Raw genomic sequence first — 72,089 nt, forward strand, 5'->3', positions numbered from 1 at the left:
TTTCTGTATCCTCCCTTCTTCTCTGATTAATTCCAAACTCACTACATGTAGGGACACTATTAAGTATAAATAGAATTCTTCACCTGGTATAGACAGGCTTAGTAAAGGAGCTATTGTAAGATAGGCCTTAAGATCCTGTAAGGCCTTCTAACACTTGTTCATCTATTCAAATGCCTTCTTGAGAACCTTGAAAATTGGTAAGCATTTGTTAGTAGCTTTCGAAACAAACCTGTTAAGGGCTGCAACTCGTCTAGTAAGAGACTGGATTTCCTTGTTGTTTCTTGGTGGTTCCATGTCCTGTATTGCTTGGAGATTATCAGGATTTACTTCGATTCCCCTATGTGAAACCATAAATCCTAGGAACTTCCCTGACGAAACCCCAAAGGCACACTTGCTTGGATTCAACATCATGTTATATCGTCTAAGTGTGTCAAAGGTCTCCTGAAGGTCATCCAAGTGTTTCTTCTCATCCAAGCTTTTCACCAATATATCATCCATGTACACTTCTACATTCCGTCCTATCTCTGGATGAAACATATGACTGACCAGCCTCTGATAGGTTGCCCCTGCATTCTTTAGACCAAAGGGCATCACTTTGTAGCAAAACAAGCCTTGACTGGTAATGAAGGATGTCTTCTCTTGATTTACCTTGTCCATCCTTATCTGGTTATACCCTAAGAAGGCGTCCATGAAGCTTAGCAATTGATAACCCAATGTTGAGTCTACTAGCTGGTCAATACATGGTAACGGATAGCTATCCTTGAGGCAAGCCTTGTTTAAATCAGTGAAGTATACACACACTCTCCATTTGTCATTAGCTTTCTTAACCATCACCACATTAGCTAACCAATCCAAGTAGTAAACTTCCCGAATAAACTCTGTTGTGGTTAACTTCTAAACCTCTTCCTTGATAGCATTATCTCATTCAGGAGCGAAGACCATCTTCTTCTGACAAACGGGCTTGGAGGAAGGATACACTTTCAAACGGTGGGTAATGACACTTGGGTCAATCCTTGGCATGTCTTCGTGACTCCACGCGAAACGTCAACTCTTCCTTAAGAATTGGATGGGGTCTTGCTTTGTCTTCTCTTCCATGCTTGTTCCAATCCTAGTAAACCTCTCAAGGTTACTTTCATCTAAAGGAATGTCTTCCAGTACTTCAATAGGCTCTGCACCAACCCTTCTCTCTTTTATATTCATCATCTACACATACTCGTCCATAGCCAACATGGCTAGGTAGCATTTTCTAGCTACTAACTGATCTCCTTACACTTGTCCTATTCCATAATCTTTTAGAAACTTGACAGATAGGTGGTAAGTGGACATCACTGCCTTCCAATTATTCAGAGTTGGTCATCCAATGATGGCATTGTAGGAAGGCAAGCAGTCTACGACAAGGAAATCTACCTATGCTCCTACCATGACAGGTAGAGTAATAATGCCCACTGGTTGTACCTTCATTCCTTCCTCTGAATCCAACTAATGGTGCGTTCACTGGATGAAGTTGATCTCTTCTAAGCCTCATCTGCTAGAATGCGAGATAACATAGGATATCTGCTGAACTCCCATTATCTACTAGCACCCTTCTAGTTATGTAGTCTATAATGATCAAGGTATGACAATTGCATCGTCATGTGGATGATGGACCTTTCTAGCATCCTCATCCGTGAAGGTGATAGCTTGCTCGTCTGCCCCCTCAATCCTTGGTGGTCGTCCAAAGAGTTAAACATTCTACACCACCTTCAAGTAGGTCTTCCTTGACTTGAAGGATCATCCTACTAGAGTTCTTCCTACAGTAACTCTTGTTTCTCCAAATAAGGGCCGTGATGGCTCTTCTACCTTCCCCTATAACTTATCGTCCTTATGATCTCATCCAAGAAAATTCCTCAACTTTCCTTGCCTAATGAGATTCTCAATCTGCTACTTCAAGTCATAGCATTCATCTATGTCCTGCCCGTGATCTCTATGGAAGTAGCAATACTTGTTCTTATTGCGCTTGTTAGGATCTCCCTTCAACTTCTTTGGCCAATTCAAGGATGGGTCGTCCTTGATCTGCATAAGCATTTGATTAAGTGGAATATTTAAGGGTGTACAATGTCAACTTCATCCTGAAGATGAACTTGCCTTCTTGTTGTCTCCGTCCAGGCCTTCTTTAGACGAAGGCCTTGTTCAGAATGACGTGGGAGCTCTGCTTCCATCCGCTCTGCTCTCTTCCTCTTCTTGGCAATGATTGCATCTTCTGCATTCATGAAGCTTTGGGTTGAATGGATGAGTTTAGCCATGGTTTATGGTTATTGATCATAGAGCTTGTAGATGAAAAAATCTGAACTAACTCCAATGTAGAAGGCTGCTAACAACAACTTATCACCCATCTCATTCACTATCAAGGCTTCCCTGTTGAAGCAGGTGATGAAGGACCACAAACTTTCACTATCTCCTTGCTCTATAGCCAGCAGGCTGGATGAGGAGCGTGTTTGGGAAATTTAGACCCCGATTGATAGAATTACCAAGTTTTAAACCCAAGTTGTTAATTAGATTTATTATGCATAAAACTTGTTAAAACAAACAAACATCAATACCATGTCAAAACTAAGTGCAGCAGAAAAATAAATAAAACAAGATATGATGACCCAAGAAAACCAATGAAACCAACCAGTTTCACAGTAAAAAACCTGGGGGGAAACCTTCCCGAAAAGCAATTCACTATAGTAAAGAGAAGTTTCAGATCTAGTACAAAGCCTTTGTCCTTAGACTCTACAATCCCCATAGATGAACTCACAGCAGAAATCTTCTACCACTTCAAAACCTCTAAACTCTTCAATATATGAACTCCACCCTTTGATGCACGGATCCTAGTACATGACTAACTCCTTTGCACGAATCCCAGTACGTGACTCACTCACCAACTTAAGAAAGAAGAATGTTAGCTGCAAAGTTCTTCAATTCATCCATACGATGAAGATCAAGAAGATGTTTGGTTACAAAACCCTACGATGCACATTACACAGCAACTTCTTCACAAGAGAGATGAACCAGGGCAAGAACTTTGTCTCCGGTCACAACTTGCTTGAACAAGGATTTCTCAATGCTTGTGCAACTTGTGAACGCTTTGATGGCCCTTAAAATAATCCTTTTATATGTCTAGGGTTAGGAGAAAAGAAGGCCCAAAGACACATCCACGGATTCCAAGAAAATCATATCAGGATTCTGAAATTCGTAATTCTCAACAGATAGAAGTTGTCGAGCACCTGTCGAGAAGCTGTTAAGCCTCGGGGATAGAACAACTCTTTAAACCTCGACACATGCTAGCTATCGAGCTTTAATGAACTTGCACTTTTCAGCATGTTTCTTGCACAGACTTGATGACTTCAACACTTGATCTTGAAATATAGTTTCTTAAAGCATAAAAACTTCCTAAATCTACCCAATTACAAGTAAAGTACATTTTGTCAAAGGATTAGCTAATTACATTAAAGAATGACATATGTTCTAAACAAGTGAAACACATATGTCCTAACAGAGCGCTTATACCTTCGACCTCCAATGAAGTTATTGACGAACAACTTACTCAACTCCTTGAAAGAACTAATGGTGTTTGGAGGTATCTTACTAAACCACACTTGTGTTGGTCCCTTAAGGGTGGTTAGGAAGGCCCTACACATTATCTTATCTAGAACCCCTTAAAGGTGCATTGTGGTCTTGAAGGTAGCAATGTTATCACATGGGTCACACGTACCATTATACGAGTCCAACGCAAGCATCTTGAACTTGGAAGGCAAGAGATGACTGTTGATGGACATTATGAAAGGGGAATCAGTTTGATGAATTGAATCATCTACATGATTCGTCCTTCTCATATTTTCCTTCATCTCACCCATGGCTCTTCTCATTTGATCCATCTCCTTTTCCAAGTGTTGTACCCTACGTAAGGCGGTACCCCTTGAGTGATTCTTGTGCTCAACATTTTCTCCTTCTCTAACTTCTTGAGTCAGAGCTTGCCCCTTTACACACCGTTCATGAAGTTGCCTTCTTTGATTGATCCCTAGAGTTAACTTCTGGTTCTAACGGGTTAACTCTGCCATGGCTGCTGTCATAAACTGCATTTGTTGGACAGAAGGTGGTTGTATAACAGGTGCGGATTGGTGAGCGCAATTGGGGTGGCTAAAAGGGTTTCCACTCTCCTGGTGACCTCGACTAGTGGCCATTGACCTTGTCCGGACCATACAACCTTTTGTCAAAGAAAGATAAATCGCAAAACACAAATTTAACTTTCCCACAAACGACGCCAACTGATAATGAAAAAAAAATCAGTAGGTTGAATGCTCCGGGCTTCAATGGGCTAGTGGTTGCTTGGAAGGCCTGAAAAGAAAGAAACACAAGATCAAAGGTGACCCAGAGTGAACTAGCCAAGAAACCTCCGATGCTTAAGTTATTTTTCTCTCTAGAACTCAAGAATTCCAACTTTAGGAGTGGTGGAAACTTACCTTCACTTGATATGGATGAGTCCTTTTATAGTGAGGTTTGAAGTGGTTACTTGTTTAGTAACTTCCTCAATGTGGATGGAAGTTAGAAGGTCCATACTTAACTTCTCAACTAGTTCTACAACTGCTATCAGAAGTTAAGAACTTAGTGGGAAGTTAGAGCGATAAATAAGGATTTTGCTCATATTTTAGAATAGTAGAACGTGGTCTGGATTATAAGTTTTTAAACATAAAATTACCCTGGGAATTTGTAAGTGTTGGAAGGTCGTCCAGGTGCTTCCATGTTGGACGACCTTCTTACACTTTGATGACCTTCTCGAATTGGGACAACCTTTCTAGACTTGGACAACCCTATGGACAAACAGGAGATAGTCCAATTTTTGGTCCACCATCAGTTACTAAACCACTATTTATACCCAAAGGATTATAACTCTTCAATAGACACATTTTCATTCAATAGGCACCTTTTCGTTTAACATGCACATTTTTAGTCAATATGCTCCTTTCATTCAAAAAGCACAACTGTTCTGTGTTTTTAAATGTGTACATGACATAAATTTATGTAGCCACATGGCGTAATGAGAAGTGGTCAATAAAAAGTCAAATGTTTCAATGATTAGTTATTATATATATATATATATATATATATATATATATATATATATATATATATATATATATATATTAATTAGTGGACATCATTTATTTATGAATTATTTTAAGAAATTTTTTATGAGAAACAGAAAAAAAATTAGTAATTTATTCTTATATAATATTTAAAAATTTTCATAATAGTGGTATCAAATTTTTGGTAAAATGGACAATTAACAAAAAAAAATTATTATTAATTTATTCTTATATAATATTTTAAATTTTTCATAATAGTGGTATCAAATTTTTTGTAAAATGGAAAATTAACAAATACATTTAAAGACGTTAATTAACCATTACCATAACTAATAGCCCCAGTTCTTCTTTGCCTCGAAAATCAATCATAAGAAAAGGCCAAAAATACATTTTTGGTTTTTACATTTTGGGCTTATTCTCATTTTTGTCTCAAATTTGATTTTGAGCCTACCTCAATCCCTGAAAACAAAAAATCATGTATATTTTGGTCGTTGCCAACAATTTGGTAATGGAAAATGCATACGTAACAAACAAAATGCAGTGTTGGCATGTTAGATGCTAGTGTGGCTAATTATGGAGCTAACATGGTCATTAAAACAATAATTCAAAATTGCCACATCAGCATATAAATTAATTAAATTAAAAACAAAACAAAAATTAATTTATCAATTTTAACTTTAATTGAAATATATAAAATAATAAAAAAGCAAAAAATAAAACACAATCTAATTAAATGTGTGAATACAGCTGAAAATTGAAAACTGAAAACATTGTAGCAAAATAATTTTTAAATGTGCAAATAGTATCGTAGAACCCATTTTTAATATATTTTATTTGAATAAAGTGGTTGTGATCCCGTGAACCGTGCGTAAACAGTACATAAACAATGCATAAACAATACGTGAACAATAAATTTATCCCCTCTAAAATGCGTGTAGGAAAAAAAAATAGAGAAAAATGCAAAACGCCATTTCAGTTGAATCCAATCGCAACCTAAAAGTAGAAGTTAAATTATTTTCTTTTTATCTTTTAATTATTTTCTGAAGAACAAGAGTAACATGTTCTTCAGGGAAGAACCTGAAGAACATGTATGGTTGCTAGAAAATTAAAATTTCTTTTCTCTTCTTTTCTTGCATTTTTTAGCAACTAAACATGCAAAAATAATTAAAAGATAAACTTAGAAACCTCAAACAAATCAAACCCATAATAGTAGCAAAAATGTTATCCAACTGCTCTAGTAGTATCTTTTTTATGAAAAATAAAAAAGTAATGTTACACACACAAACTATTTTACAATATTTTTACAAACTATTAATGTGACTTTAACATTTTTCAAACTATTAATGAGCCCCAGCTAGAACTAGTAAAAATTTGTTGCATCAATAATTTGTAAAAAAGTTGTAAAATAATTTGAAAGGTGTTATATCCACAACAAGTCATAGGTGGTGAATAGTTATTGGTTCAAATTTGAACCTAATTCTTAGTCTATGTTTGGATTGCACTAATTGTACGTTTTGCATTTGGCTTTTTTTTCAGTGGGACCTACGACACTATGCACATAAATAAAGACAAATGCACAAGTAGCATTATAAACAGAATATTCAACCGTATTAATCAATATTATATTATTATATATCCACAACACAAATACACTAAACACCGACCATTCATTCAAATATAATTTTTTAATCAAAGAAAATATAAGCCATTCATTCTAGCAACTTTTTGGCTCAACACCCAATCATTTACTTTCGATGCAATTTATCTTGTTATGTCATGTCATGTTCGTACTGGGACTCGCATTTTTAAATTATTTTGTTACAGTATTTTTAATTTTCAGTAAAATAAGTGTTATTTAAACAGACAGTTAGTGAACGTTTAAGAACAACTTATTTAACTGAAACTGAAATATTTTTGTTGAAAGTATTGTAGATAAAGATAAAAGTTAGTTTAAATAATATAGTGACTCATGAAAAATACCAAAAAATGCAGTGTAACCCATGAATAGTGGCAAAAATAAGTTAATAGTACTTAAATGTGTGAATACAGTTGAAAACTAAAAACATTGTAGCAAAATAATTTTTAAATGTGCAAATAACATCGTAAAAGTTAAATTATTCTAGTAACTTTTTTTTTAATAAAGTGGTTGTGATCCCGTGAACCATGCGTAAACGATGCATAAAAACAGGATGTGAACAGTCAATTTTGCCCTCTCTTAAAAAAAAAAAAAAAAAAAAAAAAGAAAGGCAAAACACCATTTCAGTTGAATCCAAACGCCACCTAAAAGTAGAAGTTAAATTATTTTCTTTTTATCTTTTAATTATTTTCAGAAGAACAAGAGTAACATGTTCTTCAGGTTATGGTTGCTAGAAAATTAAAATTTCTTCTCTCTTCTTTTCTTGCATTTTCTAGCAACTAAACATGCAAAAATAATTAAAAGATAAACTCAGAATCCTCCAACAAATCAAACCCATAAACTCAGAAAAATCATCAAATCCACGTGATAAAAATCCTCCACCATCCGTTTTCAGCCTTGGTTTCCAATCTTAGCCTCTTACCACCACCATCGATCTAAGTTTCACAACAACCACCACAATGATCTGGGTCATTCTCCCCCCACAGGCCCATGGTCGAAAATTGATGATGTGAACTCTCACTATCTCATGGTCGAATCCCATGACTGAAACCTATGGCTAAAGACCCATTGCCACACCCACCAGTTGCTGATATTTGAACATAAACTCAAGATCACAAACCCAAGAATACAAATCCAAAAATTTTAAATTAAAAAAGAAAGATACAAACAGAAACACACTCACTGAGAGAAAGAAAGAAAGAAAGAAAGAGCATGGATCTGAAAAGAAAGAAGAAGAAGAAGAAAGATACAAACACTCACCAAGAGAGAGAGGAGAGAAAGTCATGGATCTGGAAAGAATGAAGAATAAGAAATATGCAAAGTACAAACACAACATACAAACCGAGAGAGAGAGAGAGAGAGAAAAAAAAGAAAAGAAAAAGAAAGTCACCCAGAGAAGACATCACACGAATCAAAAAAAAAAAAAGAGGGAAGTAAATACCAACATTTTTTTTTTCTTTTTTGGCTTATCATAAAAGAAAGAGAAGTAAATACCAACATTGACTCTAATACACCAATACCGAGTAAGAAGGGGTGTTAATTTAGTGTTTTTTTTTAAATTTTTTGATAGCACTTAATTTAGTTTTTGTTTGTTAAGAAAGTTGAAGAAAAATTGAGATAGTTGCTGTAAGGACACAATTCAAGTTCCCAAACTACGACTGGGAGAAAAATGGGCTTGAAAGGCCTTTCTTTACAATGAATTTGTAGAGGATGGGCTTGTAATTTAGATTTCAAGGATGGTTTAGACAATTACAAAAAGAACGGGCTTTGGGCCCAATAGAACAGAACAAAGAATCGTTTGCAAAGAGTAAGGGCGAGAAATCGTCCTCGGTTTGTGTCCGAGGATGGTTTCTAATGATATTTCTCAAGTTTGGATACAAGTGTTGATTATCATTTACTATTGGCTCTATCTCTTTTACTCAGAAAAGTCCTCTCCTTCTTCGTATGCCTTTCCTCCTATTTATATCCTTTCCTTTCCCTTCATCACCTTCCACTTTCCTGGTTGCAATCCCCCTTTTTGGATACTTGTCCCATCCATTCTTCCCTAAAGCCCGGCGGGATTAGGGACCAAGTTCCAAGCTCGATGTTCGGGTCCCATCCTTCCATCTATACGGTCGGCGTATCAATTTACGAGCTTTTAATGTATGGGCGGTGGTAGCGACTTTATTTTTAGACATTCCACCGTTCTTTCTCTCGCCCTCCACGTATACCGTGCATCCCCGCTAATTGTAGGACTCATTATAATATAACCCAGGGATACCAAACTTCTCTTTCTATGTCCTCGGCCTTGAAACCCGAGGACAAATCTACTCCTCGGACGTGTTTGGATATGTAAATAGTCCACGACCATTTTGATGTCTTCGGATTTTGGGTTTCCAGCCCAAAATACTTCGTTGGGCCATCCTTCATATACTATTGGGCCCAATACCCCTACAATAGCCCCTCGAGTTTCTTTATTTTTTCACCTCGGGAGAAAAATAGAATCTCGACTTAAAAGACCTGTTACCACTGCGGACTTTTGGCAACATTGTTGACGAAATAACTTACGAATCACCCATCGCGTGTTCCCAATGCTTCGGTATGAGAAACGCCCCCGAATTGATTGTTGGCGCTTCTATGTCCCCCACGTTTCATTAATATGACACATATCCAACGGTCGAGAGCGATTCACAGGTTGAGGCGGGAATTCGCCCGCTTTAAAACATCTTCGACATATAAATACTAATTTTCTTCAAAATTCTTCACACTACGAAACCTCATAACGTACACCTTACACTTTTCATCTCCCCGTACTCTCTCTCTGTCTATCAAGTACCTGTCCGAGGTGACCGTGCTTTCTTCCTTTTTAAAAGTAAGTTCTTCAATACTCTGCCCCTCCTTATCGGCTTTTTGTTTCTTTTGTTTCTTTTCTTTCCCATCTTCTCTTTTTCTTGTGTCTTTCATCCTCGGCATAGTTATTTTTCTCCACACCCCCCTTTTTCAAAAAGAATGGGTAGAATTGCGACACTGGTGGATTCAAACGAAAAAATAGAGCACGGTTTAAGGTTAAGTACAAAATTCCCTCGGATGTATCCATTAGGTATTTGTAACGAGGAAGAGTTTTATACAAAAAGAAAAACGGGGAAGTTGTAATCCCGATGATTGCGTTCATCGAAGGGGGAATGAAAATCCCCATAGGAGCTGTGACTAGGGATTATCTTAGGGCTTTTAGGTTGGCTCCCACCCGGTGTGCCCCAAATGTCTTTAGGATCTTAGGTTCCATAGACGCTTTAAATGAGAAGATGAACCTAGGGCTCACTCACCACGACGTGAAGCTGGGTTTATAACCTCCATCACCTAAGCAAAAAGATGAATATTACCTAAAGTCTAGACACCCGAAGTCGAGGGCTAATTCAATGTACGCTTTGAATCAAATAAGGGCCTAAAAAATGACTTCTGATCATATCGGGGGGAAATTGCACGACCGGCCTCCCACTGTCCGAGGCAAAGGGAAGGGACTCCAGGGTGAAGTTTCTTTTACATACTTTTATCTTTCGTCTTTTTACTTACTCTTTACCCACTTTTACTTGGACAACTGCGGATCCACACGCGGCGGATCGTCATCCTAACCTTGTGGATTTCGGGCGATTGGATAGGATCCTACAAGCCGAGATCTTCGTGCACACCGACGGTCAACTTCGTGCGGCTCATCGATCCTCGGCTACACTCCAATATCAAAAGCCTTTCGAGGGCGCCGGGAAGTGCGTGATTAAAGCCCGCGATCCTCGTCTTCCTCGGATTAGCGTTGCGTGGAGGTTTTTGCTGCGGGGGGACTACCATTCCTCAGGTACCTTGGTCACCCAATCCAACCGCCACCATTTGTTCCGGTTGGGATTCCCACGGTTCCTTTCTCCACAATTTTAACCTGCTGGTGGCTAGCATCTTCCTACCTTCTTGTAAAGGAAGAAGAAGAAGAAGAAGAAGTTGACGTGCACCGGATTCGGGGACGAGTTCGAGGTTTTAATCCAACTCTACTCTCACGAAGACTCGACTTCCATCCTCGGCACTTCTACCCGAAATCTCAAGGTTACTACGAAGAACTTGACGTTATGGGCATTCAACGAAGATTAAACCCGGCTGAAAGATGTCCTTGAGGGCGGCACCGACCCTAGAGTCCAAGAACCTCCAAAAGAGGTGCGCCCTCGGACTCGAAAAGGTCAGCGACAAACGCCACGAAGCTAGGCTTCCTCCTCCTCCTCCATCCTCCCAAACTCAACGTGCCAACATAGGCGATCTCAAAAGAAAAAAGGGATCGGCCGAAAGGGAAGGAAGTTGTGGAGGTAGGAAAGGGTTACTGTATCCAAGGAGCCCGAGGTTGAAAAGGGTGCAAAGCAAGCCCGCACCATACGAGCCCGGGTCGGAAGAAGAACGGCCAACGGGCGGTCGTACGCGCCACGTATGGCTTCGACCTTTCTATGGACGATGAGGTCATTACGGGTGGATGCGTCCATTAGAAATTCCGATGAAGGGACAGCGGCATGCGTCGCGGATGCTTTGGAGCAAGCCTTGTTACTCCCAGGGATATGATTGGTGAGAAAGAAAAGGGACCACACCGTCTTCATGACTTTGAAGAAGGAGCTTGCAATGGTGAGTTTTCTCTAAAACCTTGACTTTTGTTTTTATTTCCTATATATATCTATACGTCTAAGGTTTATATGTTTTGTTTGTAGGCCGTTCAATCTGCCCGTAGGGCGGAAGAGATTGCCATTAATTCCTACAAGTCTACGAGGGCCGAGGAGTCCGGGCGTGAAGCCCCCTTTCCAAGATCTCGGACCTTCATAAGAAGAAAGCTGCGAGGTCACGCAAAATTGGCTAAGGTTGAGAGTGCCAAGGCGGGCTTAGAGGCTGATGCGAAAACGACGACTAAACGGGCCGAGGGATCGGTGCCTAATGCTTCGCCAGGCGAGGATAACCTCTTAGTAGCACGAAGGCTCGTAGAGGATCTTAAGAAAGATGCTTGCACGAGTACGAGAAGGCCAAAGAAGAAGCCATCAAGGGCAAAGAAGAAGCCATTGAGGAGAAGAAAAAGTGAGAAAGCAAAGGAAGAGGCCGAGAACTCGAGGGACCAAGCCGAACAAGACGGTTATGATATAGGCGTGAAGGAGGTCAACGAAACCTTCAAGGCTCGGGTTCCGAGGTATGTAGGCACGCTCTGCACTCCAAGTGTGGAATGAGGCACTTTCCCAAGGCTGGGGTTGATGCCTCTTCCACTCTTTGGAAAGCAGTGTCTACTATCCTCACTGCAATTCGCGCTTCTTCCATTCCCGACACTTTGCCTGAAGGCGCCGAGGATCATCCAGGGATAAGGGGGTGATTTGGTGAAGACTCAACTCTTCACGAAGATGCCCCTGACAACTTGACCACTGCACAAGAAAAGGCAATTGAAGACGTACGGCCTTCAAGTGATCTTCGGGAATCTTCAAAGGATGAGTTGGGTGATCAAGCTAACCCAATAACCTTGATAGATGATCCCAAAGGCAAAGGAATTGCCGTTGAGTCCTCGGCTCGGCTTCCATCTCCTCAAGACTCCAAAGGCCCTGCGAAGATTAAGTAGAAGCTTGATGACTTGCTTGTTGTCTTTCCTTTCTTTATTTTTATTTTGTCTCCAAGTGTAATACCTAAGTATAGGTGCAAAAGTACTTTTTGGAATTTTAATACAAGAATGAATGTTTGTTTTTAGATGATTCTTATACATATATTTTTTTTTGTTTTTATGCGATCATATCATTCCATAAATATCATCTTCTTGTCTTTTACCAAAGTTACTAGCAACAACTTGAATTGAAATTTGATACTCGGGAGGGTTTAATTATGCCGGGAAGCTTGCATTAAGTGATGTTTTTTTGAGTATTTGATTCTTCATTTTGGATCTCTAGTTTGAACTATGTAAAGATAAGGCATATGGTCTATGCAAATATCGATGTTTATGTCAAAAAAAGAAACGAAGTATTAATTTTTTCCAAATTAATTGATCCGAGGATCGAGGCATACCAAGTTTCGGCTTGACACTTAGATGAATAAATTTAAAAATGTTAATTTTCCCAAAGTAGATGATCAGAGGACCGGACGTAACTTAGGTTCACATTTTAACACTTAGTAAAGAATATCAATTTAGACGAGGTATGTGGTCCGAGGATCCGGGCATACCAAGTTTCGGCTTGACACTTAGATGAATAAATTTAAAATGTTAATTTTCCCAAAGTAGATGATCCGAGGACCGGACGTAACTTAGGTTGTTTAACACTTAGTAAAGAATATCAATTTAGACGAGGTATGTGGTCAGGGATCCGAGCATACCAAGTTTCAGCTTGACACTTAGATGAATAAATTTAAAATGTTAATTTTCCCAAAGTAGATGATCAGGGACGGACGTAACTTGGGTTCGTTTAACACTTAGTAAAGAATATCAATTTAGACGAGGTATGTGGTCGAGGATCCGGGCATACCAAGTTTCGGCTTGACACTTAGATGAATAAATTTAAAATGTTAATTTTCCCAAAGTAGATGATCAGAGGACCGGACGTAACTTAGGTTACATTTAACAACTTAGTAAAGAATATCAATTTAGACGAGGTATGTGGTCCAGGGATCCAGGCATACCAAGTTTCAGCTTGACACTTAGATGAATAAATTTAAAATGTTAATTTTCCCAAAGTAGATGATCAGAGGACCGGACGTTACTTAGGTTACGTTTAACACTTAGTAAAGAATATCAATTTAGACGAGGTATGTGGTCGAGGGGATCCGGGCATACCAAGTTTCGGCTTGATACTTAGATGAATAAATTTAAAGTGTTAATTTTCCCAAAGTAGATGATCAGAGGACCGGACGTAACTTAGGTTACATTTAACACTTAGTAAAGAATATCAATTTAGACGAGGTATGTGGTCGAGGATCCGGGCATACCAAGTTTCGGCTTGATACTTAGACGAATGAAGATAACGAATATAATGTAGTTTACAACAAAGAACGGCCGAAGTGCCCTTTATTTAGTAATAGTACCTTCGTAGATTATTTACATTCCGGGGACGTTGTACAACATTCTCGTCCAAATCTTCCGGATTGTAGGCCCTCATTCTGCGACCGAAGTAATACGATAAGGTCCTTCCAGTTGGGCCCCAATTTTCCCCACGCGGGTTCTTCATCGTGCCCCAAAACTTTCCTTAATACTAAGTCACACTGGTCCAAGAGGTCGAAGTTTCACATGAGAATCATATCCTTTGCTTGAGCTTATGTTGATAATAAGCTAGTTGAACCATGGCGCTTTCTCGTAGTTCCTCGACTAAGTCTAAGTTTCTCATTAATAGATCATCATTGCTATACGAAATAAAGGAGCTTTTCTTCGGGGTTGGGAACCCGGTTTCTAAGGGGATTCTTGCCTCGGCTCCATAAGTCATGGCGAAGGGTGTTTCACATGGATCTTCGTGGTGTAGTTCTATACGTCCACAAGACATGTGGCGAGTTCTTCCACCCACCTCCCCTTGGCGTCACTGCCGACCTCTCTTTTGAGTCCGCTCACTATTACTTTGTTGACGGCTTCGGCTTGCCCATTTCCTTGGGGATAAGCCGGAGTGGAATATCTATTCGTAATGCCGGATCACGGCGGTATTTCCGAAAGGCTTTGCTATCAAATTGTAAACCGTTATGCGAAATGAGAGTATGAGGGATGCCGAACACAGTAACGATATTCTTCCATACAAACTTTTTTGCTTCCGTGTCTACGATGTTTGATAATGGCTCGGCTTCAACCCATTTGGTAAAGTAATCTGTTCCCACGAGAAGCCACCGTCGGTTTCCCGTTGCTTTGGGGAAGGGTCCAACAATGTCCAAGCCCCATTGGGCAAAAGGCCATGGGCTAGATAGAGGATTTAGGACTCCATGGTTGATGTATATTTGGAGCGAACCTTTGACATTGGTCACATTTCTTTGCATAATCTTGCACTTCTCTGCATATTTGGCCACCAATAGCCACGAGTAAGGGCCACCTGTGAGCTAAAGACCTTCCTCTGTGTGACTTCCGCAAATCCCTTCGTGTAGCTCTTCCAAAAGTAGCTCTGTTGCCTCGGGGTGTATGCATAGCAAATATGGTCCCGAAAAGGAACGTTTGTACAATTTTTGGTCCTCGGATAACCGAGAAACGAGTGGCTTTTCTGCGAACCTTATCCGCTTCGGCTTTTTCTCCGAGGTAGGATGTCATTTCGAGAAATGTTACTATTTGATCCATCCAACTAGGTCTGTCCTAATTTGAAGAATTTGAGTGGAGTTACCATCCGTCCCGGTGGGCTTCAACGGATCTTCAACGAGGATAACTCGTGGTAGACTTTGTGCCGAGGACGTCGCGAGCGTGGCTAATGAGTCGGCATGGGTATTGCCACGTACGGATACATGCAATAGTAGAAAAGACTCGGAAATTTAGATTGCATAAACTGACACAGGTTAGGTATTCTCGCATTCTGGAATCCCTTGCTTCTAGCTTCCCTTCTACTTGGCCTACCACCAATAGTGAGTCCGAGAACATTTGCACCGCCTTTCCTCCCATTTTATGAACCATGTTCATCCACTGCGAGACCGCTTCATGCCTTTTCTGCTTCGTTGTTGGTGGCCGAGAATCCTAATCTCGAGATTTCTCAAAAGTAATACCCTGCAGGGATATCAAAACTAATCCGATGCACAGTCCCCTCGATTGCTTTGCTCCATCAACATGGACTTTCCATAACGGAGGCCACTTCACACGAAATCATGCCTACTGATTTTTTACCCATTACCTTCTTGATAGTCTTCTAACGAAGGCTCGAACGCCAAACTACGCACCACAAGGTCCGCGATGACACTGCCCACTTTATAGAGGTGCGAGGCATATACTTGATATCGAAAGCTCCTAGGACGATTCCCCGTTTGGCAATTCTTCCCATATAATGCACTTCGCAAAATTGATTTGAGAGGAGTTGTGTAAGAACAACAACCGTATGAGGCAGAGTAATGGGGAAGTCTTCGTGTAGCATGTACCACGGCCAAGATAGCTTTTTCCGGTGGCAAATAACTCGGCTCGGCCTCATGCGAGAGATTTGCTTACATAGTACACCGGTCTGGATGTTATTGTCATCTCGGATAAGAACCGGACTAGCGCATGTTTAGCCACCGCAATATATGCAAACGGAATCTCATCGACCTGCGAGTCGAGACATAGCGGGTGGTCGCGAGAGATATTCTTTTAGGCTTGTTGTTGGAAAGGCATGTTGCACACTCCTCGGTCCATTCAAAACCCTTCCATTTATTTAATAATGGCGAAAGAAAGGCACATACTGTCCGCGGACCGAGATATAAATCGGTTGAGAGCGGCGGTCATACTGTTAGCCTTTGCACCTCTTTAGGATTCCGAGGTGGGTGTAAGCTGCTTATTGCCTTAACACGAGCGGGATTCACTTCAATTCCTCGGTGAGTCACCATATATCCTAGAAACTTGCCCGACCCCACACCGAAAGAGCATTTAGAGGCATTGAGCCGCAATTTATACTCTCTTAGCTTCGAAAAATGTTGCTCGGATCTTCCGGATGTGCGAAACTTCTTTACTCTTTACTACCATATCGTCCACGTATACCTCAATATTTTTTCTAATTGTGCCTCAAACATCCTCGTCATCATCCTTTGGTAGGTAGCCCTGCGTTTTCAAGCCAAAAGGCATTACCTTATAATGATAATTTCCCGTAGGAGTGACGAATCTTTGTCTTCTCCTGGTCCTCAGCGGCTAAAGGTATACGGCGGTGATAACCTTGGAAAGCATCAAGAAAACTCATCGAGGATGTCCAACGATAGCGTCAACCGGTTGATCAATCCGAGGCATCGGGAATGAGTCCTTTGGGCAAGCCTTGTTTAAATCTGTGAAATCTACACATACTCTCCACTTCCCATTCTTCTTTTCACCACCACGGTATGGGCTAACCATTCGGGATAAAACACTTCTTTGATAGCCCCTGCCGCTTTGAGTTTGAGCACTTCCTCTTTGACGGCTTCCGAATGTTCCTTTGAGGACCTCAGGAGGTGGTTGCCTCCTCGGCACTACGGTTGGATTGACCCTTAAATGATGACATATGAAGTTCGGATCAACCCCGGGGCCTCATACGCGTTCCAAGCAAATACATCCATATTTTTCTTTAAAAATAAAATCGGCTCTGTCTTCTCTTCTGCGGCAATTGAACTCAACCTGGAAGAACTTTTCGGGATCATTGTCTATGATAATTTTCTCCAATTCTTCACACGTTGCTTCATCTACCTCGGCTATGGGAAGAGACTTTGATTGCTATGCTTCACCGTTAGCCGAGGACGGGGAGTACGAGTTACGAGTCGACGCGAGTGCCGGCGCGTGACACCTTGTCGAGCCACGGACGACTCCCAGTAACTCCACCACACGATCTCGAGAATGAAATTTGATTTTGACATGCAAGGTTGAGGAAACGGCCCTAACGCATGCGGCCAAGGTCTCGCCACAATAGCCGTATAGGGAGAGTAGGCATCGACCACGATGAAATCTACGTCTACTACCTCCGGACTGGGATTGCACGAGCGATCTAATCATCCCTTTGGAGCAGCCGGCCTCTCCTTGAAGCTTATCAAGGGTGAGTCATATGGCATAAGATCTTCAACTCTTAACTTCAAGCCTCTAAATAGGTCGGGGTACATGATATACGCACCACTACCTTGATCGGCCATTACCCTGCTTTACATCATAGTTCCCAATTACGAGGGTTACCACTAAGGCATCATCATGAAATTTGGATGGTCCCCATCTTGTCCTCTTCGGAGAAACTTAGGACGCGGGATACTTGCCTTGATCCTCTTGGTGATCCCGTGACTCCTCGGCCAATGTTCGAGCAAGGCGGACATTACCACGAAAGGAGGCGAGCCGATCTGCAGTGCGCAAAAATGACGTTGATAGTACCTAGAGGAGGTGCGGATGAAGGACCGTCGTGGTTTGCCACTCCCGATTGGTTTCCTCGCCCGTTGGGTTGGTACGAAGCGCTTCGGCTTTCCTCTTTAACCAATTGTTCCGGATGATTCCACAAAGTGCGACGGTCCTCGGTGGTATGACCTGCTCACTGGTGATAATGGCGGTGGAGATTTTGGTTGCGTCTCAAAGGGTCCCCTGCCATTTTATTTGGCCATTTGAAAAAAGGCTCGTATGCCTTATTTTTCTCCAGCAATTCTTCTGCAGAGGCTCCACGAAGACGGTGTTGACCACTTGTGGGGGTATGTGGCCGGCACACTGGAAAAATCCCGCGTAGGCCTATTGTTGTTGTATCGGTCGGAGCACGAAATCCCTCCTTTCTTGTGGGATAACCTTCGCCTTGCCACTTTCCTGCTGTGATCTTCCTCGACCCTTTTGTACTCGTCGATGCGATCCATCGGTCGACGTACGCTTGACGGAGTTTCTTCGTTAAAGGATTTCCTCGAGTCATGCTGCGTTGGTAGGCGGACCTTGAAGGTCCTTATTGCTACATCGTCGAAGTCTCCCGTCGATTTCGTTGAACATTTCCCGAGTACCGGTCCGAATATGTTTTCGGGGTTTCCCCTTCCCTCGTAGCCATGGATAGTAAAGAATCCAATGGACGAGGAACTCTCTTGCACGTGATAAGCGAGAACCAAATGCCTAGTAAGCTCTTTGAAAGAATCAATGGAGCACGCCCTTAAGCCGTCAAACCATCTCATGGCTACGGGCCACTAGGCTAGAAGGAAAAATCTTGCATAACAAAGTTTCATTCTGGAATGCCTTTGCCATTCTGCGGCCGAAGTGGCTTACGTGCTCTACGGGGATCCGTCCGACCATTGTAAAGAGTGAAGGCCGGTTGTGTGAAGCGCGAGGCAACCTTCCTTCTTCCAATCTACGCGCGAAGGGTGACACGGAGATTTGGTGCAATGCTCTTCCCATTGCGTCATTTCCTAAGCCCCCAGGGGTAGTCTGCGCCACGTCTCCCATGCAGTTGTCTTCTTCGGAAGAGGCATATTCACACAGGGGAGTTACGAGGATCTTTGCCCGTAATTGTCATCCTCGGATCCTTCCAGAGAGGGGTCGAGAGGTCGGAGGAGTTCTCCTTCGCCTCTCGTGGCGCAATCTCCTCTTTAGGCCGTCAATCTCATGCATGGCCACTGGCATTTCTTTCATAAGGAGCTGCTTCCTCCTTGCGAATGACTTGCACTTCGATGGTATGTGTAGTATGTACACTTCCCTCTCGGTTCTCTCGTGATCGGGATGCAAGGAGAGATCCTGTGGCGAGAGCCCACGGACTCCGCCTTGCTTGCGTTGTGGTCTGATCCTACCATGATGTCCTAAACTTCCTTAAAGACTAAATTCCCACGAGACGGCGCCAATTGTAAGGACACGATTCAAGTTCCCGAACTACGGCCAGGAGAAAAATGGGCTTGAAAGGCCTTTCTTTACAATGAATTTGTAGAGGATGGGCTTGTAATTTAGATTTCAAGGATGGTTTAGACAATTACAAAAAGAACGGGCTTTGGGCCCAATAGAACGAGAACAAAGAATCGTTTGCAAAGTAAGGCGAGAAATCGTCCTCGGATTGTGTCCAGGGATGGTTTCTAATGATATTTCTCAAGTTTGGATACAAGTGTTGATTATCATTTACTATTGGCTCTATCTCTTTTACTCGGAAAAAGTCCTCTCCTTCTTCGTATGCCTTTCCTCACATTTATATCCTTTCCTTTCCCTTCATCACCTTCCACTTTCCTGGTTGCAATCCCCCTTTTTGGATACTTGTCATCCGTTTCTTCCTAAAGCCGTAGGATTAGGGACCAAGTTCCCAGCTCGATGTTCGGGTCCGTCAGCTTGTCCATACGGTCGGCGTATCAATTTACGAAGAACTTTTAATGTATGGGCGGTGGTAGCGAATTTTATTTTTAGACGTTAGCAGTTCTTTTCTCTCGCCCTCCACGTATACCGTGCATCCCCATAATTGTAGGACTCATTATAATATAACCCAGGGATACCAAACTTCTCTTTCTATGTCCTCGGCCTTGAAACCCGAGGACAAATCTACTCCTCGGACGTGTTTGGATATGTAAATAGTCCACGACCATTTTGATGTCTTCGGATTTTGGGTTTCCAGCCCAAAATACTTCGTTGGGCCATCCTTCATATACTATTGGGCCCAATACCCCTACAGTTGCTATAAATTATGTTCTTCTTGTTTTCGAATTGAAAATTTTTGTTTTTGTTTTTGTTTTTGTTTTTGTTTTTGAATTTTGAATTTTTTCAGTTTAAATTAAAAAAAATTAATATTTTTGATTAATTTATATACTAATGTGGTATTTTTAAATACTAAATAAATTATATATTATTATTTTATTAATGATGTCAATGCTGTGTTCCATCTGCTACTTATCCATTTTCCGTTGACAGCAATAACCAGTCTAACATGATTTCTTAATTTGAGGAACTGGATAGCCGAGAAATCAAATTAAGAACCAAAATAACAGTAAGTCCAAAATATAGAGACCGTATTTTTGCCTCCAAAAAGTAGTAGTATTCCCTCAAAATCGCTTTCAACTAAATTTCAGCCGGTCATAAATGTTCCCTTTCACTTTCACGGTCCTCGACGCGCTTTCCCTTTGAACTTTGAACCATTCCAACAAAATAATAATTCAAAAAACACAAACAAGGAATAATACAAACACGCACAAGAGCCCCACGAACCAAAACACAACCTTTGATCTTTGCTTTTTTGTTTTTGTTTTTGTTTTTGGTCTAATTATCGTGCTGGCTTTATATTTATAAAAATGAAAACGAAAATGATAGCTCCTCTCGAATCGGACCAGGTGGAGCAACTGAGGGACATTTTCATGCGTTTTGACATGGACTCAGACGGCAGCCTAACCCAGCTCGAGCTTGCAGCTCTCCTCCGATCGCTTGGGATAAAGCCAACAGGAGACCAACTCCACGCCTTGCTGACAAACATGGACACCAATGGCAATGGCAGCGTCGAGTTTGACGAACTCGTCACTGCCATATTACCAGACATGACCCAAGAAGTGCTCATGAACCAGGAGCAGCTCTTGGAAGTGTTCAGATCCTTCGACCGCGACGGTAATGGCTACATAACCACCGCTGAGCTTGCTGGCTCCATGGCCAAGATGGGTCACCCTTTGACGTACAAAGAACTCTCCGAGATGATGCGCGAGGCTGACTCTAATGGTGATGGAGTCATTAGTTTTAACGAGTTCTCCACCATCATGGCCAAATCCGCCGCTGATTTTCTTGGACTCACCGTCGCAGCATCGGTATAGTTAGCTAGGCGGTATATGGTACATCCGACACAAAACTCACGTAAAGTTGTACGTATCCGAAACATAATATACTTTTTTTTCTTTGTTCTTTTTTTTTTTTTTTTTTTGTAATTTTTTTGTGTAATTAATTAAATGTATGTAAGGGATTTTGAGGTCATTATGTCTTTGAAAGGATTTGCAAGCAATGTTTTGGAAATCAAATCGAAGACACCTCAAAAAAACCAATCCCTCTCATCGTTGAGTAGAACAACCTGTATATTATGTTATTATTAATCACTACTTCACTAGTATTTTCGTATTTGTCTTCGATGATTGTTTTCTTTGGACGTGAAAATGACTGATTTTCTAACAAATTAAAGGTTGTAGGGCCATTGGTTAAAGGTTATAAAGACATTTCGTGGAAAAGATAGATGGTCCATTATATTATATTTCCTTTGTCTCATCAAACACGCTGAAGCATGTCATCGTTGAAGCAATCAGCACCGACACCATTTCTTGCCATGGTCAATATAAACGAATATACAAATTGTGTAATACTAATAGCAGTTGGATCTAAAATTATTGGTTAGGTTGGGAGGAGTTATGTTTTCTTTTAATTAGTATTGCGTACAGCGTAGGTTCTAACCAAAAAATTATCGAAAAAATTACACCAATTTCTTTTCAAGTTTTACAAAATGAGACTCCTCAATTGTTTCATAAATTGACATCCCTTATTAGGTTTATATAAATATAAGAATTTAATTTTCATTTATGAAGTATTATATTTAAAAAAAAAATTCCTATTAACTTATGTAATAGTGTCATTCATATACAAATTTAAAGGGAAGAGGATGTCATTTTATCCATAGTTTGGGAAAGAATATTTTTAAAAATAAATAATTTGTTAATAATATAACAATTTGAAAAGTTATGGACTAAACATGCATTGATACAAACCTCAAGAGAACACTTGTAAGAGTATCATTCTATAAAACCTCAATGAAGGGTAGTGTAATTTACCTATAAATTTAATAAAAATTTGTGTGAATGCAAGAATGCCAAAACATTTGTTGCATCTTAACAAGTATAGGACCAAAAATAGAGAAATTTATCTCTATATGTACCTGTGTTGCTCAAAAGACATTAACTCAGTCGACATGTCATGATAAGAGTAATTATGTTGTTAGGGTACATCAATGTGTTACTTTTTCCTCTCGCATGTATTGTAGATTTCATTAATTAAAATTATGATATGATGCACTTTTTATGTGAGATAAGGAAATATCACATTATTGTACTTTTGAGTACAAATAATTTTCAACATAGGAGATGCTCTTTAATTGGTAGGAAATTGTTGAAATAATAAATTTCAAGACATATTTATACATTGACCCAATGGTCGATGTTTCACTACCCATCAAGAGTCTTGTAACTCAACTGGTTGGCTTGACATCTCTTGATGTTTCTAACGAAGACATCAAAATTTAAAATTTTCTCATAAATCAAATTATAACCCAATAATAATAATAATAATGCTAGTAAGAAGAGAGTAGCTGAAAGCTCAAAATGTATAAATATGACCCTTTTTTTGCCATGGAGAGAGAGAGAGAGAGAGATCCACAAATGGAAGTGTTCCGAGACTACTTAAACATTAGAGCATCTCCAGCAGCTTCTCTAAATTTTTGTACTTTTGAAGTGTGAACAGTTGTTTTTACCTTTTACGTACCTACTTTTTTAAATACACTTTCTAACAAAATCTCTATCTTTTCTCTATCTCATTTAAATATTATTTCTTCATTCTTTCTTTAATCTTTCTTTTTTTTTTTAAATATTTCTTTATTCTTTCTCTACTCATTCCCAACGGCTATATTTTTTAAATTCCCAACAACTATATTTTTAAATCTCCCAACAATAATATTTTCAAAATTTCTAATAGTCATATTTTCCAATGGGCTATTTTTCTTTTTTTACGTTCACACACACACATACACACAAACCATCTTTCCCTGTATATGGGAAGCATGGAATTTTAACAAAAGAACAAAAGCTTTAATGCAATTAGATCAACCTTCTTAGAAAGGGCACTGCTTGTTTCATTGTACTAATACAAAAGACATTTGACATTTTAAAAACTAATGGGAATTAGCAGTATAGCAATAATGGAAATTAGTACAAAGCTTAAGAACTAGTACAAAACTAATGAAAATTAGCAGTATTGCATTAATGACATTCTAAAAGCTTAAAAACTAGTACAAAGCTAATAGGAATTAGCAATAAGGTTGAACATCCCCTTGGATATACATATATAGTGCAATAGGATCACATTGTAGCAAAACAAAATGAATAGCGCAATAGGATCATATTGCAGCAAAACAAAATGAGTGACCCAATATACATTCTTAGTTAGTACGAACACATTGCAACAAAACAAGTTTAAAGCGCTCTTTTAATCATATGCAAAATAAGAGCATTGATAATGATAATAGTCTAAGAACGAGACCTTCGTTTTTCAAGAATTTTCATTTGGCATTGATGAATATATTCTTGTTGCACTGAAGACAACATACTTAAATCCATCATCATAATCTCTTTTTCTTCCTTCATCTGATTCATTCTCAGTTTCTCCATTTCATTTTCCTCCTTCAACTTTTCCATTCTCAATTTTTCTATTTCATATTCCTCTTTCGATCTTTTCATATCCAGTTCCATTTTCATTCTTGCTATTTCAAGTTTTTTATCCTTAAGTTGAATTCACGCCATCTCATGCTCCTGGTTTGCAAGAGATCCTTTCTCAATACAAGCCATTTTCATCTCACTCATTTTTCTTCTTTCTTCCATCATGACATTCAATATGTCTTCCATATGTGAAGTCGTACCTTCTTTGCACTTTTGTTTCTTCAATCTTTCTTTTTTGGCCTTCACCCCTAGTGGTCTCTCTAAGTTTAATATTGGAACTTGTGGAATATCATCATCCTCTAAACTTATTGACTCTAGATTAGAAGGTTAAGATGCCTCAAATCTCCCTCATTTTTTTGGTCACTGATTGTTAACGATAACCAACCATTTTGGTGAGTGCTTTAACAAATTACAGCAATGTTCATATTGAAATTTGGTACTTGCAATACTTGATAGAGCTGTTTTGCTACATTAAGCTAAAAAATTAATAAAATTAGCAAATCAACACAAATTTCTTTATAAGATGTACCTTGTCTTCATCAGTCTTACCACTTTCATTCTTTGATTCAATTTTTGCCAAAAATCCACAAAAATTATTGGTGCAAAGTTGAATCGTTGACCATCGGTTCGTTAGAGAATCCACTGTACACTCAGAAGTGAAGGCCTTCCACTGGTGGTAATACTCCCAAATTCTTGACCAATATGTTGTACGTTTTTGGTTAGTGCTTTGCACTACATCTTGGTTGACATTGAGAAATGAAGACTCAAGAAGCATGTCTTCTTGTATGGAGAAGTTGCTGCCACGTTGTGATTTCTTGGCTATGGATTCAACTTGGGGTGGAGACATTTGGCTAAATTATTGAGCTTATGGAACACTATCTTTACCACTTATAAGTGAATATCCTAACATATATTCATTATAATTATCTTCTATAAGACTAGTGAAATATGTGTCTCCTAGAATACTTGAATCCATTCCTAGTAACAAAAACAAAAAAACACAGGGCTCAAATAAATAATAAATTTTCACCATTTCAATCATATAATTCAGTACACAAGCTACATTATCTAATCTCCTGCCTTTTATTTTCATTCCAACAAGACAATCGTAATTAAGAACAACAAGGAATATATAATTATTAAGGAAAGAATATCTATTGATGATAGTGCAGATTCTATGGGTATGACAATAATGACAGCAAACTCTCTTCCATATATAAACCCAACAGCTACAGGAGAAAGTAAGTTAACTAGCACCTCTAATATGGAAATTCTAAATTAACAACTCTAAATATGGAAAGATTAAATGACAGCAACTCCTTTATATGTGTAAACCCAACAGCTACCGCATAAAGAAGTCAACTAGCACCTCTAATGTGGAAAGATTAAATTAGCATCTCTAATATGGAAAAATTAAATGACAGCAACTCCTTTATATGTTTGGACCCAACGGCTACTGTAGAAACCAAGTCAACCAACACCTCTAATATGGAAAGATAAAATAAAGCAAATCACTCTAAGAAGCATACCCCGCGTGTAAGCAAATATCTCAAGAAACTAGAATTCAAAGCTACAACCACTTCGAATTAAAACCATCAACAAATGCCAAAGTCAAACATAGGATGTCTAGATTATCAATCCAATCAATGAAGAAGATTGCAGCTTATGTAGTAATCTATCAATGCACCCAATAGTCCAATACGAAAATATAAATGTTTCAAAGGCAATTCTATATCTCAAATTTCATGACCAGTATTTAATAACAAATAAAAAGGTGCTCTGATAAGCAATGCAAATGTACAAATATAAGCCTCTATATAAGCAATGCAAATATACAAATACAATTGAAATGAAAAGCAGTGAAATTTAGGTTGTGTTTGGCAATATGTAAAATGTTTTCTAAGTGTAAAATATTTTCAGTTGAAAATATTTTACGTAAAGGAAAACATTTTCTGTTGTTTGACTGTGCTATGGAAATTACGCCGTATAATTATTTCTTGTGTTTGTTCTTGGATGTGAATCACCCACACACCACCACCCATAGAAAAAAAAAAAAAATCAGAGATCAAAGAAAACGAAAGATAAGTAGAAGGCTTGGTTCGGGTCAGAGTGAAAAAGTGAGATGAGATAGTGTCGTGAGTGAGAGTGGAAGAGAGGGTGTGGTTCTTGAGTGAAGGCACTAGATCGATGACATGCAGTGTCCGATCCGGCCTTGGTTGGTTGGAGCGAAAGAGAGAGAAAGTAGATTGGTGAGTGGCAGAGACGAGATCGAGAGGAGACAATTTGATCCAGAGGGCGGTGGCGATGAGATCGAGAGGAGATGATCTAACCTAGAGGAGGACGAAGCGATTTAGAGGGTGGTGGCGATGATCAAACCCGGTTCAATCTCTCTCTCTCTCTCTCTCTCTCTCTCTCTCTCTCTCTCTCTCTCTCTCTCTCTCTCTCTCAATGATTTACGGGTGTAAGGTGGGTATTTTATGGTCAACTGAAATATATTTTCAGTTTGACTGTAATTTCCTATATTGCCAAACACCAGCAACGGTGTAAAACAATTTCAAAAATTCAATTACATCTAAAACAAACAAGGTCTTAATAAAAACAGAGCATTAGAAAAATACTTTGTTGCCTGTGATCCACTTCCACTTCCACTTATTAAGTACATCAGGAAAAAAAAATCATGTTTATAAATAAATAAATAAATAAATAAAGCCTTCCATTTCAGTTCTTAAACATACCCATGTCTTCTCTATTGAATAGTTGGTGTGCAATAGAGATGAGACCAAAATTTTTATTAGAAAATAAGAAACTCTAAAGGAATCATATTAGTTTATTGACTCTAATAAGATTAATTAAATAGAAAAAATAGAGATAAGATCAAGAAACAGAGTGAAAGAGAGACAGAGAGAAAAGAACCAAAAACCCAAAACCTAAACCCAAATAGTGGTGAAGAACAATAGAAAATCATTCAAAACCACCAAATCATCAACTCGTACAATAAACTAATAAATTCAAACGTGACAAAAACCCTATTAAATCAAAATTTTGGGTATCGATATTCAAGGTTGAGCCAATGTTTTCAGATGTCCATTCTTCATCACAGGTGGTTGAGCAAACTTTGATTGAAAGCCACGGTGCATGTTGTTTTGTGAGAGAGAGCAGCAGCGATGGGTTGATTTTGTGAGAGAAGAGTTTCTGAAGAGAGAGAGCTGTGTTGATGTATTCTGAAGAGAAACCAAGAGCACAATAGAGAGAAGGAAAAGAGTTTGGATGAAAGAGAAAGAATAGTTATTTAATACAGCTGAGTAACTTTTTAAGATAAAATAAGCTTATGGAGTTGCTACAGTGTTTTCTATATCAAGAGAAGCAGGGAAGCAACTTTGAAAAATATTTGGAAAAGTTTTGCATTTAGAGAATCTGTTTGAGCTGATTTTTTTGGGTTTGCTCCGCAAAAAATAGATTTAGCTAATCTATTGAAGATGCTATTATGCTACAAAAATACCAGTGACACTGGATTAAAAGCTCAAACCGCAGTGTAATTATGGCTTAAAATTAGATAACTATAACGCACAGATAGCTCATTAAGAAAGTATGCAAAATGGAGGAGTTGGGAGCAACGGCCCGTAAGTTTCTAAATTGTCATGATATCAGACCATGATTTCTAAGGGGAGTTTCTAAGTAACAGCAGTAAGAACTCAAAAAACAACAAAACAAAAGCAACCTGAACAAAGGGGAATGTGTGTATATATATATATAGAGAGAGAGAGAGCACGAAACAAAAGTATAACTATCATACATGATAAGAAATAAGAAGAAATAGTACTAGAGAAAGAAAAAGGCATACTATATTTCTCTATTCTGTAGACTCTAATAAAAAGCAACACTATCAAATATTCCTACAATGAATTTTCTCGGTTCTGTATGTCACTAATTTAATTTATACAATGATACAAAAAGCATGGTATAATAACCGATGTATAACCTCAGATGGTCAAAAATAAAATCTATACAATAATAATATTCCACCCATCTAAGATATGCTACAGATGACTAAAGCTTCTGTACAGTCATCAAGCAAGGGTAATCTCTAGGCCGTCTGCTTTAATTGAGTCATACACCCAGCAGAAAATTTTCAAAGTTCAGACGCATATCTCCGACCTGCAATTTTTTGCCAGCTAACCATCCAAAACCGATTTCAACAATATCACATATGGTTATGATTATTATCTTTTAAACTGTTAGTCCTTGCTGCAAAGCGGGCTGTGAAGCCTACAGTTGTTGGCCGCAACGATCTCTGCCGTACCATTTCACAATATTCAGGATCATTTGGTAGGCCCTCATGCCTTATCCACTGTATTGTTTCATGGTACATAGGAAAGAAGCGCATCTTAATTGCTGAGTACGAGAAGTATGGTATTAGGGTTGAGATCACCACGAATAGAGTGACGAGCCAATAAGAAGGGGTCGGGGCAAGGACTTCAATGAAAAGTTTGTAAGCAGTGGTAGAAAAAATAGGAGACATGGCTCCATAAGCCAAGAGGAAAAGGTACCAAAATGCAATTGAACCCCAGATAACAACATGTTGCACCAAGGTGAAGTAAGTTATAAAAAGTGCCATCTGCAAGTTTACGACCCAAACAATGCATGTATACATTGTTGCTCCTAAAATATCCCTCCCAGCAGTCTGCCCATCATTATTGAAAGCCTGCAGCTCCAGTGCTTTTGTGCAGAAAAAGAAAATTATTATAGCACTGCAAAACCCATTTAACATCCAGCTGAGTATTCGACGCCAGCTGAAAAGGAGATTCTGCACCCCTTCTTGGTATAATAGAGGAAACTGCCATGAGAAACAAGGAACAATACTACATAAGCATTTATCAAAAGTCAAACCATATAAAATTGGCCAAAAGCCTTGTAGTTCAACTACACCTCCTAATGTTTCCAATGGAGATGTCCAAAGTTCAAATCCCCCTTCCCCATTTTTGTATCTATTGAATTATAATAAATATATATATATATACACACACACACACACAAAATTAGAGCTTCTTTTATGTTACTCCAATAATAACCAAGGGGGCTTTGGTTGTTCAATGCTATATGCAACTCCTGCTACAACTATTTGCAGTTGTTTTTCTGGAACATGATAATGAAAACTCAACCAAGAAATCCCAAACAATAGTAGGCTTGAATGCTTTTTTGTCACTTTACCACTTTCATCTTAATAATCGTTTCAACTTTCTTTCTTCTACTAAGAATTTTTACAGTCACATGCAATGGCTACACCATTTTAAGTTACTAACAGTTCTTAATGGCACCAATGGTTTCTTTGGCCAATGGCATTGGTTGGAGGTTATCAAGTGTTCTCAACCAAAGAACAAAACTTGAAGCCACCGTATGGATAAAATAAAATAAAACAAAATCATCCACATCACTCTGAGGACTTGAAATGAATTAAGTGGACCAAAAGGTAGAGGAATAGGCATTACGCATGTAAAACATTCTTGTCTGTACCACATGAAGGAAAAGTTACAAGAAGTTCCTTTCTGAACACCCCCTCCCCCTCCCGAAAGAAAAAGAAGCCCAGATGCATTGTGTTACTTTTATATACTGAGTCATTGATCATCATAAGAGAAATAATTTAATACACGTACTATATAGTTGACTCACCTTGAGACAATACCTTGCAGAAACATCCTGGTCAAAAACTCCCATAGCAACAACCGGAATTGATGAGAAGAAAACATTAAAGAGTGACAAATACCAATCATTGTATGCAGGTTGCCCAGAGAATGATGCATATGCCTCGTATAAGAATAGTGTGAAACCAAATGTGATATTCTTGAAGAAAAAGTAGCATATCTGCCAATAGAAGAATGAACAAAGTAAATTAATTAAAAAGGTTTATACTTACGACAAGATTTAGAAAAAAATTTCAATTTTTCCAGATTTCTAAATACAAATACAAGAATGGATTACCATTGATGAGATCCTTCTGTAACACCAATGTCCATGCACAAGCAGCAAACGCTCCAAATATCGGAACTGTGCAATCGCAATATCACTTGACATGACCGCCTGAATTGAAAAATATGTACAGCGGAAAATGAGTATATGTAGTGAGAAACACAAACAATAAAAATAATTTATATTTGATTCAAGATAAAAATGTTGAACAATCTGATCACCTGCATTCCTTCGACACCACTAATTCCAATCCCTATATCTGCTTCTTGAAGCATTCCCACATCATTGGCACCATCACCAATTGCTAATGTCGTTTTCCCCGTTCCAGATTTAACCAGTCTTGTAACCTTTTATTATTTTCAGCAGGAAAAACAAATTACTCCTAAATGCTAATTATGTACTTAAAAACAGAAAAGAAAAGAAAGGTAGGTTAAAGACACAGAAAAATGATAAACCCACCAGAGCCTTCTGTTTTGGCGATGAGCGACAGCATATAACAGATGCACAACCAATTGCAAGCTCCAGAAACATTTTCTTCATATCATCCTCTAGAGCATAACTAAGAGATTTCCCATCGATGATCAAAGCAAATGCCTCAGAGCTCCTACTTGATGAAGTAAGCTGACCCTTCCCTTCATTTATCTGACGGAGGACACTTTCCTTTGATGCCTAAAAAAGGAATCAGAATTATCCCATCAATATTACATGAACAATGATTTAGAAAATATCACTACTTGAATTCTACCAAGTATCACGGCATAATTACTGAAGCATGGAGCTTCATCAAACTATTTTAAAGAAAAATTCTGTCCAGGCCAAAAATCCTAATGGTGAACCAATAAAATGCATTTAATTGGTGCTACCAAAATAAAGGTAAGGCCAGAGAAGATTTTGTTGTAGTGAGTGTAGACATGAATACCCATATTTGAATAGAATAAATATACTAAAAGACTGAAAATGGAGAAATGGAAAAAACATTATTTGTGTTAAGGTTCAAGATTACTTGCTAATTAGGAATACCTCAAACTGAAGACTAAACAAAAATCACCCTATATTACCTTAGCAATGGCTGCCTTATCTCCTGCCTTTTCTAGTGCTTGAATTTGGGGAGTCTCCAAATTAATTATAATCTGCTTCATTCCTTGTCTAAGCAAACTACATGAAAATCTGCAGATTTATAGAATTTAGTCAGACATCTTCAAAAACAGTATGAGAGGTACGCCTCAATTCATGGTCAATATAACAGTCAAACCCAGGAATCATACCCAATATTTATGGCAGTCTCCATCTTGTCTCCAGTCAAAACCCAAATCTTAATTCCTGCTTGGGCAAGCTTGTCAATGCAACTAGGAACCTGACAAGCAAAATAGAATAAATGTAAATACCAAACAAAATAATCAATAAAAGTGTACATTCATTTGTAATCAGTATCTTCAACCCACCCCATTTTGGAGTTTGTCCTCAACAGCAGTTGCACCAAGAAGAATTAGACCCCTCTCAATCTTCTCTGCTACCTCATCAATCATCGTTTCCTGATCAGCACTAACTGAATTCTTTGCCTCAGTGAATTTCTCATTGAACTCTTTGTATTCTTCTTCATCAAGTTCACGATAGGCAAGTATCAAGGTTCTCAGGCCTGCATCAGCATAATTATTCACATGCTCCCTGGTCTCGTCTTCAAACTCCCTACCATTCTTGGCAAGCCTTTCAAACATGACACTGCATGGGAAATGAATTAGGAAGATGATGATATGCAATAAAAGCTGATAGAGATTATTCTGAGGTTTTAAGATGTCTTATCACAAACCTGTCAGCACCTTTACAAAGTAATAGTATTTTTCCTTCCTCATCCCTTACTATCACAGACATCCGCTTCCTTGAGCTGTTAAACTCTAAAACATTCAGAAGTTTATACAACCTGCAAAAGGAAATTATTCATTGAGACAGTCTTTTCCGATTTAAGCATTACTTAAAAAGAAAGTAGCCCTACATGCACATGTATATGCAGCCATTCTAGAGGGAGTATGTAACCCTGTTTCATAGCCCTATACATCCACCATGTGGTGCACATCACATACTACACCAAAGAGAATGATATTTAAGAGAATATGTCTGCATATATATGCCAGTATAATTAGAAGCAAAATCACGTAAGGGACCCATGAACTGGGTATTCAGATGAATCCATATGCACGCCAATGGAACTGTAGGGGTGGCTCTACATTGATGCCAGGGTGGTCACAGGACCACCCTGCCCTGGGAAAAAAATTATTATATATAAATTTTAAAAAATTTATGATTTTTCTTACCTTTAAAAAAAAATTGATACCACCCTAAAATTTTCTAGGCCCAACATAAATAAACTTTCGACAAAATTTGTCAACAAACTTGGTGTAGATTAAGGCTGTGAACTTTGACAAATTTATCATTAGATTATATGTTCTTCTTAAATTTACCATTCTTTCAAAATATCAATAAAATCAAAGATCAATAACTATGTTATCGATCAAATGTTTAAATTTTAAGTTTTTGTAGTCTAAAATTATATATAAAAAATAAGTTTATGGATCGAATAGTAAATAAAATCCAATTGATATGTAAAACATAAAGAACATGCAATTCAACTGTTAGATTTTAAAAATATGCAATCATGTTAATATGTTTGGTGAGAGTTGTAGCCTTAAGTTACAACTAAGTTTGTAGTCAAACTTTGGTCTCTTGAACAATATATTAGGCTTTTACAAACAAAAAGGAAAAGCTTAAGAAAAATTTTATCAAACTAAAATTTTGAAAGAGATGTAGCTTGTAGCATTCATAATGATTATCATGCAACAATTTCAAAATAAAAAAAATTTGTAAAAGGAAATTATAAGATTTTATGCATTTGCATTTTTTTTTTTTTGGTCGATATATGGAATTCTCTTTTTATATTTTATATAATTTAAGTTTCATAATGACCACCTTGGAAAAAGCTCTTGGAGCCGCCACTGAATGGAAGCCAAAGAGTATAGCATACATAAGTTCTAAATTTGTGATTTTATAAAACATGCAATGAGAAAAACTGACCGTTCAATTCCATTTCCAGTCACTGGATCCAGTTCATGCAATGATATGCTAGTCTGTGTCCTTTTATAGAATTCAAAACCAAGTTCTCGTGCTGCAATCACAAATGCTGCTTCATCTGGAGATTCAGCTTCATATGAAACGTTCCTTGTTTCTTCATCCACTTCGGGAATGGCAGTATGACAAATTGCCAATAAACGAAAAAATTTCTGAATGACAGCTGCCCGAGGCTCATTAACCCATTTTCCATTCATAATCCTTTCATCTTTAAAGTTAAAGCCTTTTATGAGTGACTTTGAATCAGTAGAATCGTTGATGTGGTCATATCCATTTACATTTTCATCACGCAAAGGTGAGGCTTTTCTTGTATGCATAGCCCTCTCAACCTCTGTAACACCAAGACCATAAGCTGTCCCAGCCACAGAACACTTGATGAACTCCATTGAATTGCATGTCAAAGTTCCGGTCTTATCAGATAGTATTGTGTCAACTTGGCCAAGTTCCTCATTCAAATTTGAGGTACGGGCATGTGCCGGTTTGTCAGCTTCTTCATAGTACATGTGAATATCTTGATTGATGAAGATGCTCTGAAGAACTTTGACAATTTCTATTGACACATACAATGAGATTGGAATAAAGTAATTATATAACATTAGGGCTGTCAGAAAGTGAAAAGTAGCTGCAGCTGGTGCTCTTTTGGGGTCAAAGAAAACTGTAGAATCATCTGGTCTAAGATACCACCTTTTCGGCCTGCCAGTTTCTAAGTCATCTTCAGTTGCAATGCCAAAGAGAATAGAACCAACGAATGCCATCAGAAATAGAATAGAGAATAAGAAGTAGATAATTCTGTCCATCTTCTTCTCAATTTTGCTTCTCTTCGAAGGGGGATCAGTAGAATTCTGAATAACCTTTGTGTCCTGACCAGTGAAGATAACAGCCCCATAAATGTAGTCTGTATTTCGGAGTTTAGAATCTCTGAGAAGAAGTTGCTGAGGAGAGAGAGGATACTGTGGCTCTTCAAACTCCATACTTCCAACAAAAGAGTACAAATTTGCATTGGGGTCTTCGCATTTAACTATAGCCTTAAAATTACGGAAGTCAGAGTCCTCATTTAAGAATGAGGTAACCTCCAAGGCTTGTTTTAATTTCAAATTTGTCTCGCCATCAAGGTTCATGGTCTCAACATAGCAGATTGCATCATCATAACTGGATGAGAGCAAGAGGAGGTCTGCCGGAAAGAATTCATCCTTCTTTACCTTTACTATATCTCCCACTCTCAGGTTCTTCCATTCAGTATGATTAAAAACTCCATCACGTTGATGCACTTTAACCTTTCTATTGTTCACCTCCATATCCTGCAAAAATATTCCATATGAAAAATTATATATCTAGGTGTAACAGCTTGCCTGAAAGAACAATTAACATCTAAATTGATAGCACTTTGGCCTATGTTGTCAAGTATTGATCTCTGACCACAAGCAAGAGAATATAGCAATCATAATAATTAGAATTGTACAATTGAAAAGGAATAATAAACTATCTAGTAAATCTAAGTAATATGGAAACATAATTTATGGAACTATTTTTTTATTCATCATTAAAATCAACAATGCAAAAGGAGAAAATATTATCATCCTATAGAGATCATGTGAACTAAATACTTTTTTCAAAGTACACATCACCCAACCAAACAACCTCATGCTACGAATTTAAACAGATTACATGAATTTTCCCATATCCAATGTATTAAGATGATTTAAAAATGTCCCTTGCATCCACCGTAGTAATGAAACTAGCAAATATTTCAGAGGATCTACACTTTTCCTTAAAAATTCTTATAGCAACAAAAGAAATACTTCCATCAAAGCCAACGGTGGCCTCCAAGACTTAGGACACTCCAATGAGCAGATTTCCAAGACATCCCTCCCTTTTTTTCTTTCCTTCATAAAAATGTGTTTAGGAAAACGAAAGTCCAGCTTAATCAGTTCAAGTTTAGGAGACTCTTCTACTGGTCTTTTTGATTCTATCCAAGCATATTGTAATTGAACAAGAAAGATAGAGAAGCTCAGGAAAATATTAAAACCATATTATAAGGATCAATTAATAGAACCAAACTAGACAAGCAAAAAAAGGGCACCTGCTTCTTTCGCCTCCAATCTTCAATGCCCTCTTTAATCATTGTTGCTCCAATAACGACAATAAGAGGAATGATAGCACTAACAGCTGTATAAGGAGCGAGCGGGGTGAAGGCCAAGATGCCAGTAACCAAGAAGAAAAAATTGGCCACCCTCCTAAACTGCTCAAACAATGATTTAGGCAAGAAAGTGGCAAGTGTATACTTTGTAGACCTAACATAATTGGCTCCATAATTACGAATTTCAGCTTGGATGCAATCTGGTTCATTGCAATAAACAACCCTGGAAAACCCTGGACCACCAATCTGTGAATGGTCATCATCTGTCATAGATGACCTCCCACATCTGAATGAGTAAAGATTGCTGAGTTTCAGCTTTCTCCTTATACCACCCCTCATTTTTTGTTCCCCCTAGAACAACCTCTCACTAACCCCAATGACAAATATCAGAGAAACACAATAGGAAGTACAACAATTCCTTCCTTCCTTCCTTCCAAAGCAAATTCACTCACTAGTAAGTGCAGCTTCTTCAAGGATCCACAGCCCCTTCAAAATTCAAAAACAACCCACTAAGAATGACTCAATCAGCTACAAGAAAAGTAGCTCCTCTCTAGGAAAAACAGATTTAATTTTTCCACAAGCCCCAAAAAGTTCACAAATTTGTAACACCAACACCCAGAAAAAGAATGAATAAATAAAGCAATACTAGTCAGTCTAAAACAAAATTAAAACAGAACCCCAGAAAAAGTTAAGACAAAAAGCTCAGAAACCCAGTAATTAGAAAGTGAAAACAAAACAGAAAACCAGAGAAACAAGAAGGAAGCAGAAAAGAAAAAAGGAAGTTTGAGAAAGAACACGTGTGCAGAGACAACAAGTCCAGGTAGTTACGAGTCACAACGACCAACTAATTCTATTCCTATATCATACGCACCACCAAAAGGTAATCTCCGCCCCAAAAGCAGCAACAACAACGACAACAATAAAAAACAACATGTAACTCAGCCCAGAATACCACACGATACCCAACCCAACCCAACCCAAAATTATTTAATATAAGAATATAAAAAATACAAAGGCCGTTCGACAAGGCTGTAATATAGGCCCTACGGAGAGTCAAGGCAATCACGTACTAGTACAAGAGTATGAGATGAATAATATTCGCATATCTGAATGTTTCCTCTGAGGCTTTTCAACGCAGACTTGGTTTGGATCTCGCATCTTGACTTTGTTTCACGCGCATTTGGCTGGCTTCTCTCTCTGCCCTGTATTTGTGTGTAGGAAATTTTTTTTTTCCTTTCAAATAACTCCAAAGCTACTTTCCCAGAAAATTCTTTACAAGAATTTATCTTCTGGGGAAAAAATAAATAAATATAAGGGAATGTGAGAGACAAGGGATTGAACTTTTCAACGGGTGAAAGAGGACACAGGAAAAGGAAGGAAGGCGGAAAGATCTAGAAGAAGGAGAAGAGCAAATGGGTTTTGATTAAAAGAGAAGAATTTTGATTTCGCGGGAAAAGCTTAGGAGCTCATCAATGATGAATAAAAGTGTTTATGGCTCTCTCTCCTTTTTTTTTTCTTTTTTTTGAGAAGACTCTCTCTCTTTTTCTCTGTCTGGGAATTTAAAAATTCTTCTCTCTCTCTCTCTCTCTCTCTCTCAGAAACTTCGTATATTAATACTAGTCCCAAAAAAAAAAAAACCCAAAAAAAAAAAATAGAATTATTACTTTATTAGCAAGAAAATAATAATGATTAATGGTTAAAAAGTTTTTTTTTTTTGGAGAAAATTAATGGTTAAAAAATTAAAAATAGAATTTCTGATAAAATTAAATAAATAAACAGACAAATAGGGTGAAAGGCACTGTTTCTTGATTAACAGAAATTGCGCCGTCATGGCGGGGAAAAAATGTGCAGCGTCTTAGAAGGGTCATGCAAAGACTTTGTGCCACCCACGCGCCACGCCCACGCCTCTATTAATTTCCTCACGTCACAATGCTCCTTACCTTTCTTTTCTTTTCTTTTCTTTTATTTTTTTTTTTCTATTTTTTATTATTACTATTATTTGGTTCTTTTTTATTTTGATATTATTCTTTTTGTTAATTTCGTTTGTTAGGTTTTTTTTATTATAAATAATATTTTGTTAAAGATATATATCAAGTACAATACTCAGATATTTAACTCTAATTTTAATTTTGTGCAAGTCAATAATGTTACTTGTATTGCAAGTTTATGAATCACAATTAATATTGAATTGATTTAGAATCTAGTTTTTTTTTTTTTTTATAAACACTCATATTGCATTGATTATAATACAAGACCTTGGTCTCAGTTCCAAATGTTTTGTTACTCTACAATGAATTTAATAACTTTATATAATGGTTTTTTTTTCTTTAATGGACACTTCATAATGAATTAATCCACTCCAAATATTTGAGGTTATTGTTGACATGTTGTATTTTTTTTTTGGTTAGTATATCGTAGTGGCTTCATTTTTTTTAATCTTTGATTTGATTCTCAAAAAAAAAAATTAAATAAATAATCTTGATTTGTTGAAGATTTTTAATATTTCGCGGATATTCTATTAAGCCAAGTAGATTAGGTTGTCAATATCATTAACAGCTTGCCATGTATTGTAAAATTGAGCATGATTTGATAATTTAATTATTGAGTTTTTTTCCACCCAACTTTGTCTAACGTATCACTTAAAACTTAAAGCACCCTCTCGTCCACCTACGATTGGAGAAAAAGCCTCTTCCACCACGAGTAATTGGGGGTACGCGTTTATTAAAATTCTTTCTATGTTTTGGTTGTTTCTTTCTTTAAATTCATTTTTGGCCAAAATTAATGATTCATTATTTTTAAATAAAGAAGTGCTAAAATAGGATAATTGAGACAAGATGAATACTTACTACCGTATATCTTTTACGTGATAGTCATGCTACATTTATAAGTGCTTGTGGGGTGTGCGGAAGGCAAAGACTATGGTTCAAGTCTCTAAAAAAGAGTTTCACACGCATACACATAGATTATACTAGAGTGATTATTGAAAAATATATTAACATGATTACATATTTTGAAAATCTAATCGTTAAATTACTTATTTAAAATTCATATCAAATAAAAAAATATTGAGTGAAATTGTGTAATCTTAAGATACAATAAAGTTTATAACCAAACTTTGTCATTCCTAGAAAACTAGCTCATTTTCTTTTGTTTGGTAGTGACTTTAAATGAGTTTGAAAATTTAGCTCTTAACTTCCCTTATTTAGTTTCATGTGAAATAGAAATTTTTTCTAGAAATTTTTGTAAAAAACAACTATATCTCATGCCAAGCTAAATAGGGGTAAGTTAAGAGATAGATTTCCTATAAGTCATATTTTTCTAATACTACTAAATATAGGAAAATGCAGAAAACTACCTTTGCATAAGGTTTTTCATTGAAACAAGCTGATTAGTGTAACTCTTTGTGAAATTATAGAACTTCATTTTTTTTTAATTGAACGAAAACTTTGACAAATCAGCCATTAGATTATATTGTATTATTATAATTTCCATACTTACAAAACATCATTGATTGAATTGAAGATCAATAACTATCCCATCATAATTATTTTTTTTAAATTTCAATTATTTTTAAATTTAAAATTATAAGTAAAGTATAAGTTCACGGACAAACTTGTAAATAGCATCCGATTAATACAAAATTTGGCATACTTGTTAAAACAAAGTGATATAGAATGGAATTCTTAAATTATATCAAGTTACGCCTAGTATAACACATTATTAATGTTACACCACTTAATAGTGTTTTATTTGATTAATATTTTAAAAAAATATTCATCTTTGGATGGGATGTTCTATTTTTTCGTGAAATTATAGAACTTCATTTTTTTTTAAATTGAATGAATGCTTTGACAAACTTGAAAATTGTTTTTTTGAATAGAAAAGAAAATTTGAAAACTTAACATTCTTTATATAAAATAGCTATCTATTAGAATAATGTGGCCCAACATTATATTCTATGATGTCTCTATTATCAATAAATAAGTATTCAAAATTTCTTGTGAAATTATGCAATATTTTTATGTTGTAAAATATTGGTATATTGAAATATGTCTACTTGACTTAGTAGATTAAAATTATGAATGCATTCATTATAGTCATTGACTTGACCATATCCATCATGAAGTAGCCTATTCTTATAGGTGCATTGTTGGACCATAATGGAAAGGAGGTGCAAGTTACAATAAGGGCTAGTGTTTTGATAGTTAGTGCATAATAATCTCGGCAGTCCTTCCATAATGAGATTCATGCACGTTAAGCATTGGCCTTAATAAATCTATCGTATCATTGCTAGTAATTTGACCTCCAAAAAGAGGTGTTGTCATTATAATGATTATGGATATGAATGATAGAGGGATCCATGCGTTAGTATGGAGTTACAAAAGTAATGACACATTAATGAACTTCTTCATTAATGAATCTTGTATGGACTGGGTATGTAAGCCCAGCCCTGAGTTGTAGGCCTATTCATTGAGTGTTCTCGGCCCATCTTGGCCTATGTGGGCGGGCTGGTATAGGCTTAGTCAAACAATCAAGCTAGACACTCCTAGAGATGCCGCAAATAAAAGATAATGCCTTGAAGGAATCCGCCCGCCGAGCAACAACCAGCGTTAGGCACAAGTTACTAGAAAGTCATATTAGTTATGAGTAGTGAGTTCCATCTGGTCAGGAATATGGGGCAAAGGGACCCACTGACATAGGGAAAACCCCCCACATCATGACAACCCCCTAAGAGGAGGCTATAAGTGGAGAAAGGGAGGCAATAATAGTGGGTTGGAAAATTTTCGGAAGAGAAACATGTGAGTAGAAAGGAAAAATACATCTCGAATTTCAGGGGAAGGGATCAACTGTATAGTCTTCATCACAACTGAGCTAGGATCAAGAGAGTTAAGGGTCAAAACCACAGTTTAACTTCCTTAATAATCTTTAGAATCATTTCTTAGACCTCTAATTGTGGGATAAGCCCAACTTAGAGTACAAGTAAATTGGAATCTAGGCCCAAAATCCCAAGATTAATGGAAAAGGACCACCACAAATCTAATTGATAAAGTTGTTTATTAATGAATGTAATATATCTATAACATGAATTGTTATTATAATAGAAAGGATTTTATGGCTGGTCATATCCTTCTTGAATGTTATAAATATTGTCAAGGCCACACTTGCAAGGAGTGTGAGAAGAGAAAAGAAAGCTCTTGTTAATCCTAACTAGCTAGTGAGAGCATCCTAATTGCGTGTGAGGTCTTTGAATAATATAATTTAGTAAGAAATTTCTCACATCTTATTATTGATTTTTGTTACATATGCACGTGATATAATTATTAATTGATAGATGTATTATATTTGTTTACCATGAATTACTCCTTAAGTAAAATTCTAACACTATCGATATATCATCATTTTGATGTTTGTAAGCAACAATGTGTAAACACCGCATTTTATACTCCTTACGACTCGAGCCCCCGTTTCCCAATGATGCTTGAACTCTAAGGCCCAAGGCCAGTTTAAAACCCAATCAGATATTAAATTGACTTGAGGAATGTTAAAATGGAAAATATAACTTTTTAAATGAGCAAAAATCTATTTTTGAAAATAAAATGACCAAAGTAGCCATCGGCCTGCGTACATGGGTCGCGACCTGCGTATGCGAGCTAAAGCATGTGTACGTAAGCACATTCCTACGCATGCAACTAGGGTTTCAGAAACACAAGAAATGCAAGTTTTCTGCAATAATGACTGAGATTTGGAACGAATCCCACATCGTTTGGGAGCCGTTCCAAACCCCATTTTCTCAACTATAAAAAGACTTACATGGTACATTTTCAACACACACAGAAATCCTAAGATTCATTAGAAAATAGTGAATCGAAAGTGAGTTTTTTACAAAACACCCTTAAGTCATTTTTTATTTGATCGGGACTTTTTCTGACCCCAATCCTTTGAGTTTAAGATTGCTAATCACTATTTTATTGAATTGTGATAGATTTGATTGAGGGGAATGGTCAAAAATCAAGCCTAGGAGCTTTTGCTTTAAGGTATTCTTTTAAACTTTTCTTTTTCCTTTTCTACCTTTATTCTTTTCTTTAATCTGTTTTTTTTGTTTAATTTATGTTTATATATGTTTTTTTAGATTATTTTTAGGCTTTATTTATGTCTTTAAACATGTTAGGTTGCTAGATTTTACGTTTTTTGTCTTGTTTGGTTTTTGCTATGTTTTTGTGTTTTTCGGTTTTCTAGGTAAGGATTTGCGTACGCATGATCTAGCTTGCGTACGCAGTTTGAACTCATGCGTACACAGACCTATTCTAGTGTGCGTGATGCTGTTACCTAGAAACCCTAAATTTTTGTTTGTTTTGTTTCTGCATTCACATATTTGTTCTATGTAGCCTCTTTTCAGTATGTTTTTAAGTCCCATATTTGCTTGTTCACCTTTTAGTATGTTTGTTTGTTATCACATGTTTAGATCGGGCTTTCTTAATTTTAATGCCATTCATTCACATGTTCATGCATTGATGCCATAGGTGCTGTACTGCTGAGAGGTAAGTAAAGGGTAAGTCATGCATTAGTAATGTCCATGCATCTATATTACAGTTTTACTTTGATGATATGATAGAACATGCTTAGATGTATGATTAGGGTTTGTAATATATTTTCCTTGCTATGATGATATGCCTTGCTACCATGTGTAAGTTGCTTTAGATGTATGATAGGGTTTTCATATGTTAGATGAATGCTAGGGTTTCTTTAATATGATTGGCCCCCTTTTGGTAAATAGATAAGTATGTTATGCTTGGGATGAAAGATGCCATGTTGTATGCTTAAATGTATGCTAATGTGTGTGTGTGTGTGTGGGTATAGATGTAAGTGTTGAACATGTTTTTAATAAGGTTAAGACGTAAGACACAATGATAGGAGGCCAATCTTAGGGTTGGGTGATCTTGGGTGCCTAACACCTTCCCAAGAGCATACCTAAACTCCGAACCCAAACTCTAGTAGTAAGATCAAAGGTCCTTCCTTGAAAGGATGTTATATTCATGGTTCCTAAACCATATAACTAGGTGGCAACTCAATCAGGGATTGTGAGTTTAATTCCTATGTGTCTTGTTTCTTAACCTTAATAAAAGCTTTTTCAATACTTGTTTTGCACACATATTCACTTGTTCTTTTGTCCCTTAACCTTAGTTGGTGACGAGTGAGAAGATGGAAGGCTTCATTCGGTCCCAAATTTTTCGAAGTTCATCCCACCAACCCACAATCGATGCCATTGCCTATAATGGGCCCTGAGTACGTTAAAGGTTTGCTACCAATCTACTATAGGGTCCACTTAGGCTCTTGGTTGGAATCATGGCCCACCTAGTTGTAAGTGACCTACTTATCTACTCCCTTAGCCTTAAGGAGCCTACCCACACTAGAGAGATCCTAGTGTTAGGATCAGTGAAGTTAACTTCATACCGTACCAGTTGGTACGGCCGGTATATACCGTGCCAGAACCTTGGCCGGTACAGAAAATCTACTATTTCGTTCCGACTAAAATACCAGCTGTACCAGAGTTGTTTCGGCCATACCAGAGTAAATTCTGGATTTCGGCTGATAATTTGATACCGAGCTGAGACAAAAACCTCTAAGGGAGGGCTTAGAAAAAGAATAACAAGAGAAGAAAAAGTTGATGCTTATTAAAATCTTTGAAAAATTTGCTCACTAGTCATTGCAGATCAACCAAGCTGCTGCTGTTTCTAAATTCTCAGTTTCAACTTTGTCACCTAATCACCTGCTTTTCCTTCTTTTACTTCTTTCTTCTTTTATTTTTCTATTTCACTTTTTTCTCTTCCCTCTCTTTTCCTTGTTTTTTCCTCCATGAATATCTATGCTCATTTTGAAACTTGTGGTCTAATGGGAAGTGAAAGAGACTAGTCCTTTTGTTCACTTTTTACCCATCCAAATGGACACGTGGCTTGGGGAGTACTTGTTTGCTCTTTGTACAATGTGAGAACAATTCCTATCTTTAACTCCAAAAAAAGTATTTACATTAGTGTGGATATATATATATATATATATATATATATATATATATATATATATATATATATATATATATAAACTGCACAATAGTTATAAACTGTACAATAGTATTTTTTTTTATGTATAAATTGTATACTTATTTTTGATATTATAATTATTATATAATTAGCGGTAATCCCGAAACGATACACCGGTACTAACTGGTACCAAAATTTATCGTTCCATTGGCTAAACTGGTACAACCTTTGGTACGAAATTGACTCCCTTAGTTAGGATATGTGCCCTTTAAATCCTATTGTATGATGCTATGTATAATATTATGTATGACATTATGTTATGATTAATAAAGTTATTTTATTATTATTTAAAATAATGGTAATATGAATATTTGGACATTATCATACATTCCATGAGATGCATAGTATGTGATTTATGTGATTTAGTCACAAAAGATATAAATCACAAGTTCTTTGTAAACTTAGAATTTTAGTTCGTAGTCGGTGATGAAATTGGGCGTTTCATCTGTGAAGACTATAACATATCAACTAAGATGATTTATCTTGATCATGGAAGTGGAAACTTCTAGTTGATATGTTGATATGTTTTAAAAGTTAAGACATATTGAACTAGACTGTTGTGAGATTTATTATTCTCTTAACGACTGTCAAATGAATAATAAATCTCACGACTTCTATTTACATCAACTCTTAATCTTGAGAGAATAATGAACTTATTCATGAGGTGTAGGTTGCTTTGATATATCATGAGTGAGATCTAAAATCACAATCAAAACCTCAACATGTTGGGCAGCCGCATTTAGTGTTGAAGGAACATATATTCTCAAGATGGAATTCATAATCTCTTAACAGAGATATAAAATATTTCATTGAAAAAAGTTTAATGAGTTTGGTTATTCAGAGTGTTAGGCCTAACCACTTTAGTAAGAAATTACTAAAGTATATATTTATGAAATTAGATTTCATAAATATTTGATGAATAACTTAAAGTATTAAACTAGATACTCAAGAATTAAGATGTAGTAATATTCAAAGTAGCAGTCAACATTCATGACTTCGTATTACTACAAATATTTTAATGAAAGGGTTGAATGTATAATAAAGTCTTGGGATATAATTTATTAATAAGGCCTAGAGTGCAATTATATTTATATAGTTGTATTAAATATAATTAATGGTAACTTTGGACTTGTCAAGAGTTGACTAAAAAGCCCAAGGCCCATTGGAGCTAGAGTTTTATTTGTTCCCTTTTGGTCCCATTCCAAGCCACATACTAAAGCCCAATTGGAATGGCCCAAAAGGCTAGTCCAATTAGATAATCAGTTAGATATAAGGAGAGAAATATACAGAATTTCATAAGGGTTCTATGAGGAATGAAATGGTGTGTATGTGAGTGTAAGACACTCTATTATTCTCCCTTGAACACATATGTGTAAACTGATTGAGGGACCACACTTCTTGGGTGGAAGTAGAATTGGAGTGAAAATTAAAAGTGCTCCTAAGTACTACTAATATTTGGTTTTGAATTTCACCGCACCAAGGTACACTTTCTTGTTCTTAAATTCTAAAACTTACATAGTACATGTTATCTATTGTGAATGAAGTAGATCTATTAATTTTCCGTTACGTATATTTTGTATGCGATACAAACTATGTTTATCCAACAATTGGTATTAAAGCGATCTCCAATTTTGAATTTGTATAACATGTTTTGTGAGTTTTGGAATCAAAGATAGTAATTTCATGATGTTAGAAGATTCTACAATCAATTTTCTACATGGTTATTGAAATTATTGTTTGATAAAAACTAATATTGATGTTATGATGTTGTTTAAGTTTGATATTAAGTGTGTTAGATTGAAATTTAAGGCTATAGCATCAATGAAATTTAATTTTTGGTCTCAAACTCAATCTATTATGTTCATATGATAGTAGTTTGTTCATATAAACCATTGAAAACTATTTTAGAAAAAGTCTGGAAAATTCAAGTTTCACGTCTTTCGATCGATCAAGTGAGACAGGAACCTTCTATCCAGTTCATCGATCGATCGAATGTTCTTTTTCGATCAATCGAGCAGTGATTGAGTACCAATCGAGCCAGGCAGAAAGTTTGGTACAAATTTTTTAATTTTTTCAATCGATCGAGAAGTACATTCAAATGATCGAAAGCTATGAATTTTGAATTTTTCTAAGTGTTTTCACACTTTAAAAGTGCAAGGTTATGTGTGATGAGATTACACATGTTTCTAATTAAAAACTTTTCTTTTAAAATATCTAGTGGGAGTAAAATACAAGGGTTGGATCTCATGGCCTCCATTATCAGTTCATGGTAGTATGGGTAAGCACCTCGTCTTGGCGTATATGCCTCGCGATCCCAAAAGAGGGTGTTTTGTTTCATGGTACTACAAGTTTAAACACTATAAGGGAGATGAAATGTGGCCACATATGATTCTAGATAATGGCGTACGCTAAACTAAGTATAATGATAACTTTCCAAAGGAGCTATGTCATTATAACTTAGAGGCTAAAGTTAATATGACATTTTATTAGTGTTTGATAAGAGTTATCATGACTACACTAATAATGAGAATAGTTCTCAATCAATCATGATGTTTATAATATACTTGCTACTAAGGAATTATAGACATGGATTGGATTGTCGTTGCATATTTTATATTATGGTTTTATTATAGTTCCATACTATATATTTATATGCTAAATTGATAATGTCCGGTTTACTTATTATATTCATGTTTATTATTTTCATATTTAATCATGGCATCTTTTAGCCCACTTGTTGCTATTCTTAATCAAAATAAACTGACTAGATCCAATTATGTTGGTTGGAAAAGAAACTTGGACATTGTTCTTACTACTGAAGAGCACAAGTATGTGCTTAGTGAACCTTGTCCTAACTTTCTATCATTAGATGCTCCTCTTGAGGAAAAACAACGATATAATCGTTGGCAGAAATCTAATGAGATGGCCAAGTGTTATATCCTAGCATTTATTTCAAATATTCTACAGCATCAAATGCAGGATGTCGAACTAGCTTCAGACATAATGCTAAGTCTGAAGGAGATGTTTGGTGAGCAAGGCTGTTCTGCAAGACAAGAAACTATGAGGTAAATTTATAATACCAAAATAGCTGAAGGTACTCCAGTGACGGAGCATTGTCTTAGGATTATCTCCCATTTGAATACACTAGAGGTTTTAGGTGCCGACATTGATGGAGAATCCCAAGCGGATATGATACTCCAATCACAGCCTAAATCATTTAAGGAATTCAGACTTAATTATAACATGAACAAAAAGATTTATACATTGTCTGAATTAATGAATGAGTTGGCGGCAGCAGAAGTCATTCTTGGTATAACCGGTGTTGATGCTAATATGGCTGAACGCATAAAGGCCACTCAATCTGATCGAGGTGACGAATACGTTCTTGGGGATTTTAAGGATTACTTAACTCAAAATGGGATTGTATCCCAATTGACTGCACCTGGAACTCCACAACAAAAAGGTGTAGAAGAGAGAACGAATAAGACTCTTTTAGAAATGGTTAGGTCCATGATGAGTTACTCAACTTTACCAATTTCCTTTTGGAATTATGCACTAAAAACTACAATGCATATTTTAAATTTAGTTCTATCAAAATCAGTTCCCAGCACACTTAAGGAATTGTGGAGTGGGCGTAAGCCTAGTATGAGATACCTTCACATTTGGGGATGTCCAGCACACGTATTGAAAGGGAAGTTTGTTAAGTTGGAAGCAAAAACAGAAGTATGTATGTTTTTAGGGTATTCAAAAGAAACTAAGGGTTATTTATTCTATAATCATAAAGATAACAAAGTGTTTGCTAAAACCAATGCCAAGTTTTCGGAGGATGATTATGGGAATAATTTTAATCCTAGGAGTAAAGTTGTCTTGGCTGAAATAGATGAACCTATAATTGAACAACCAATGGATGAAACTAAGGATGATGTGGCTGTGTTAGATACACCATAAGATTCTACTCATGAGATGGCTAGTACACAGGTGCCTCGTCGTAGTGGAAGAATTGTTTGGCCACCTATAAGATTTATAGGTCTGGGAGAAACTTATGAAGTTATCTCAAAAGAGGCCGAATTTGGTCCTTACACATATGAAGAGGCAATGAAAGATATAGATGCAAATCATTGGGTCAAAGCTATGAAATCTGAATTGGATTCTATGTATTCCAATCAAGTTTGGGATCTTGTAAAGGCGCCTAATGACATTAAACCTATTGGTTGCAAATGGGTTTATAATAAGAAAAGAGGGATAGATGGAATGTTGAAACCTTTAAAGCAAGACTAGTGGCGAAAGGGTATACACAAAAAGAATGTATTGACTATAAAGAAACTTTTTCGCCAGTAGCCATGCTTAAATCTATCAGAATTCTCTTATCTATTGCTACTCATTATGATTATGAGATTTAGCAAATGGATGTCAAGACTGCATTTCTTAATGGCAATCTGGAAGAGGAAATCTATATGATGCAACCGGAATGTTTCATAGCAAAGAACCAAGAGCATATGGTATACAAGTTGAAAAGGTCCATTTATGGACTTAAGCAAGCATCTAGGTCATGGAACATCAGATTTGATCAAGCAATCAAGTCATTTGGTTTTGAAAAAAATCTTGATGATTCATGTGTGTAACAAAAGACATCGAGACAAAGTAGTAATGTTCCTAGTGCTTTATGTTGATGATATTCTACTCATTGGAAATGATGTAGGGGTAATGTCATCAATAAATATTTGGTTGTCAAGCCAATTTGATATGAAGGGCTTGGGTGAAGCTAACTTTATTCTAGGGATCAAGTTTTGGCTAGATTGCAAGAATAAGATGTTAGGTTTATCACAAACTGGATATATAGATAAGGTTCTAGAACGGTTTAGCATGCAAAACTCCAAGAAATGATTACTTCCTTTTAGACATGGAGTTCTTCTTTTTGATGACCAAAGGCCTAAGACTCTTGAGGAAGAAAATATGATGAGACAAATTCCTCATGCTTCTGTAGTGGGAAGTCTCATGTATGTCATGTTTTGTACTAGACTAGATATCTGCTATTCAGTTGGCATAGTCAGCCGATATCAATCAAATCCAGGACCAAAACATTAGCAAGCTGTAAAGCATATTCTTAAGTATCTACGGAGAACGAGAGATTATATGCTTGTTTACCAGTGTGAGGATTTGATTCCCATTGGCTATACAGATTCAGATTTTTAATCAAATCTTGATTTCAAAATGTCCACTTCAGGTTGTGTGTTCACCTTGGGAGGTAGAGCTATAAGTTGGAGGAGTGTTAAGCAATCTTGTACTGTGGACTCCACCATAGAAGCTGAATATGTTGCTGCTTGTGAGGCGGCAAAGGAAGCTGTTTGGCTTAAGAAATTCCTTTTTTATCTTGATGTTGTGAGAATGGAGCAAGTTCCCATCACATTGTTTTGCGATAATAGTGGAGCGGTTGCACAATCTAAAGATCCAAAGAATCATAAGAAAGGAAAGCACATTGAGAGAAAATACCACATCATTCAAGACATTGTTGCTCGTGGAGATGTAATAGTAGCAAAGATAGAAAGTGCAAATAATTTAGCAGATCCTTTTACCAAAGTCTTGTCTTAAAGGACTTTCGAGTCATATTTGGAGGGAATGGGAGTTAGATTAGTGCACAATAGTCATTAGGGCAAGTGAGAGATTGTTAGGATTAGTGCCCTTAAATCCAATTATATGATGCTATGTGTGATGTTATGTATGACTTAATATTGTGATTAATAAAGTTGTTTTATTATTATCTAAAATAATAGTAACATGAATATTCGGACATTATCATATAGTTCATGATTTGCATAGTATGTGATTTATATGAAAAGTCATAGAAGATATAAATCACAAGTTCTTTGTAAACTCAGAATTTTAGTTCGTAGTCGGTGATGAAATTAGGCATTTCATCTGCGAAGACTATAACATATCAACTAAGATGATTTGTCTTGATCATGGAAGTGGAGACTTTTAGTTGGTATGTTGATATGTTTTAAGAGTTAAAACATATTGAACTGAACCGCTGTGAGATTTATTATTCTCCTAACGGCTGTCAAACGAATAATAAATCTCACGACTTCTATTTACACGATGTCTTAATCCTAAGAGGATAATGGACTTGATCATGAAATGTAGGTTATTTTGATATATCATGAGTGAGATCTAAAGACACGATCAAAACCTCAGTATGTTGGGTAGCCACATTTAGTATTGATGGAACATATATTCTCAAGATGGAATTCATAGTCTCTTAATGGAGATACAAAATATTCCCTTGAGATAAATTTAATAGGTTTGGTTATTCAGAATGTTAGGTCTAACCACTTTAGTAAGGAGTTACTAAAGTATATATTTATGAAATTAGATTTCATAAATATATGATGAATAACATAGAGGATTAAATTGAGTACTCAAGAATAAGATGTAATAATTTACAAAGTGACAGTCTACATTCATGACTTTGTGTTACTACGAATATTTTATGAAGAGATTGCATGTATAATAAAGTCTTGGGATATAATTTATAAATAAGGCCTAGAGTGCAACTATATTTATATAGTGGTATTAATTAAATATAATTAATAGTAACTTTGGACTTGTCAAGAGTTGATAGGAAAACCCAAGGCCCATTGGAACTAGCGTCTTATTGATCCCTTTTGGTCCCACTCCAAGCCACATATTAAAGCCCAATTGGAAAGGCCAAAAAGGTTAGCTTAATTAGATAATCAGTTATAAGGAGAGAAACATACAAAATTTTAAAAATAGAGATTATGAAATGGTGTGTATGTGAGTGTGAGACACTCTCTTATTCTCCTTTTGAAAACTGATTGAGAGACCTGTTGGAAAATCTGGTTTTGCATCTCATACAAAACACACAGCGGAAGCAACAAACATGGATCTATTTCATTCATGATTGATAACATGCACTATGTAAATTTCAGAATTTAAGAACAAGATAGCGTACCTTGGTGCGGTGAAATTCAAAACAAAAGATTAGAGTACTTGGAACACTTTTAATCTTCACTCCAATTCCACTTTACGCCTAATAAGTGTGGTCTCTCAATCAGTTTCCAAGGGAGAATAATTGAGTGGCTTCACTCACAGATACACACCATTTTACAATGATGTCTCTCTTTTTCTTTTTTTTAATAAAAAATTCTGTATGTTTCTTCCTTTATAACTAACTGATTATCTAATTGGGCTGGCCTATTGGGCCTTTCCAATTAGGCTTTAGTGTGTGGCTTGGAGTGGGACCAAAAGGGACCAATAAGACACTAGCTCTAATGGGCCTTAGGCTTTTCCGTCAACTCTGGATAAGTCCAAAGTTACCATTAACTATATTTAATACTACTATAGAAATATAGTTGCACTCTAGGCCTTATCTATAAATTATATCCCAAGACTTTATTATACATGCAATCCCTTCATTAAAATATTCGTAGTAATACAAAGTCATGAATATAGACTGCCACTTTGAAGATTACTACATCTTAATCCTTGAGTATCCGGTTTAATCCTTTACATTATTCATCATATATTTATGAAATCCAATTTCATAAATATATATTTTAGTAACTTCTTACTAAAGATGTTGGGCCCAACTCTCTAAATAACTAAACCCATTAAACTTATCTCAAGGAAATATTTTATATTTCTATTAAGAGATTATAAATTCCATCTTGAGAATATATGTTCCATCAACACTAATGCGGCTACCCAACATACTAAGGTTTTGACCATGACTAATAGATCTCACTCCTGATATATCAAAGTAAGCTACATCTCATGATTAGGTCCATTATTCTTTCAGGATTTAGAATTGCTGTTAATAGAAATCGTGAAATTTATTATTATTTGACAGTCGTTAGAAGAATAATAAATCTCACAATGGTCCAGTTCAATATGTCTTAACTCTTAAAACATATCAACATACCAACTAGAAATCTTCACTTCCATGATTAAGACAAATCATCTTAGTTGATATATTATAGTCTTCGCAGATGAAATGCCCAATTTCATCACCGACTACAAACTAAAATTCTGAGTTTACAAAGAACTTGTGATTTATATCTTCTATAACTTTTCACATAAATCACATACTATGCATCTTATGGACTAAGATAACGTCCCATTAACTCATTTATAGATAGTCTCATATAATTAAACAATTTAATTATTTATGACATGCCAATAAATTAGATTTTAGGACATAAACCCCAACAAGACCACACTTCTTGGGTATAAAGTGGAATTGGAGTGAAGATTAAAAGTGTTTTCGAGTACTTCTGATTCTTTGTTTTGAATTTCACCGCAGTAAGGTATGCTCTCTTGTTCTTGAATTCTGAAAATGTCATAGTACATGTTAACAATTGCCAATGAAGTAGATCTGTCAATTTTTTGCTGTGTATGTTTAGTATACGATACAAACATGTATTTAACCAATAGAAGCGCTCGGAAGTTAGGGGGTAGTAACAAAAGTCAAACCCTAATACAACTATTCAAAGATGCTATATACGAATGTGGCTTTATTGATTTGGGGTTTGAGGGTTCTCCTTATACATGTCAAAAGCATTTCGCAGATGGACATTTAATATGGGAAAGATTAGATTATGGACTAGCTACAAATGACTGGCTATTGAAATTTCTGGAACAAAAATCCACCACCTTACCTCTAACTCCTTAGACCATTGCCCCCTCTGGATTGTACCATATGGACTAGATGTTGTGGTTTCAGCTAACCCTTTTAGCTTTGAGGAAATGTGGCTCTCTAATCTGGGCTGTTTAAGGGTAGTTGAAGCGGTATGGTCCTCTAATGACATGGCTGACCCCTCTATGAAAGTGATAAGGAAAGTAGAGAAGTGCGGGAAGGAATTGAAGAGGTGGAATCGGGATCATTTTGGAAATTTCAAAAAGGAATTAGCAAAAAAAAAAAAAAAGACTTCTAGTGGATGTAGAGAAGGAACCAATGAGAAGCGGCTCAAAACATCGGGTAAGGGAGTTGAAAAGGGAGATCACAGAGCTCATAGATAAGGAGAATAGAATGTGGTTTCAAAGGGCAAAATTTTTATAGGCAAAAGATGGTGATAAAAATTACAAGTTTTTTCACAGTAGAGCCACTTAAAGGAAAAGGAAAAACTCAATAAAAAAGATCCAAGCTGCATCTGGAGATTGGCCATTAGATCCTGAAGAAACAGAGAAGTGCCTGATTGACTACTTTTAGGAGTTGTTTACCTCGGAAAATTTCCAACAGAATGTAGCAGTCACAGACTCCATCTACAAAGTCATCAACAATGAGATGAATGATTAGTTTTCCACTAAGTTCAAGGCATGGGAAGTACAACAGGCAATCAAACAGATGGCTCCTCTTAAAGCCTCAGGACCTAATGGTGTGCCCCCTCTATTTTATCAACATTACTGGAATTCAGTTGGTGATGATGTATGTCAATTTGTTCTTACTTTCCTCAACAATGCTTCCTTACTTGAGCACTTAAATCGTACTTTTATCATCATTATTCCCCAGAGGAAGAACCCAAAATTTGCCTCTAAATTTAGACCCATTAGTCTTTGTAATGTTTTGTACAAGATTTTCTCAGAAGTTTTTGTTAATAGATTGAAAAGAATTTTACCAAAAATTATCACTGAACACTAAAGTGCTTTTACAAAAAGTAGACTCATCTCTGATAATATTCTGGTAGCCTTTGAATCTCTTCATAGTATGCAGAAACACACTAGGAAGGATGATTTTATGGCAATCAAACTCGACATAAGCAAAATGTACGATAGGGTGGAATGACCATATTTAGAAGCAGTAATAAGGACATTGGGTTTTACAGTATAGTGGATTAAGCTAATTATGTTGTGTGTGACTTCAGTCTCATATTCAATCCTTATCAATGGAGAACCCAAAGGCATGATCTATCCCTCGAGAGGTATCTACTAAGGAGACCCCCTCTCCCCCTTCCTCTTCCTACAGTATACAGAAGGACTACATGGGCTCATCAGCAAAGCAGCTAGCCTAGGTGATATATGAGGCTATTCTCTATCTAGAAATTCTCCTCATCTGACTCACCTCCTTTTTACAAATGACAGTCTTTTGTTTTTCAGGGCAACCATGCAAGAATGCTAGAAGGTCTTGGACATCCTAGACACATAATGTTCAGGGCAGCAAATAAATAGAAGCAAAACTACCATTTTCTTTAGCAAATCCACTTTTGAAGAGCCCAGAGATCACATCAAGATAGCATTGGGTGTTCCTGAAGTAAGACAATATGAGAAATATTTGGGCTTACCATCACTAGTGGGGAGAAACAAAAAGGCAAGCTTCCATTACATAAAAGAGAGGGTTTGGAAGAAAATCCAATGGTGGTAGGAAAAACTGCTATCTCAAGCAAGGAGGGAAATCCTTATCAAGGCAGTGGTACAACCTATCCCAACCTACACAATGAGTTGTTTCAAGCTCCCAATGGGTCTATGCACAGAGATAGAAAGCCTGATTCGAAAGTTCTAGTGGGGACAGAAGGGTGATCGAAGAAAAATCCATTGGGTAAAATGGGAAACGCTATGCCAAGCAAAATTTGAAGGTGGAATGGGTTTTAGAGGTTTAGCCCTCTTCAATGATGCCTTGCTACCAAAGCAAGCTTGGTGATTGCTACACCATAAGGAATCCTTCTTCTACCAGGTTTTTGAATCCAAATTTTTTTCCTAATTGCTCTATAATGGAGGTCACTAATTCAAGTGCTAGTTCTAATGCATGGCAGAGCATATTAAAAGGTCGGGATGTTCTCTTGAAAGGTGCTAGATGGAGAGTGGGCAATGGAGAATCAATTGGGGTTTGGCTTGATGCTTGGTTACCATACAATGATCATCCAAGAATCTGTTCTCCAATAGTTGAAGGTTTTGAAGCAGCAAGGGTGGCCGACCTTATTGATCCAGGTACAAAACAGTCGAATTCAAGTCTGTCAGGGTTTATTTAACCCACAAGAGGTTGAGCTGATTCAAAGTATCCCCATGGCTAGCCCTAGGACTAGGCCACCACCTAGGGCCCTCTATTAGAGGAAGGCCCCAAATTTTGGGGCAAAAATTAATATATTTTAAAAAAAAATTGGAGATATAGGAAAAAAAATTAGTTTTATAATTTTCCTCTACTTTCAAGAAGTCAAAGTATTGAGTAAAGCTAAAGATAATACAACTTTAAATACATGGGTCTTACAAATAGATTAATGCTATAGTTTTATAAATTATTTTACAATATTTTTACAAACGGTCGTTGTATCCAACTTTTTACTAGTTCTCATCTGGACCATCGATGACATCACTTTTTTATTTATCTATAATTATTTTTCACAACATCAATTTGTACAAGAATTTGTATCTCTAGCATTTTCCTTTACAAATATATGTGTCACTAATCGCAAGAAATAATTCAGATAGAAAAATACTAAAAATATTATTGATTTTACTTGAAAATTTTACAAATTGATGTGACAATTAATATGATATGTGGACGTCAATAACCTATTAAATGCATTTTTGAATTATTTTTTGTGATTAATGATACATCTTTGTAAGCTTAATGTTATAAAATTTATAATATCTCTAACATCATTCATTTAAATACTTGTTTATTATCTTCTTAAAATGTCACTAATTGCATTCATTTTTACATTGTTTGAAATTTTTTTTAGTAAAATTTGTTATATTTTTAGCATTTTTCCCAAAAAAAGCATATTACAAAATAAAAAGAATAGATTTTTGTTATAAAAAATTATGATATTAAATACTAGTTAAATATTATTTAAGTGGTAACAAAAAAACTCATTTAAATATATCGCTTTAGACTTCCAAATTTGTTCGGCCGCCCCTGAGTATTCCTCTTTGTAACTCCTCAGCTGAAGACAAACTAATCTGGCCATACACATCCTCAGGGCAGTACACGGTGCAATTGGGATATAGATTTCGAGAAAAAGAAATTTCAAATAATCTAACTTCAGTGGATCCTAATCATGATAATGGAGTTTGGAAGTTGGTATAGGGTTTGTCGGTTCTAAATAAAGTAATGCTAGCAAAGATGAATATGAGGAAAAGAATGATTCTGACATCTGATGTTTGTGATCACTGCAACAGAGAACCATAAAATATATCACATGCATTATGGAACTGCTTAAAATTAGCTCAGATATGGGAGGCTTTTCCTGAGTTTGGCTTTCATCGGTCCTATAGCTTTTCTAACATTTTAGACCTCATGTTATTCACACAACAGGAAGGAAAAAACTTGGAGAAGCTTGCACTGCTATTATGGACAGTTTGGTACTGCAGGAACCAAATCAGAGTAAAAAACACAGATTACCCGATCTCGCAAGTTGCTCTAACGGCTCAATAAACACTTCAGGATTTCAGCAGAGCAAACCTCACGACCTCCTCATAGTTATACCTGCCCATTCAACCACACAAGTCAGATGGTCACCGCCTCCCCCAACTTCCCTGAAAGTTAACTTCAATGGAGTGACCTTTAAAGACGTAGGCAGAGCTGGTCTGAGTGTGGTGATACGTGACAGCCAAGGCCAGGCATTGGCGTCACTGTCAGAGCAGATTTCCCTTCCTTTCTCTTCAGATATGGTTGAAGCATTGGCAACGGCACGGGCTATCTCCTTCGCACTAGAAATTGGCTGCTTGTCCTTTTTTATTGAAGGTGATTCAGAACGTGTGATCAACACTCTTAGTTGCAATGAGGACTCTTTTTCTCCCTTTGGTCACATCCTTGCCTCAGCCAAAGCCTTGACAGAACCCAGTTGCATGTCTTTTTCCTATGTACATCGACTTGGAAATTAACAACGTAGTGGTTGTTCGGTGTGGATGGGGATGTTACTCCATACCTTTATTCTGTACTCTTAGCCAATGCTGGCTGAACTTATTCTAATAGAATTCCCAGATTTCATAGATATAAAATAACATTGTTCTCATGCAATACCTTTATCTTTGTTTTCCACTTCTTGGAAGCTACTACCGTACAATAGTTGGGCGGCTAAGCAGGATTATTATTGAAATGCTAATTACTATCCTACCCAGGCTATTACCGCCTGTAAATTACATGTAAAGGGTAAGGTTTATAGTTTATACGTAGAAACTAAATATTGAATTGGTTAATTTTGTAGTGCTAATGGGGGGATAAGACGTGGTGAGAAATGATTGGGTTAAAAAATAGTAGTAGCAATGATCGCAGATACCGACCACGTTGTTGTTGCTGTTATTGATGATGAATGATGTGCAACTGAGCAAGCAAGCAAGCAAGCAAGTAATAATAATTATAATGAGAAAAGGTTTTAACAAAACAAATATATCCTCCTCCCCTTGGTCACAACGTCGTTTGAACTGTGTTTTTGCTGCCAATATTAATGTTTCTTGATTAATATCTTTCTTGTAACCGGTTATGTACTCTTAACATTTTTATATTTTATGAGTGGACTAATATATATATATATATATATATAGGAATTATGAGTGGACTTTTAAGGATGATGATCGTTTAAGGGACAGTGAGGAAGCTGAAGCTTTGGCGTGCAGAAGGGCATTGGAGTTTGCAAGGGAAGCTGGATTTCAGTACTGATTTTGGAAGGTGATAACGTGACAGTCATGCAATCTTTGAGGTGTCCACGGGCTACTTGTTCCAGTGTGGGCCACATTTATGGGGACATCAGCTGTCTAGCATTGGGTTTTAGAACTTTATCTATCAGCTGTGTCAAGAGAAGTGCCAATTTTGCATCACATTCTCTAGCAAAATATGCTAGACAAATTGTTGAAGAGCTAGTGTGGTTGGAGGAGATCCCCCCACCTGCTCAGGAAGCCTTGTTTGCTGACAGTATTTGATTATGAATGAATGAGATGGGTTTGTCTTCAAAAATAAAATAAAGCGGTTCAAGTAATCTCTCTTTTAAAAATAAATAATAATAAAAAAAACTTATTAATTCCTAGTGTGAAAGGGACTCTTGTCCTAATCTTTGGTGTGACGTCTAAAATCTTATCAATGAAGTGAGCAGGTGTTAATACTTATCCACTATTTGTAACAGGACAACTATAATCATTATACTATATATACAATTTCACACCAAAAAAAAAAAATCATTATATTCTGTGTGGGTTATATGGTTATACCTTGTAACTTCAACATATAATGTTCGCTTACGATGATTGTACTTTTTTATCATTAGATTAAAATACCAATCGATTTTTAGTGTATGCGAAGATTGAATCTTAAATTTTTTATTCAAGCATCAAAGATTTTATCAATTGGGCAAACTAGAACCCACTTACAGCTTGTAACTTTGTCAATTTTACATGATTCCAATAACTTTTTAAAATTTATAATTTGATAGTCAGGGAGGGAAAATTTGTACCTTGGACATTTTTATGAAAAACACCGAGAAGTGTCAGTTTATATCTACAAGGCTGTTGGTTACTTAATAACTTTTTAATATATGATTTTGTTTATCACAAAGATAAAATTTAGTTACTGTTTCTTAGGCATTGTATTCTTGGCTCTTCGATTCACATACATGTATTGAGAAATACTAAGAACAATTAACATTCAACCATATGATTCCATTAAAAATAAAAAATAAAATTCATCCATATGATTCATTGGCCAATGCAACCACCAAGTTGAATTTTATTAGGGAGATTAAGATACAAAATCTAAGGAACAATACCTGAGTTTTGTAATGTTGACAAATCCACTATTGAATTATATTTCCTTCTTATACCATCTTGTGGACACAAAGGGGGAGGCGCCACCTAGTTATATGGGCTAGGAACCATGCATATAGCATCCTTTCAACGAAAGACCTTTGATCTTACAACCAAAGTTTGGGTTTGGAGTTTAGGTACGCTCTTGGGAAGATGTTAGGCACCAGATCACCCAACCCTAAGGTTGGTCTCTCATCATTGTGTCTTATGTCTTAACCTTATTAAAAACATGTTCAACACTTGCATCTATACTCCATACCTCTAAGCATACAACATGACATCTTTCATCCCAAACATAACATACTTACCTTTCTACCAAAAGGGGGCCAATCATATTAAAGAAACCCTAGCATTCATCTAACATATGAAAACCATATCATACATCTAAAGTAACTTACGCATGGCAGCAAGGCATATCATCATAGCAAGGAAAAAATATTACAAGCCCTAATCATACATCTAAGCATATTTCATCATATCATCAAAGTAAAACCCTAACATAGATGCATGGACATTGCTAATGCATGACTTACCATTTACTTACCTTTCAACAACACAACACCTATGGCATCAATGCATGAACATGTGAATGATTGGAATTAAAATTAAGAAACCCTAATCTAAACATGTGATAACAAAAAAACATACTAAAAGGTGAACAAGCAAATATGGGGCTTAAAAACATATGGAAAATAGGCTACACAAAACAAACATGTGAATGCAAAAAACAAAACAAACAAAATTTTTGGGGTTTCTGGATAACGGCATCACGCACACTAGAATAGGTCTGCGTACGCATGAGTTCAGCCTACGTGCGTAAGCTAGATCATGCGTACGCAGATCCTTACCCAAAAACATTGAAACAGAGCAAAAACCAAACAATATATAAAATGAAAAATCAAGCAGCCTAACATGCTTAAAGACATAAAGAAAGTCTAAAACTAACCTAACCAAACATATATAAACATAAACTAAACAAATAAACAGATTAAAGAAACGATTAAAGGCTGAAAAGGAAAAAGAAAATTTCAAAAAAATACCTTAAAGCAAAAGCTCCTAAGCTTGATTTTTTACCATTCCCCCCAGTCAAATCTATCACAATTTAATAATATAGTGATTACCAATCTTAAACTCAAAGGATTGGGGCCAAAAAAGGTCCCAATCAAATAAAAAATGATTTGAGAGTGTTTTGTGAAAAACTCCCTTTTGATTCACTATTTTCTAGTGAATCTTACGTTTTTCCCGTGAGATTTTTGAGTGTGTTGAAAATGTACCATGTAAGGCTTTTTATAGTTGAGAAAAATGAGGTTTGGAATGGCTCCCAGATGATGTGGGATTCATTCCAAACCTCAACCATTATTGCAGAAAACTTGTCTTTCTTATGTTTCTGAAATCCTAGCTGTGTACTATTCTTTAGCTCACGTACGTAGGGCGTGACCCACATATGCAGGCCGAGAGCTAATTTAGTCATTTTATTTCCAAAAATAGATTTTTTCTCATTTAAAAGGTTATATTTTCCATTTTAACACTGCTCAAGTCAATCTAATATCTAATTGGGCTCTAAACTGGCCTTGGGCCTTAGAGTAGTAAAGGGTACAAAATGCGGTGTCTACAGATATTTAATACTACTATATAAATATAGTTGCACTCTAAGCCTTATTAATAAATTACATCCCAAGACTTTATTATACATGCAAACCCTTTATAAAGTAGTAATACAAAATCATGAATGTAGACTGCCACTTAGTATTACTACATCTTAATCCTTGAGTACCTGGTTTAATTCTTTAAGTTATTCATCATATATTTATGAAATCTAATTTCATAAATATATACTTTAGTAACTCCTTATTAAAGTGGTTAGGCCTAACACTCTGAATAACCAAACCCATTAAACTTATCTCAAGGGAATATTTTTTATCTCCGTTAAGAGACTATGAATTCCATCTTGAGAATATATATTCCATCAACACTAAATGTGGCTGCCCAACATACTGAGGTTTTGATCGTGTCTTTAGATCTCACTCCTCGTATATCAAAGCAACCTATATTTCATGATCAAGTCTATTATCCTCTCAGGATGAAGAGTTCATGTAAATAGAAATCGTGAGATTTATTATTTATTTGACAGTCGTTAGAAGAATAATAAATCTTACAGCGGTCCAGTTCAATATGTCTTAACTCTTAAAACATATCAACATACCTACTAGAAGTCTCCACTTCCATGATCAAGACAAATCATCATAGTTGATTTGCAGATGAAATGTCCAATTTCATCACCGACTATGAACTATAATTCTGAGTTTACAAAGAACTTGTGACTTACATCTTTTAGGACGTTTCACATAAATCACATACTATGCATCTCATGGACTATATGATAATGTCCAATATTCATGTTACCATTATTTTAGATTATAATATTACAACTTTATTAATTACAACATTAAGTGATACATAAAGTCATACATAGTATCATACAATAGAATTTAAGGGCACTAATCTAACTCCCACTTGCCCTAAAGACTATTGTGCACTAATCTAACTCTCATTCCCTCCAAATGTGACTCAAAAGTCCTTTGGGGCAAGGGTTTGGTAAAGGGATCTGCTAGATTACTTGCACTATCAATCTTTTCTACTACTACATCTCCTCGAGCAACAATGTCTCGAATAATGTGGTACTTTCTCTTAATGTGCTTTCATTTCTTATGATTCCTTAGATCTTTGGATTGTGCAGTCGCTCCACTATTGTCGCAAAACAATGTGATGGGAACTTGCTCCATTCTCACAACATCAAGATCAGAAAGGAATTTCTTGAGCCAAACAACATCTTTTGCCATTTTACAAGCAGCAACATATTCAGCTTCCATGGTGGAGTCCGCAATACAAAATTGCTTAACACTCCTCGAACTTATGGCTCCACCTCCTAAGGTGAACACACAACCTGAAATGGACTTTCTGAAATCAAGATCTGATTGAAAATCTGAATCTGTATAGCCAATGGGAATCAAATCCTCATTATGGTAAACAAGCATATAATTTCTCGTTCTCCGCAAATACTTAAGAATATGCTTTATAGCTTGCCAATGTTTTGGTCTTGGATTTGATTGATATCGGCTGACTATGCCAACTGAATAACAGATATCCGGCCTAGTACATAACATGGCTTACATGAGACTTCCCATTGCAGAAGCATAAGAAATTTGTCTCATCATATTTTCTTCCTCAAGAGTCTTTGGTCTTTGGTCATCAAACAGAGGAACTACATGTCTAAAAGGATGTAATCCTTTCTTGGAGTTTTGCATGCTAAACCGTTCCATAACCTTATCTATATATCCAACTTGCGATAAACCTAACATCTTATTCTTGTGATCTCGCCAAAGCTTGATTCCTAGAATAAAGCTAACTTTACCCAAATCCTTCATATCAAATTGGCTTGACAACCAAACCTTTACTGATGACATTACCCCTACATCATTTCCAATGGGTAGAATATCATCAACATAAAGCACTAGGAACATTACTACTTTGTCTCGACGTCTTTCGTACACACATAGTTCATCAAGATTTTGTTCAAAACCAAATGACTTGATTGCTTGATCAAATTTGATGTTCCATGACCTAGATGCTTGCTTAAGTCCATAAATGGACATTTTCAACTTGCATACCATATGTTATTGGTTCTTTGCTATGAAACCTTCCGATTGCATCATATAGATTTTTTCTTCAAGATTTCCATTAAGAAAAGCAGTCTTGTTATCCATTTGCCAAATCTCATAATCATAATAAGCAGCAATGGATAAGAGAATTTTGATAGATTTAAGCATTGCTACTGGTGAAAAAATTTCTTCATAATCAATTCCCTCTTTTTGTGTATACCTTTTCGCCACTAGCCTTACTTTAAAAGGTTTCTTCATAATCACTAGTGTTTTTGTGTATACCATTTGTAACCAATAGGTTTAATGCCGTTAGGCGCCTTTACAAGATCCCAAACATGATTGGAATACATTGAATCTAATTCAGATTTCATAGCTTTGACCCAATGATTTGCATCTATATCATTCATTGCCTCTTCATAAGTGTAAGGATCAATTTTGGCCTTTTCTGAGATAGCTTCATAAGTTTCTCCCAGACCTATAAATCTTATAGGTGGCCTAACAATCTTTCCACTACGATGAGGCACCTGTGTACTAGACATCTCATGAGTAGTATCTTGTGGTGTATCTAATACAACCACATTATCCCTAGTTTCATCCATTGGTTGGTCATTTATAGGTTCATTCATTTCAACCAAAACAATTCTACTTTTTGTAGTAAAATTATTCATATAGTCATTTTCTTGGATTTTTGTCAATTAGAAACAGAGGATATCTGAATAGTAGTCCTGATGAACGTTAGGTAGGAACAGAGGATATCTAAATAGTAGTCCCAATTTTTTGGATTTTTGCCAAGTAGAAATAAAGGATATCTGAATTGCAGTCTTGGTCTTAGGCCGGGTAGAAACAAGGGATACCGAATAGCAGTCCCGATGAGCGTCAGGTAGGAACAGAGGATATCTAAACAGTCTTGATTTTTGCCAAGTAGAAATAGAGGATATCTGAATAGCAGTCTTGATTTTTTTGGATTTTTACCAAGTAGAAATAGAGGATATTTGAATAGCAGTCTTGGTCTTAGGCCGGTTAGAAACAGAGGATATCTAAATAGCAGTCCCGATTTTGAATTTCTTTTGCAATTGTGTGTTAGGTATAGACCTGCATGTTTTAGAAGATAGTGTTAGTTTGCTTATGTTTCCATTTAACTTATGGGCTTACCAATTGTGCTTTGGTTTTCTTGCTGTTTTGTAGATTATGTCACAGAGGACGAGATTCAGAGGAGATCGGGGGAAGGCCCCTGTCTATGTATTTGATGAGGGGGATTCCTCTTATGATGGTGAGACCACATCCGCTGGAAAGCAGGCGGCTTGAGTCTTGTAGAGCCACTTTGATCATGGGGATGGTGACATTAGACCCACAAGCATCTGAGTCACGCACTATTTCCAGTAGGGCTTCCTCACGGCGCATGACTCCCACAGGGAGGGGGATGTCCAAAGGAGAGACGCGAGCTGAGGATCTCACTATCGATTTAGATGATTTGTCTGGAGACGATGTTCACTTGGACTTGGGCCCTCGGAGGCGTAGCTTAAGGCCGAGGTTTCCACCATGCCAGGCCAGTGCTGATGCTTGTACTGGATCGGTGGATGATGGTATCAGGGATACTCATCTTCAGTGGGGGCTAAAGAGGCATCCTTTCGCTCAGGCGCGAAAGGGAAAGGTATGTTGTCTTCATTTCTTGTCAATTAGATTGTTGTTGCATGCATGTGCTAATGGGTAGCTTTTAGTGTTGAATGTAGAGGCTCGACAAGATCCATGGTCAGGGTGCCTAGTCTACTTTCCTGCATTTGCTATCCACTCTTGGGACTCACCAGCGCTATGTGGAGTTCCTACGGGAGCAGGGATTCGTGGACTTCTTGAGGATCCCTCTGTACACCATGAGGCACGAGATCGGGGGGGCTTTGGTGTGGCAGTTTCATGCCGAGATTAGCACCTTTCACCTAGGTTGTGGAGAGTATGTAGTTTTCCCTCCAGACTGGATGGCCATACTGAGCATTAGATTCAGTAGGTACCCGATCCCGACTGATGATATGAGCTTTGAGATGGCCTGTGATCTCTTGGGCATCCCCTTTTCCACTAACGATGGGTACAAGAGCGTGTTTTGGACCTACCACATCGCCGCAGGTTTGTACTGAGTGGCTATAGGGTAGTATCCCTTAGGGGGTAGCACCGACCGACATCCATCTTTGCAGGTTTTTCATGTATTTCCTCGGTAGTTGCTTCCTTGGCAACAATCGATCAATATTGACCTGCCAATTGCAATGGACCTTGAGGGTAGTTTTAGATGTTAGGAGCTATGACTGGGGGTTCGTCACTTACTTCTTTATATCCTTCCTGAGGCGAGCTTCACAGCGGGATTTCGGGAGCCTGAAGGGATGTTGGCAGATTCTGACATGGTGGGCATATGAGTACATCTCAGCTTTGTGACCTCAATTCTTGAGTTTTTCCATGACCTTGTACCCTCGAGCATATGCTTGGGCTCTTTGCACGATTACCAGGGTTGTCCTAGTGCAGCTGGTCACTATCTTTGCAGCATTGGACTATGACACTTGGGGTGAGATGATGGTTCGCCCTAATGATAGGTCATTGCTGGTGAGGCTGAAGCTCATTGTTGCCATGGGCCAGTCGAGAGTATAATGCTAGTTCTAGGCCCTAACAAGTTGGGAGTTCTTTTTAGCTGAGAAGACTTTCCACCAAGTCATGTCGGTCTTTGGAGTACCTAGAGATCCACCTCCACTCGGCTTGTCATTTGAGTCCATTGTGATGGATGATTCGGCTTATGCGACGGGCTCTTTTGATGCGTATGTGGACACCAACATAGATTATGCCACTTGGTTTGCAGTGGCCTCTACAGGACCTATCATGGGAGATGTCCTTGTGAGTGGGGGCTAAGTGCTAGGCGGCATTGCTCGTGCCCAGGTAGCTTTTAGAGCGGAGTGGAGAGCATGAGTAAAGGCTTTGCAAGCCAAAGAGACAGGGCTTGAGACCGTTGTTGTTGCTAGGGAGGCGCACATTCAGGAAGAGATTGGTCAGGCATTAGCTTGGGAATGGGAGCTTTGGCAAAAGGACAGAGAGGCCTGCGCTACTGCTGCAGAGAGAGAGAGTGGGGCCTGCTTGAGAGTGAGCTAGCCTTGCTTCATGGTTATGCTAGAGTCTTGATAGTGGAGTTGCGGGCATTTCAGGTTTGTATCCTACCTTCACCTTCCATGCCGGGCCAGGGGCATAATATCCCACCAGGCGAGACAAAGTACATGCTGGTTTCGCCAAGCTCGCCGGGCGGTTGGGATTCTTTCGCTTAGGCTCCATGGCCTCTTCAGGAACCAGGGTACACTCCAGGCACTTCAGGCGGAGTGGGTCCTTCCATTAGTCCTTTTGAAGGCGATGGTGATGATGATGATGATGGTGGTGGGGGTGGTGGTGGTGGTACTGACCAGTATTTGAGGGATGACGATTCCCCGTAGACTTAGCTTTTTAGTTATTGTAGCATGATGTAGCCCTTGCGAGGGCGTGTATGTATTTTTCATGTATATTTTGTATTGCCTCTTGATAGGCCTGGACATGTGTGTATTATATTGCCCTACAGTGGGCCTTGATGTTTGATATCATCTCTTTGTTGTATGATGTATGTATAAAACAATGCCTATTGTTAGGACTTAAATGTATGATTCTAGAAACTACCTTTGAGAGGGCTAATGTATGACTTTTAGGAAAAGTGCCTTTGAGAAGGCTGCCATCGTGTGTGGAGAACAATGCCTCTGAGTAGGACTTATATGTATGACTCCAGATAAATCGATTTTGAGAGGACTGTAGACATAGAAACATCGCCTTTGAGAGGGCTGCTGAATGTAGGAGAAATAATGCCTCTGATTAGGACTTATATGTGCAACTTTAGATGAATTGCCTTTGAGAGTGCCGTAAACATATGTGAGGAGAAATGTCTTTTGGGTAGGGCTTACATGCATGATTCTAGATATCGCCTCTGAGAAGGCTATTGACATAGAAACATCACCTTTAAGAGGGCTGTCGATGAAGGAGAAACAATGCCTCTAATTAGGACTTACATGCATAATTCTGGATATTGTCTTTGAGAGGGCTGCTGACATAGAAATATTGCCTTTGAGAGGGCTACCGAGGTATGAGAAACAATGTCTCTGATTAGGACTTACATGTGCAACTCTGAAAATCGCCTTCGAAAGGGCCGTAGACATAGAAACATCACCTTAAAGAGGGCTGCTAATGTAGGAGAAACAATGCCTCTAATTAGGACTTATATGTATAACTCTAGATAAATTACTTTTGAGAGGGCCGTAGACATAGAAACATTGCCTTTAAGAGGGCTGCTGATGTAGGAGAGACAATGCCTCTAATTAGGACTTATATCAGCAAAAATTAGCAAACGTAAAAATACCATAACTTATTCGTTTGAAGCCCAAATCACGATTTTTTTTACCAATATTTAAAGGACATCAAAAGCTAACCCTAGGTAGGGGTTTTTGAGTTTTTTAGAGAGATAAGAGTGGATCTTGTGCCTCTTTTGTAGATCTAGGGTTTTGTACCCAAAAGCTCTCTAAAGTCTTCTACCGATATTATTCCTTGAAGAATCTTAAGATCTAGTGTTGTAGAAGTTGCTGCATACAAGATCAATATCTAAAAAGATTCAAAACCTTTGAGTGGAGTCTCAAAGTCACAAGTGTGGGTCCTTGTGTTGCAAAGGCCTAATAAAGAAGGAGTCCATGAATTTGGAGCTTGCACATGATCATGTTATTAAGTTCTACATGTGGTAGCAATAAGATGTTAGTGGTCTAAATTTTATTGTAAACTTCGATTCTCTATAGTGGATTTTCTTCTTACCTTGACGATAGCTAGGTTAAATCTTCCCCAAGTTTTTTACCGGTTTGGTTTTCTTGGGTCATCATATCGTTGTGTTATTTATTTTCCTCTGTTTTACATGATATGACTTTATTGTTTTGACCTAAATCTAAATAATAAACCTAAGTATTCACTTGGTTAATTAATTAGGTTAAGCAATCTAGTTTTTACAGGGATCTAAAATTAACAGACAGTTAAAAACGTACGTACGATTAAAAGAGAAAATACAATTTTCTCTAAACACATTCTCTCTTGAACAAGTGTGTACATAACTAATTGAGAGACCACACATCTTGGGCATATGTGGAATTGGAGAGAGGGTGAGTAAACAATTGAGAGGCCACGTGTCCTATCTAATCTAAATTTTTAAAATTTTGAGCCAAGTGAGTCAATTCAATGTAAAAATTGGATTTTAATTAGAATTTAATTTTGCGACATGTGTCCCATCTAATTTAAGTTTTTTAATTTTTTTACCAAATGAGTTAATTTCGGGTTAAAAACGAGAAGTCCAATATAAGTAAACCATAAATTAATAAAAAAATATATAATTTTTTTATGATTTTATATTTATGAGTTTTTTTTAAACTAAAAATAATTCAAGTTTATAATATATATATATATATATATATAAGTAAAACTGAGAGAAAATCCAATTAGATTTTAAATTGAAATTCAATTAGAGCCTAATTTTGCGTTACGTGTCCTATCTAATAAAAAATTTTAAATTTTTGAACCAAGTTAGTTAGTTTGGTGTAAAAATTAAATTTCAATTAGAGTTTAATTTTATGCCACGTGTTCCATCTAATTGAAATTTTTAAATTTTTGTGCCAAATGAGTTAATTTAGAGTAAAAAACAATGAGTCCAATATAAATAAATCATAAAAAATATAATCATATATCTAACACTATATATAAAATTAAAGGAAGAGAGAGTTTGAATGATTTTATATTTATGAGTCTTTTTTTTATAACGAAAAACAATTTGTTTGGCACAAAAATTTTATATATATATATATATATATATATATATATATATAGAGAGAGAGAGAGAGAGAGAGAGAGAGAGAGAGAGATATTAATATATAGAACTTAGATAAATTCAATTAGATTCTACAATTGAAGTCCAATTTTTTGCCATGTGTCCTAAATTAATTATTTTTAGAGAGAATTTTATTTCTTAATTTTGGAATCAAATGTGGGACCATATCCTAAATATCCATTCAAGGGAGTTATTATGTACAAAAATCAAAGAGTTTAGAGTTAATGAATATAAATAAAAAAAAATTTTAAAATTGATAATTTACATTTTTTACCTAATAATATTGTTACAAGGAGTTTAAAAAAAAAATAACTATAAATAATATTTAAATTATATATGTAAGATTATTATACTATACATCTTAATGTATATATTTTAAGTATACTTATTCATACGTATGAGGTTACAAGCTAGTAATAATAATGACTTATGAGGACGTACACCTCTATAAATTTGGTCTTAATTGGTTCCGGTCTGAACCCTTTTTTTTTTACCTATTACAATGGGAATGACTTTCAGCGAAGAGCTGGCAACGTGTTTATATAATCCGATTGGATGAGTTGGGGTCAAACAAGATAGGAGATAGTAATATATAATAGTTGAATTTTTATTATTATACAAATGACCATCTAATAATAGTTTTCGATATCAACGGAGGATAGTTGACATCATTCTTGAGATAGGTATACTCATTATTATTTTCATAAAACCATATTTGAATTAAAGCAATAATTTTCACTTTTTTAAATTGCTAGATTATTAGACAAATTTTGCACGTCAGCCAACGATTAATAAATTAAATAAAACAACTAGTTGGCCGTACCAAACAAATTACAATACGTTGCTATGACCATTAACCAGGTAGGGTCGCGGTTACATTATTCTCCGAGACATCATTGATTCATTGTCTGAATGGGTCTTCTCCTTACAAATTTACAATAATATCATCTACATTATACTAGTCTTTGTTTTTATCCATCCCAAAGACTACAATTTGTAGTCAAATCTAAGAACCCAAAATAGAATCACAAAGCGTACCATTCTTTTTATTTTATTTCATTTTATTTTTTCCTTGAATGAATCACAAAGGCGTACTTCGAACCTTAAGTTCTTAACTGCCTTCCCCCATGTTTCACTTTCAAATTCCAAATGGCCAGTGGTCTAATAATTAGCTACGTGTCTATAACCTTCAGACCTTAAGTTCTTTATTACAATCTAACTTCTCTCATGTTCCGTTCCAAATTTCAAATCTAAATCGTCAATGAATTTAGTTAATTTAATTAGTAAAAATTTTTATTCTTAAATAAATAAAAAATTTTGATTTAGCTAACATCATAAATCGATTAATGTATTAGTACGAGTGAATGTCATAAATTGAAATTATATTGTATCATTGAATGAAAATAAAACTACATGACTACAAGTCTACTACTAAAAGCATTCGTAGCAGGTATCTCAAATGTGTTAAATGCTATAATATAACATATTTGACACATCAAACACAAAAAATCAGTTCTCATCAGGTATCTCAAATTCCAAAATTTATAACACACCGCTACAATACCATCTCAAAGATGAGACTCTCCCAACACATCTCTCTCTCTCTATCTGCAACAACTCTCTCTCCTCTTTGGTCTCCATCTCTCCCGTTGCTCCTTATTTCTTTCTCACTTTCATTTTTTTTTCTCTCACTCTCTTCCTCTCTCGTGCTCACTCAACTCCGCAGAAGAATCAATATATGCTCGCCTGAAGCCGCCGCCCGTTGATCTCGCCTGAAGCCGCCGCCCGCTGATCTCGCCTGAAGCCGCCGCCCACTATCTGGCCATAGTCGTCCTCCACAGCTCCCTCTAGCCTAAAGCCACCTCAAGCCACCTCAAGCCACCTCAAGCCATAGTCATCTTATCTCTCGCCTAAAGCCACCCCAAGCCGCTCGTCTTCTCTCTCGCCTAAAGCCACCTCAAGCCACTAAAACCGATCTCGCTTGAAGCTGCCTGAAGTCGATCTTGCCGTCGACGTCTCCCGCCTGAAGCCGATCTCACCGATCTCGCCGCCTGAGCTGTGGGTTTGTTTGATTTGGGGTGGGTTTTGAGGTTTGTGAATGTGGTGGCTTGTGGGTTAGTTGTGGCAGTGGTATTGTGGTTGTGGCGGCAATTTGGTGGTTGTGGTGGTGATTATTGGGTGGTCGTGCCGTTGGGTTGTTGTTGATTTATTTATTTATTTATTTATAAGGTGGTGTTGGTGGATGCGGGTTTGTGCCGTGGTGGCTGTTGATGTTGTTGCAGCAGTAGTGTTGGTTGTGTCGTTGATACTGGTGTTGTTGTTGTTGACGATGGAAGTGATAATATATTATTTTAATTTGTTGTAAATATTATTTTAATGTATAGAATGGGAGGATAAAACATCTGATAAATGAGATATTGTAAAATGATATGATAAAATGATAAAGTAGGTGTTCGGTATGTCAAAATGGTATTTTTTTTTGGAAACATCCGATGATAATGCTATAATGTAATTACGTAAAAGCATTCATTTTTCACTAATTTCTCTTACAAGACTTTCAGAAGGTGATCCAATATAAACAAGCCACGTTATTAGTGGTAGGTTGGGTTGGTTGACGACCATTAATTGTGTAATTTGTTGCTTTGAAATGTTCTGACCTGTTTGTGAATTGAAAAAACATATATATTAATTTTTTTTTAAAAGACTAAAATTTTCGGCTTCACCAGACTCTGTACACATTACACAATGATTTATTTTTTCTTCTTTTTTTGTACCAAAAATTTGAAAAAAGAAAATAGGACCGTAATAAGTGATTTAATTCACTTAGGCTCAGCCATTAGTTAATTATAACGATAATTAGAAATACAAGAGGTCTGGGGTTGTTTGGGTGTTGAGTGACCATTCAAACTCATAGTTGAGAAACACAAAACTAAAACACCATTGCACCAACGAATACTTTACGCATGCACGTACGTATTTATTATTGTTTCTTTACTGTAGTATATTATATGAAGGGAGTAAAAATGAATGTGACGGGTCTACGTGGCTGGATGTGACGATATAAGGGTGACGGATTCATAGTTGACACAGTCAAGGAGCTCGGATTCACAGTGGACGGACAGATACAACGCAGTAGTCATCCTTCCAGGTTTGGTTCCAAGAATCCCTAAATAGGATTTACGCTTTACGATTAAGTCTGATGTGGCTTTGCTTGATCTCCACGTGAATGTGTATAAGAAGAATTCTTGCGTCACACGTTTAGCCTTGATCAAAGGACTCCTATAAGGAAAAGAACTCCAGAATGTATGCAAAAGGAAAGAGTTCCAATTCTAGAAGGAAAGGGCTTCATGGTCAAGGCATGGATGTTAACCCTACACCACTATAAATATCCCAAAACCCTCACAAATCAAGGTACGCATTATTGACTCAACTCTAGCACTCTAGGGTTCTGAAAAAAGTTCTAACTTGATCTTTGGAGAGTTTTTGGTCGGCACCACACCGGTGCTCCCTGTTAGGTCTTCTCTTTTCGTTTTGTAGGTATTGTTTCGATTTGGGAGTGTGTGCAGCTTATTGGTGATTTTTTGGCATCATCATTATATGTTTGCGAGTTCCTTTCAGTGCAACATATAGAGTATTAAGTTTCTAATTAAGCGATGATCACTCCATAAGTATAAGTGCTTGTGGGGTGTGGAGAGCAAGGGTCAGGGTTCAAGTCTTCAAGAGAGAGTTTCACACACATATACACTTAGATTAGGTTAGAGTAGAATTCAATCTTGTATTAAAAGTTTCTAATTAAAATCAAATAGATATTTTGTATTGACTTTAAAAGAAACACAATTTGAATATATATAATTGGTTAATACAAATTGAATTTAATTGAATAACTTAGGGGTGTTTGGTTCATTGTGATGTGCTATTGATATGATACATTATGTGACATTAAGGTTTTTAGTTTATTTTTATTTTTTTTAACATTACCATAATTTAAAATTACAGACTTTATCACATCACATTCCTAAATAATATAATGTTATATTCTTATATTGAGATTACATTAATATAAAATTACACTCACGTAATATTACAGTATAATGTAACATCAATGTGAACCAAATGCCCTCATAATATATTGCATTTAAGAACCGGACTTAAAGTTTTCCCAAATTTTTCTTATTTATTTTAATTTGGTTGGTGTATTTTAGATCCTTTCCCTACTTTCTATTATTATAATATTATTCATCTATTCAAAATGTCTCTTATATATCTTACATAATGATAAAACTCTCTGGCATAATATATTTTCATTTCATTATAAAGATAAATACAAATTCATCATTTAAATCAGTTGAGGACAAATATTCAATTTACTACGACATTTATAACTTGTAGATCGTCTTGTAAATTTATGAAAAATTAAATTTTCTTTCATTCCCACTTGCTACATTAGAAGAAAAGTCTAAGTTATGAGGGAAATTTTGTGGCTATGAAATGGGTTGAATTTGAACCAAAAAAAAAACAAAAAACAAAAAACAAAAAACAAAAAACAAAAACAAAAACAAAAACAAAAACAAAAACAAGGAAATTGAATTTCTGAAACACGGTGGTCACAAATATAAATGAGAAGTGCAACTGACGACAAAAGGAAATTGATCTTGGAGACAAATACATGGGAAAAATATAATAGCTTGATTTAGTAAGGTTCTAGATTTTGACAATATACAAAGTCTAAATTATTTCGG

General features: G+C 36.6%; 2 protein-coding genes across 3 annotated transcripts; one reads left to right on the forward strand and one right to left on the reverse strand.

The window, feature by feature from the left end:
• The first annotated feature begins 20,381 nt into the window (after positions 1 to 20,381).
• On the forward strand, positions 20,382 to 21,360 carry LOC142629592 (putative calcium-binding protein CML16). The gene has a single exon (XM_075803600.1). It carries the CDS (start codon positions 20,569 to 20,571, stop codon positions 21,073 to 21,075), a length of 507 nt encoding a protein of 168 aa, XP_075659715.1. The 5' UTR covers positions 20,382 to 20,568; the 3' UTR covers positions 21,076 to 21,360.
• A 6,187-nt stretch (positions 21,361 to 27,547) lies between these two features.
• Positions 27,548 to 36,155, reverse strand: LOC142627956 (putative phospholipid-transporting ATPase 9). Of its 2 annotated transcripts, none has more exons than XM_075801860.1 (11): positions 36,022 to 36,155; positions 32,761 to 34,112; positions 31,502 to 31,612; positions 31,137 to 31,413; positions 30,960 to 31,048; positions 30,753 to 30,861; positions 30,154 to 30,363; positions 29,916 to 30,041; positions 29,707 to 29,805; positions 29,398 to 29,589; positions 27,548 to 28,564 (listed from the first exon to the last, which is right to left on the reverse strand). In XM_075801860.1, exons 2-11 carry the CDS (start codon positions 34,107 to 34,109, stop codon positions 27,932 to 27,934), a joined length of 3,195 nt encoding a protein of 1,064 aa, XP_075657975.1. In that variant the 5' UTR covers positions 34,110 to 34,112; positions 36,022 to 36,155; the 3' UTR covers positions 27,548 to 27,931. The 2 variants fall into 2 exon arrangements, with proteins under 2 accessions (XP_075657975.1, XP_075657974.1); XM_075801859.1 differs by lacking the exon at positions 36,022 to 36,155 and adding an exon at positions 34,895 to 35,425.
• Positions 36,156 to 72,089: the final 35,934 nt, after the last annotated feature.

This window comes from Castanea sativa, chromosome 3 (assembly GCF_040712315.1).
Source record: "Castanea sativa cultivar Marrone di Chiusa Pesio chromosome 3, ASM4071231v1".
NCBI classification, from domain to species: Eukaryota; Viridiplantae; Streptophyta; class Magnoliopsida; order Fagales; family Fagaceae; genus Castanea; species Castanea sativa.

What these genes read in the sequence shown, in the direction of transcription:
- LOC142629592 (XM_075803600.1), top strand. Translation starts at nt 20,569, where the DNA reads ATGAAAACGAAAATGATAGCTCCTCTCGAATCGGACCAGGTGGAGCAA.
- LOC142627956 (XM_075801859.1), bottom strand. Translation starts at nt 35,290, where the DNA reads ATGAGGGGTGGTATAAGGAGAAAGCTGAAACTCAGCAATCTTTACTCA. An exon ending in CTTTGTAAAGGTGCTGACAG is followed by an intron (nt 31,414 to 31,501) that starts GTTTGTGATAAG and finishes TTTCCCATGCAG; the next exon opens with TGTCATGTTTGAAAGGCTTG. An exon ending in GAGACTGCCATAAATATTGG is followed by an intron (nt 30,862 to 30,959) that starts GTATGATTCCTG and finishes ATAAATCTGCAG; the next exon opens with ATTTTCATGTAGTTTGCTTA.